This window comes from Porites lutea, chromosome 5 (assembly GCF_958299795.1).
Source record: "Porites lutea chromosome 5, jaPorLute2.1, whole genome shotgun sequence".
NCBI lineage: Eukaryota > Metazoa > Cnidaria > Anthozoa > Scleractinia > Poritidae > Porites > Porites lutea.
Genome location: NC_133205.1, coordinates 26,534,123 through 26,606,211, shown reverse-complemented (window position 1 = coordinate 26,606,211; position 72,089 = coordinate 26,534,123). Strand labels below are relative to the sequence as shown.

General features: G+C 38.8%; 2 protein-coding genes and 1 pseudogene across 3 annotated transcripts in view; all 3 read left to right on the top strand.

Annotated features, from left to right (window-relative positions):
• LOC140938569 (uncharacterized) overlaps positions 1-6,256 on the top strand; it is a 23,235-nt gene extending 16,979 nt beyond the window's left edge. The window contains exons 19-26 of the mRNA XM_073388061.1: positions 147-327; positions 871-941; positions 1,543-1,593; positions 2,209-2,304; positions 3,291-3,353; positions 4,134-4,214; positions 4,775-4,879; positions 5,636-6,256. Coding sequence (XP_073244162.1) covers positions 147-327; positions 871-941; positions 1,543-1,593; positions 2,209-2,304; positions 3,291-3,353; positions 4,134-4,214; positions 4,775-4,879; positions 5,636-5,652 — 665 coding nt within the window. The 3' untranslated portion in view covers positions 5,653-6,256. The remainder of the gene's footprint in view (positions 1-146; positions 328-870; positions 942-1,542; positions 1,594-2,208; positions 2,305-3,290; positions 3,354-4,133; positions 4,215-4,774; positions 4,880-5,635) is intronic.
• Positions 6,257-32,963: 26,707 nt separating this feature from the next.
• On the top strand, positions 32,964-58,066 carry LOC140938155 (uncharacterized; annotated as a pseudogene).
• Positions 58,067-61,568: 3,502 nt separating this feature from the next.
• Positions 61,569-72,089, top strand: part of LOC140936930 (homer protein homolog 2-like) — a 12,201-nt gene continuing 1,680 nt past the window's right edge. The window contains exons 1-7 of one of the 2 annotated variants that reach the window (XM_073386437.1): positions 61,569-61,899; positions 65,068-65,224; positions 66,727-66,858; positions 67,855-68,064; positions 70,329-70,432; positions 70,844-71,000; positions 71,276-71,395. In XM_073386437.1, the coding sequence (XP_073242538.1) occupies positions 61,772-61,899; positions 65,068-65,224; positions 66,727-66,858; positions 67,855-68,064; positions 70,329-70,432; positions 70,844-71,000; positions 71,276-71,395 (1,008 nt within the window). In that variant the 5' untranslated portion in view covers positions 61,569-61,771. Of the gene's footprint in view, positions 61,900-64,860; positions 64,986-65,067; positions 65,225-66,726; positions 66,859-67,854; positions 68,065-70,328; positions 70,433-70,843; positions 71,001-71,275; positions 71,396-72,089 lie in introns of those variants that run through there. The other variant, XM_073386438.1, reaches the window with a different exon arrangement.

Sequence of the window (72,089 nt, the reverse complement as noted above, 5' to 3'; positions counted from 1 at the left end):
GTTCACATTAGTACCCAGCGAGTACTTTACTCCTGTGCTAGTTCCCGGGCGCCAAGTGGCAAGGCTGCCTAAATTCCTGCCAGGTCAGACCCAAAATAACCCTGCCACCGGTAAGAAAAAAACTGGAATATTTTGCTTTCTATTAGTGGCCAAGATGCAATGCGGCCCTTCTCGACTCCTTCAGTACCAAAGAAACCCACCAAACGTCCCTGCTACTGGTTACAAGAGGTCTAATGCGTTCAAGATGTATGAAGATGGTCAACTCATGTACGATAAAGAAGGACTTCCAACAGATACCACGAAGAATATCGTAGAAGCTTTTGACTCGTAAGTTTATATAAAACGCTAGGAGTTTCGTCCATTGCTTTTTGTTGCAATTTTAAGGTAAATAATTGTCTAACTTGCCCCACAAACCTTGGAAACAGCAATTTGATGCCCAGGTAAAAGGGGTTACACTGAAGTTTGCTTTTCCTAGTAGTACTTGCCAGGATACGGGGCGTCTATGGACGAATTTAGTCCTCTACGCCGCTTTAGGTGAAAGACCTATAGGACCTAATGACAAGGAGCGGTCTCACTGACAGTTTTAGTCTGTTTTCCAGGATAAAGGTAGCATTCCACAGGAAAATGCCTCAATTTAACCTCCAGCTATTATCGCTTGTCAGAGCCCGGCGAACTGAGTTGTAGTCTTTTTATAATTTTACTTATACCTCTGTTCAAGTATTGATAACCAGCGGTCCAGCCAACTATTCGTTGCCTTGGATGAATTTGGTTACTTTGTTTCGAAAACGACTCTTAAGTGCAAATATGAAGTTTAATACAATCACAAGAAATTTAATAGAAGCCTTGGTAATATTAATCCCTTTCCCCTAGTCCTTATAAGATCATTCTTCAACGAAACAAGAACAATCAAATGAAGGTATTGGAGCAATGCATAGAATCAGGTGAGACGATCTATATGTATGATGTTTCAAGTATTATTCCTCATTCAGTGTCGTAATCAACTAGATAAGTAAAAACCAAAACAAAATAGGAAAGCAAAAGAAAAGAAAGGAAGGTAAATAAGGGAGAGCTATTTTAAAAAAAATGGTGCAATTGCCGTGAATGTAGCTCACCTATGTGATGTGCAGAAGTTTTGGGAATTATTCGCGACGCGTGAAAGCATCAATATTTTTACGTGAAAGCATTTTTAGGGAGGTATACCATGGGACCCTCTATAAGCGTCATGCCAGACCTGCCTGCTTGCTTGCGGTTGCGTCCACGTTAGAATTTATGCAATTGGCCCCAGATCATTGAGTTGTGATAACTAAGAAGCATGCAGAAATACTGGACGTGTACATGGCGTATAATGACGATTCTGAGTTTACTATTTATCTTTAAGCCTAAATGTCCTCTTTCCTCTGGTTTTCTATAAGTTATATTTCTCTATCTACCCGCGCAATGTGTCCTAAATGCTAGAAAACGGAAGAAATTTTAATATGAACCATAAACATTACGTCTTAAATTTGACCATTTTTAAATTTGTTATCAATCTCATATTCTTAGACGCCTCTGTGAACCCTGATAATGACTTAAAGGATGATGCACAAAGCTTTGGTAAGTTCTGAATACTTTAAATTGCAAAATGGTGAAGAAATGCATGTAAGCCCAACTTACGAGTATGGGGGAAAGTAGATCTTGGGAAGGGATAATAGGACCCAACTCTGGACATTTGGCTGTGTCACCAGGCAGATAAATAAGTTTAATTTTTTGAACACTTGTGTGTTTCACTTTTTATATAACCTATTTTTAATTATCTATAAAGAAATGCGAGACTGCTGTCAATTACTCTTACTAACAGCTACCTTTTACGCATGATCGCAAAACATACAAAGATATACTTTTTTGGGGAGGAGGTGGGATATTGTCAATAGATTGTTTCTTAGTAACCAAAATTAAATTTGTAGAATTCTTTTTGTGGGTTAGTGAGAATCCAACAAATTTATCTCCTTAGATGGATTAATACACTTCAGGTTGGCAGGTTCGGGAAGTCCTTTCTTGAGCTGGAGTTGGTCACTCCGTTAGTTTGAAAACATTGTGTCGATCTAATTTGATTCAACACGTGATTCAATAATTATGAATGCTTCATAATACTTTATACTTAGTGGTTTGTAGCTATGACAATTTTTTATCATATGGCAGAAAATGAAAAGGGAACTTTTTCTTTTTTAGCTGGTACCACTTCGTTGGGTAGCGAGCAACAACCACTTCCTGCCAGTACAAGAATGAATGCAGAAAGAACAACTTCTAACCGATTCACAGAAAACGGTGGGTGGATGGGTAAAGTAGGAGATGGGATGGGAGGGTAGAATTGCAAACTCAACTCAGACAGCTTTTAACTTCTGAAGGTAGGTCGAAGGAAAAAGTTGTATGGAATCACTGCACAATAAACTCGCGACTGAGCACGTACAGTCCTATGTTCAAACTCCGGTTAATATCAATAATAAGTAATAGTGGCTATCTGTTGGTTTAAGAACGAAGCAGTCTGTGCTTTACTTCATAACCCAGCAGACTCCACCTTAAGCAACTTTGTTGAAGACAGCTGCGGCTCTAGAATTTGTTTGTTAGAACAGGGGTTGGGGCATCCCGGTAATGGCATTTAAAGTTGCTGCCCGCTCTGCTGTCTTCTTCATTCGTCCAATGAATACACAACCTCATTCGCATTGGGTCGCCAGCAAGGGACTGAAGAGAGTCGTTTTGTGAAACACTTTGTTGGCTGTTGGCTTGCTATCGCACCACTCCATGTCCATCTTTTTTTTCCAGTTACCCTTATAGCGCTTGTAAGGAAGGCTTACTTCGACCACCTCACTAAAGAACGATTAGTTCACTTTTAGCTAGTTTTGGATTCCCTTTTTCAACCTGTCCGATGATGTGACCTGATCAGTTATAATTTTCAAAGAAGTTTTGCGTTGCAATTGAATTGAATCAAAGCTCGCATCGAGAACAATATTTTTATCTCAAGAGAACTCGAAGTTGAAAGGAGTAAATTACTAGGCACTGAAGCCCCCAAATTTTAATGAATTTAAGCGTCTAAGGTAACATTTTTTACTCAGTATGAGTAGGAAGAACCAAAGAAGGTTAATATAATCTTTCACGTTGGGGAAACAGTCACTTGCGGTTTATGATAACTAGTAAACAAACTACTGTAGGACGGAATTATCATTATTATTATTATTATTATTATTATTATTATTATTATCATTATTACAATGAATAAATACTTTCTGATTAGTAAATTTTTTCTTTAATTAAAGGTTTATATGAATACAAGTACCAGGACATAGGAGAAGGTGTAGATGATCCCCCAAAGACATTAGGTAAACAAGTTTACCCGACACCACAAAAGCCTTGTTGAGTTTCACTTGTACCAAACCACATTCGATATGATGTCTGCATTTGTGACATCTGATAATTAATGTGCCACACTTGAGCTTCGGCAGTCAAAGTTCATGCGAGTGTGTTTTGAGAGCGAAATAATTTTTTATCCCCTGCGCAAGTTCTCCTTCAATTAAAGCCTCAGTAGCCTTCAGTCCAATTAAATTCAAGAGTTCTTTCTTTTAGGCCATCTACGTCAATAACGGAGACCTTTTTTTGTTATCAATACTATTGTAGCCCTGTTATGTTGTCAGCTTTCCCGTAGTGGGGCATCCCGGAGCACTTTTATTCCGACTAATATCAATGAAGTGTGAAATTTCCTGATGTCCTGATTATTGTTAAACCTTGAGCTGATTCTACAGGAAAATGTGATTATAGATGCCCATTTTGATGAGTAATTTCTTTTTATGATCTTGATTCAGTTTCATTTTAGCAGCTTAAAACAAAAACCATATGGTATTTTATTTCTAGACCTCTTAGGAGATGCAGAGGAAGAGAAGATAACTCTTAAGGAATGAGCTATACTTTTGGCTTCATCACCACTCTGACCCCTCTTTTGTCTCAGTCTTACAAACCAGTTCGATCAGTATATAATTGAAGGATGCATTCCTCCTTGTCCGAAAAAAACTGAATGCATGTAAGGGTTGCCAAATTTAGGGTTAAAATGACCCGTGAGCTGAACTAGATCTGGTGTATGTGGTTTTTGTCACTATATAAATTAGGCAAGGATGTCACAGATCAATTGTCCAGAGTAATCAAGAAAGAGACAGCTGGAATAACTCAAAGATTTTTAAGGAATCAAGGTACTAACATTGCTAACTATAACAAGCATGCTGAAAATATTTAAATAACTATAACTTTTTATCTGTATAACAATCTAAATAAAGTTTACCTCGCATCAGCTGAATCACTATACTGGTAACTAACCTTGGCCTAGCTTATCAAATTTTAATCGGTTAAAATATTTAGATGGAGCTAATTAGTTATCATCCATAAGAAAAGTAACTAAATTTCAATATTATCAATATGTTAATTTTTTGAAGTTTGGACTAATCAACAAATTTACTAACCCGCTGACTTCAGGAGCGGCTGCTAGGCTAGAAAAAATATCTGAACTTATTTAGGTTATATTCTTTATCCTAAAACAAATTGAATTCTTCGTTAATACAATGGAACAGACCGATGTTGCACGAAAAGTTTACAATAAGTAAATCAACATTAAAAGTATTTAAATTAGAAGCTCAACGCGCAACTTGCAGAAATACACCACTTTTTGTGCGCTTCACTATACAGAGTCTATACATGACCATACGTCCCTATGGCCTTATTAACTGACACCTTTTTGTCCTTTCCAATTACTCAGATCCTAAGCCCACTCTTAATGAAGAACTAGCAGAAGAGAAAGCAGAGGAGTTGAGAGAGAAAAAATATGAAGACGCACTTGCCAAAAGATCAAAACCGCTAACAGGTAAATACTTCTAATCAACATGTGTATCGTAGAGCTAATTGATGCTTTCCTCTTGATAACAATGGCTTACACGTTTTTGTTGAGCAACGGGCGTCATTATTTTAACTCAAGGAAACCTTAACAGGGTATACTACTTAAAAACCGTGATTGACGATATTGAAAACCAAGCTTCTCTCTGGTGAATATTTTTTTTTATTAAAAAAAGGCTAGAATAGTAAATATATATGAAAAAGGATTATTTATCTATCTAGTGTCACCTTCAATGAAGGTTTTAATTAGAAGAGGTTGAACGGGAAGCACGCATACCACACTGAGGACAGATGAGGCTTAATAACCCTTTTTGGAAGGGTGGGGTCTTTTGCTTTCCATAATTAAGGAACGGTGCAGATTATGCATTTATGCATTAAAATGATAGGCAGCTAATTCAGGAAGGATAGATCCCTGCACGATTACCTTATTTTGGAAGTTCTGTCCAATTTACTAGAGTTATACACTGCTAAAATTTTAAAGAGAAAACGACTGTCATTTTTGCTATTCACTGACCACACTTTTCGTCCAACATTGGCTCATTCTGATTCGCCAAAAACAACCACTTGGTAGGAAAATATTCCCTAAGTGTTGCTTATTTTATTTTTAGCCTTATATTCAGGCTAATAGGCGGAATCAAGAGCCATAATGGGCCTGTGATGTCCTGGATTTATCACTATCAGTATTTAGTAGCCATGAATTCTAATCTTTGTGACTTGTCCTTTTCAGGAAATTTGTCGCTTTAGGAAATTGCCAGGATCCAGTGCACAAAGCACTAAATACAATATTCTGTGGTCTAAGTTTCAATGACAGTCGACAGTCGCATTAGCTCGCATTACTGTGGCTTTTCGTCCCAGCTGTCTTTAAAAGACATGCTCTGGGGGGGTGATCACTTAATTCAGATGGAAACGGCAAGTGACTTTAAAAAGAGAAACAACAGAACATCACTGTTTATTTAGAGCAATAGTAACAAATTTTTCTTGACGAACAGAAAGTTGATCAAAGTTTCAACCAAAGCTCTTTAAAAATGTTTAGTTGATTAGGGGGTATTAATTTTTAAGAATTAAATCATGTTAGATAAATGATAACAACTTATTAGGTATAAAGATTGATACCGCCATTATCATAACCCAGCGGCAAATTTTAAGACACGACTTCCAGCCTATAAGTGTTACAAATAAAGATAAGTCTTATCACATTTGAACATATCAATTAAGTGTAAATATTCGCTAAGAGAGAATCCTTGTTATATATATATTCACCCGTAGAATAAGCAATAAAACAGACAGGTAATCAAGAGGTCCTTTAGTCTGTATGTTATATATGTTTCTTTTATAATAAAAGGCAATATGAAACGCTCTTCTTTGTATTTTCTTTTAGTCTTTTTTTAGTAACCTTTTCACGTGTAAAAGGGCCATGTCTGAAACAGCCCTTTTCACAGTTTTGTGCTTTGTAGCCTAGCTTTGTAACAAGAAAAACAAAAGAGATTTACAACATCAAGGAAAAAGAGAAACGAATGAGTTAAATATGTAATAATTAGTTAAATAAATGTTACAATACATTGAATTATTAAATTTCATTAATAAGGGTGTCTATATCAGCATAATTATCCTGTCTTTGAAGATCAAGTTGTAATATGTAGATTGTTTATTTGTTTCTTAAAAGTATGCTTCGGGAGTTTTCTCAAACAAGACGCTGTGGGAGCGTATATTTGGGCGTCGATGTACGAGGCGTGTGTGAAGTTATTTTTGTATATTTGGGATGTGTGATTAGTGCAGGAGCGTTGTATGTTTTAGGGGTTGGTTGTGACGCGTGAAGTGGAAGGCGTTGAGCTATATTTGACGTGAATGTAAGATAATGGCTGTAGTTTGTTAATCAGTGGAACTTGTTTCTCGTAGAATATAATACGAAGTAACAAAAAATAATTATTTTGGGAGGTAAACGATGATGTTAGTAACAAAAAAATTTGGGGAGGTAAAAAGTGATTTTAGGTCATGCATTGAGGCAGTTGTGGAAGTGCTAATTTGGTTATGAAGGGACAGTGTAGTTACAGTGTGTTGAAATGAAGTGGTGGTTGTGAAAAGTCTTATCAATAGTCGAACACATACTTGTACTTATTTTAAATGTTGTTAGGCTTTCTGTTTAGGTTTGTATGGAGAGAACATGGATAAGGCAAAAAGTCAATTTAATATAGAGAAGGAGTTTGAAGATGTTGAGGGGGGAGAGGGGTATGCTCGGGGGTTTTGAAAAGTCGGTGAGGTCCAGGGGAGGGCGTAAAATCTGGCTATAGGATTAAGGGCCTAATAACATGAGCCAGGCTGGCTCGATATCCCGGCACCTTAGTTAAACGCAACAAAAATCAACTTTGCGATCATATGACAACCGAGCCAGCCCGGTTAGCTGGGATCCCAGTCATGCCGGGATCTCCGGGTGAGAGTGTTCATCTATTCTATCAAACCGGTGATGTAGATTACCCAGCCTGTTATGGCTACCAATAATAAAACACTTGTTTTTTTTACATTTAGACTCAGCTTGTTTGCTTGTAGCCAGGTTTAAATGTCAACTAAGTCGCTACTTAATTTAGATTGTTTACGCGCTGGATCACACGAACTTATAGTAAAACTTGCGTCATCTGCAAATATTCTTGGCACAGAACATAGAGGACAAGCAGGGAGGTCATCAATAGAGTACAAAAACAATAGAGGTCCTAGAATGGATTTCTGCGGAAAGTTGGAGTTTTTGAAGTAAAATTCGCTGATCCACTGTATCAAAAGCGTTTTTGATGTAGACAAAAAGTACCTCATTAATTAGTCCATTTATCCATATTTAAGAACCATTCATATTGGTAGCTTCTGGAAGAGCAGTCTGAGTGGAGTGAAAGGGTCTAAAACCGGACTGATTATCTGCTAAGAGATCATATTTTATTTTAGTAAAATCCAACTAGTGGTCTATTATCAATGCTGCGTTCTGATTGGTTGAGCTACTACTAGGCTATATGTTATAGCCGACTAGTAGCGAAACATGAACCATGATTAAGACGTTTTTGATAGGGGTGAAAGATAACGAAATTATTATTTTTTTTAATATTAAGGGAGAGTTTAATCGCAGGTCTCTGAGCCATTCGCAAACTTTTAATTACTCGAGCTGGTTCAAGGGAGTTTCAAGAGACTTCAGTTTTTGTCGGCATGTAGTAAGTTAGTGTCATCGGCAAAAAGATAAAAACTCTAGATAAAGGTCCGAGGACGGACCCCCAATACGGTTTTCTCCTTTTTAGAAATGTGCACGTGAGATCCTATAATGATTGACAGTGTCGAGCGCTTTTGGTAAATCGGTAAAAACACCGCATGATATTTCCCCCTTATCCCTATTTTTTTAAAAATCTTGTCTATAATATCTATAATAACTTGCCAATCAGAGAGCCGCTTTGCCATTAAGTGCTGGTCGACCCTGTACCGGCTGTATACCGAGCGTTCCATTTAAGTGTACCGAATGTACAGGCTGTACCAGGCGAATGTTCTGGCTGTACCGAGTGTAAACGAGTTTACCGGCTATACCGAGTGGGCGGCTTTACCGAGTGTACCGAACGTCCCGGCTGTACCAAGTGTGCCGAATTTAGCGAGAATGGTGGCTGTAAAAAGGCTTTTCTTTAGCCCTTAGAGCATCTGGCTAGATTTTGCGGCCACTGTACAGGAGAGAATTCGAGCAAACACACGAACTTTAACGATAACGAACAGATCTCGAAGGATACAATCAGTACCGGCACTGGCGAGTTAAAATAAACAAACCTCTGTGAGAGCGTATACTTGGTCGTCGTTGAAGTGTGAAGTCTCTAATCTGTGTGTGGATGTACGAGTAGTAAAGCAGTGCTGTTTTTCGTTGAGATATGTAAAGTGGAAGTCGTCAGAGGTGGAGTTATATCTTTCATGGTCGCTTATAATTATTACGACAGCCCATACGGTATAGTTGCGATCACTTTTAGGAATTCCCATAACGGTGGTCGCTTAAGATTGCTTTGGGAGAATTAAAAATCAAATTTCAAGAGGATAAATCCCAACAATTAGTTTGTCAAGTTCTGAAAAACATGATTTTATACGTTGCCATACATTCACAGATCGACGTGCTGACCTTTTTTCCAAAAAGGAGACAGGAAGTGGCGAAAATTAAAGGGGTGCGCTTACTGCAGGGTGTCCTAATGCCGCAAGCATTTAAAGTACCCATGAGGCTAATACAGAAGACGTGGACGCTGCTTAATTGAGGTTATTTGGTTTTCAGGCTTCTTGGGTACAGGAAAAAATCAGCATGTATCTTCAGTTTTCATGTCACCAAAGCTTTATAAGACAGCTTTCTGGTCAACACAATCTTTCCCAGTTTTTCACGCGTTTTCCAGATGAAAGTAAGCGATCGCAGTCAGCAGCAGAGGGGTGGCAAGTTCAGAGCATATTTCGTTCAACCATCTTTCTCTAAAACTCAGGTCCACATTCCCTTACATGCATGCCACAGACTTATTTAAAGCAGACCCTAAAAGCATACACAAACTATATCCATGGCTCACCCTTACGTTATGTAGTATATTATACAGTGATCCAATAATACCAGTTGTTAAATTAAATAAGTTATATCTGCTTTGCAACAATTTTACAATGTTGTTAACGTGCTTATGGCCGGCTAATGTTGCGGTCAACGGACATGCGGACAGCGTCATAACAGATCTTTCATACTAAAAACTTTTGTCCGGAAGGGGGGGGGGGATTTTTTTGCATGTGACAAAAGAGGCTAAGAGGGAAGGTAATAGTTTAAAAGTAGGTACGATGCTGATGGCCAACTGCCTGATTTAAATTAAAACCGATTGAAATTAATTTTAAAATATTGTACGTGCCATAAGAATGCTTGGTTTTGAGCCGAATAAGAGCTGGTTAGGAGCAAACATGTACAAAGACGGTGAGGACAGTGTTGGGCAAACACGAAATCGTTCGATGAAGATCAGAAGAAGAGCAATGAGGTTTAAAAATCATTATGGGTTCGAAGTCAAACCGGAAGCAGCGTCAATCAAGTAAACCAATTCACTCCCAGTTTCCACTCTTTTCCGAGACGCAAAGGAATTTGAATGTCAATACTATGGTGAATTTATTTTAACGAACAGCTGAATCGATGGAACCAGTTTATAACTTTCTACCGATGCATAAGGACAGTATTTTTAGAAAGTAAAACCTTCATTAATTTAACAACAGTCGCAGCTTATAAATTTATATCAGCGAATATAGCAACTGCCGCACATAAAAGGCTATTTCCGCATTCTTTTAAAGGCTTATCCCTGACATTACATATTGCGCTTTTCATGTATAATATATCAAATACATTAACTTTACCTCATTCAAATTGAACGCATAGCAAATCTCTTCCTCGAACAGAGAGAAATTGATGTTAGGAATCAGACGATTGACAATCGTTAATATCGTTATGTAGTCGAATGTTTATAACCATCAGTCACAACTCGAATTAATGATTATCATTATGAGCACTAAAGTTTTTTTAGGTATTTTTTGCAACTGTAATTGTCACTAAAATAATAATATAATGATTTTGAAGTGACTACAACCAAGAATACAGTGGATATAATAGAGAATGAAAGATGACGAGAATGGGTAACAGTTATGTATCGTTAACGAAGTTCGTGTTGAAAGCGAGTTCGCAAGTTTACGAAAGCGCGCGATCGAAAGTTACATAATTTATACACAAATATTTCTGGATGCATTAATACAGATGCAAGATTTCAAAATAATATTTTAATAGGGAAAAAGGAAGTTATGAGGTTGTCCCTGTATTGAAACTCCCCAAAGTTTATTATGAATGCAATGCAAGTAAACGTTGACTACAGCATTCTAGACATTAAAAAAGCATGCGTAACTTTTCACGGCTACGGAATTTCGCAACAACATTAAGGAGTTAATATAGAAACATAAGTGTTTAAGAGAACATACCATATCTAACAAGTGTAATTATACAGATATTGTTAAACGTAGCGATAGCTAGAGGCCCAGTTTGATTTATGGATCACAGAACTCTCTACGTTTTGCAGAAGCGCGCAAACATTGATGAAAACGTACGAACAAACGAACAATGAAATGTTTTCTTGCTATCAGCGAAGAGTCACTTACGGATGTTTAAGATATACAGTGAACAGGAGAGTAATGATTCAATCGGACAATCGACACTGGTGCACATTGCACTTTAAAAAGGCACAAGGACGCTAAAGAGAATTTGTTTTAATAAAGGAGTAGGTCCACGGAAGCAGCGCAAGTTAACGACAACCATGGAGCCGTAAAAGGTGGGATTTTTTGAGCCACGCGAAGCTGATGAAAGACGATTGGAAGAGTAAACATCACTGTATAAAAACGAACTCGAGTTAACATAAGCAAATAATAGTTTGTCGTAGGAGCATTTTAAAAGGTGTTGATTAGAACGAAAACGAACGAAACGAAATTGATACAAACAATTGAAAAACGTTGCAAAGTTTACGAATAAACCGAATGCATATGTTTATTGCGATGTGTGCAATTTGACGAAGACAAAGGTAGTAGTAAGTAAACAAGAGCATAAACGCAAGCCGAAGTATGTCGACGATAGTTGTCGGAAGTTATCAATAGTACTGATATGGAAGGGCGGACAGTGTGCATTTTAGGCATATTAGGGACAGCGCAGGTATTAATGTAGGCCGAAGTAGTCAATAGTGGTGGCAAGTAACTGACGGTATAGCAAAGGATAGCGAGAGAGTTCATTACAGCGTGCGCAATTTGGTAAAGTCAAAAAAGCGTCTACGATAGAGCACGTTTGTGAAGTACGAAAATAAATGTAAGCCGAAGTTAGTCGATAGTGGTCGTAAGTTACCGACAATATGACAAAGGATGAGGATAGCATTCATTAGTGTAGGCATTTCGGCAAAAGCATCTAGTGAGCGATTACGATGTACAGAGCAATGATAAGTTAAAATGGAGATAAACCGAGTCGAAAGAGGGCGAGCGCCAGCCGAAGTAGTCGACGATAATGGTCGAAAGATACCGAAAAAACTGCCGAAGGATGGCACGGTTGTTCAGTACAATTTACGCCAATTTGGCAAAGGCAAAAAGGCGTTTCCGATAGCGTGCGATCGTATAAAGTAAACGGGAACATTTAACGGAGGCCAAAGAAGCCAAGAATATACTTGGCAAAGTCAAAATAGCGTCTACGATAGAGGTTTGAGAAGTAAACACGAAAATATGTGTAAGCCGAAGTAGTCGCGATAGTGGTCGTAAGTTACCGACAATATCACAAAGGATGGCGATAGTATTCATTACAGTGTACGCAATTCGGCAAAAGCATCTAGTAAGCGATTACAATATATCAGAGCACTCTTATTAAGTAATGTTTAGTGAAAATGGAGATAAGCAAAGGGAACGCAAGCCGAAGTAGTCGACAATTGTGTTCGAAAGATACCGAAAGTACCGCCGAAAGATGGCAAGATTGTTCAGTACAGCGGTTTGGCATTTGGCAAAGACAAAAAAGCGTTTTCGATAGCGTCTGATCGTAGCAATTGGCAAAGTCAAAATAACGTCGATACAGGACGATCGTGAAGAAAACACGAAAATAAATGTAAGCCGAAGTAGTCGATAATGGTCGTAATTACCGACAATATCACAAAGAATGGCGATAGAATTAGAGTGAAGGCAATTCGGCAAAAGCATCTAGTAAGCGATTACGATATATTGAGCGCTTTTAGTAATGTTTAGTGAAAATGGAGATAAACCAAAGGAACGCAAGCCGAAGTAGTCGACGGTCGAAAGATACCGAAAGTACCGCCGAAAGATGGCAAGATTGTTCAGTACAGCGGTTTGGCATTTGGCAAAGACAAAAAGGCGTTTTCGATAGCGTCTGATCGTAGTAATGTATAAAGTGTAAACATGCAGGGACATTTAACGGAAGGCAAAGGAACCGAGAATAAAGTAGTCGAAAGTGACCAATAGTGCACCGAAGGTTAGCGAGAGCATGGAAAACTTTCTATTATCCATGGCTCGAGTCCATCAAATTTCACGCATCGACATTAAAAGTATTGAAACGCACCTCTCCTTAGAAAAAGGTAACTTAGAAACAAAATAAAAAGGCTATCGTTGCTTGGTAGCAGTCATTTTAGTAAGAAGGAAACTTCCTCCTTTGCAAATGACTGCTACTCAAGCATAATTCTACAAAGTGTTTATTCAGTTTTTGTACTTTTCGAAACATTATAAGATTAAGTTATTAAACTATTTCTTCTTAAACGATACATCTTCGTGATAATAAGGCTTGTTGTAAGTCTCAGGCACTCTCATTTAGTAGAATCGGACAGCAGGTAAGATGTTGACCATGAAGTCCATTTAAGAAACAAGACCTAAAACGTAAAAGAAGGAAAGTGGACCGTAGATTAGCTATGAAGAAATTTAAGACCTGGTATTATTTGCTCTTGTTTTTTTGCAACGGTTAATTATTATAGAACTATCATAAACGAATGCCTCGGAATATCCCTGCTCGAAAACGTTTGTAACTAAAGCTAGTAATTATTTGTTACCCACGAAATCACATACCTTACAGAGTTGATATTCTCGCATCAATGACATGTTTTTTGTCAGATGAAGAACAAGTGCAGTTGGGAACGAACCTAAACTCAGCAAAGATAACGATCAAAGCAATCACTCGTTAACAAAATAAAGCATAAGAAATAAATACAAATACTCGAGCAACACCCATGACCATTTTGGGGTTTACCCTTACTTACTGTGATAAGCGCTATAAGAAACTTTTTATTCCTGGCTCCTGTTTTGTAACAGGAATAAACTGAATGAGTTCATTTCCGTTGTTAACTTATTAAGTGCTCTGTTATCTGTTTAGTAAATGACATGCTCTACGTTAATATACTCTTATATTAGATTTTATCGTCAAACCAGTGAAGGATAAGTATATATAAATATAAAATTCAATCCATTAAAAAATAGCATCCATCTCCATAACTGGTTTCAGTGCTTAACTACCATAGGGCTTGATATGCAAGTCTAAAGAGAAAGTCGGGGATTAATACACTGTTAATACGAAGAAAAAATCCGTTATAGTATAAACCACCTGAAGCTCCCACTCAATGAGCGAACTGAGTCGGCGAGTCAATTTCATTCCAAGGTATTTTTCGAATACATTCAATCTAGAAAATAAATATGCTCAAAAAAAACAAATAATCGGTTAGGAAATGTTACAAGCAGACATCGAATTAAACTAATATTGAGCGCACTTGTCTCCTTGCTTCCTGAGTTTCAATCCCAGTTTATCTAGTTTTATAGTAAAACTTAACTATCACAGACTGAGGTGTCAGTCCAGAACGTTCGTGTCTCCCTTGCTTCCTGAGTTGGAATCCCAGTTTATCTAGTTTGAATATTACGTTTCAACTATCATAGACTGAAGTGTCAGTCCAGGGAGAGGGTGTCTCCCTTGGTTACTGGGTTGGAATCCCAGCTAGTTTATCCAGTTTTAATAGTAAAATTAAACTATCACAGACTGAAGTGTCAACCTAGGGAGCTCGTGGAATCCCAGTTTATCTAGTTTGAATAGGCAAAATTAAATACCAGAGACAAAAGCGTCAGTACACGGAGCTCTTGTCTCCTTGGCTCCCAGTTTATCTAGTTTTAATAGTAAAACTTGACTATCAAAGTCTGAAGTATCAGTCCAGGGAGCTTGTGTCTCCCTTGCTTGCTGGGTTAGAATCTCAGTTTATCTAATTTTAATAGTACGTTTCATCTATTTTTGACTATTTTTTCTAGTTTTAATCGTACGTTTCATCTATTACTGACTGAAGTATTTAAGTCCAGGGAGCTCCTGTCTCCCTTGCTTACTGGGTTGGAATCCCAGTTTATCTAGTTTTAATAGTAAGTTTCATCTATTATTGACTGAAGTATCAGTCCAGGGAGCTCCTGTCTCCCTTGCTTGCTGGGTTGGAATCCCAGTATATGTAGTTTTAATAGTAAGTTTCATCTATTATTGACTGAAGTATCAGTCCAGGGAGCTCCAGTCTCCCTTGCTTGCTGGGTTGCAATCCTAGTTTATCTAGTTTTAATAGTAAGTTTCATCTATTATTGACTGAAGTATCGATCCAGGGAGCTCCTGTCTCCCTTGCTTGCTGCGTTGGAATCCCAGTTTATCTAGTTTTAATAGTAAGTTTCATCTATCATAGACTGAAGTATCAATCCAGGGAGTTCCTGTCTCCCTTTTTTGCTGGGTTGGAATCCCAGTTTATCTAGTTTTAATAGTAAAAGTAAGTTTCATCTTTTATTGACTTAAGTATCAGTCCAGGGAGCTCCTGTCTCCCTTGCTTGCTAGGCTGTAATTCCAGTTTATCTGGTTTTAATAGTAATAATTAACTATCATAGACTGAAGTATCAGTCCAGGGAGCTGTTGTCTCCCTTGCTTGCTGGATTGGAATCCCAGTTTATCTAGTTTTAATAGTAATAGTAAGTTTCATCTATTTTTGACTGAAGTAACAGTCCAGGGAGCTCCTGTCTCCCTTTTTTGCTGGGTTGGAATCCCAGTTTATCTAGTTTTAATAGTAATAGTAGGTTTCATCTATTATTGACTGAAGTATCAGTCCAGGGAGCTCCTCTGTCTCCCTTGCTTGTTGGGTTGGAATCCCAGTTTATCTAGTTTTAATAGTAAGTTTCATCTTTTATTGACTGAAGTATCAGTCCAGGGAGCTCCTGTCTCCCTTGCTTGCTAGGCTGTAATTCCAGTTTATCTGGTTTTAATAGTAAGTTCTATCTATTATTGACTGAAGTATCAGTCCAGGGAGCTCCTCTGTCTCCCTTGCTTGCTGGGTTGGAATCCCAGTTTATGTAGTTTTAATAGTAAGTTTCATCTATTATTGACTGAAGTATCAGTCCAGGGAGCTCCAGTCTCCCTTGCTTGCTGGGTTGGAATCCCAGTTTATCTAGTTTTAATAGTAAGTTTCATCTATAATTGACTGAAGTATCAGTCCAGGGAGCTCCTGTCTCCCTTGCTTGCTGGGTCGGAATCCCAGTTTATCTAGTTTTAATAGTTAGTTTCATCTATCATAGACTGAAGTATCAATCCAGGGAGTTCCTGTGTCCCTTGCTTGCTGGGTTGGAATCCCAGTTTATCTAGTTTTAATAGTAAGTTTCATCTATTATTGACTGAAGTATCAGTCCTGGGAGCTCCTGTCTCCCTTGCTTGCTGGGTTGGAATCCCAGTTGCCCTAAGTGCATATTACTTTGAAAATCAGTGATAATTAATCTTCTTAGAGCAACAACTCTTTCCAAGAAAATCCGAAATTATACCTAAAATAACTGAGATTTTTTTTATTTAAATAAAAACAAAAAAAAAATTTAAAGCCTTGAAAAAACCTGTTTCGTTACAGAAGCTGAGATATGGCATGACCTAAAGAAAAGGGTGTATGGCCTGTGCAGTATCCGAGACGCACGTGAGTGCAATGGCCATATAAATTGGGGGACCTCCGCTTGCGTCCATACCGGGACACCTGGGCATGAGCGCTTACAACAGACTTGTTTCGTGACAGAAGCTGAGATATGGCATGACCCGATGAGCGGTACACCGCTACGGCCCGTGCAGTATCACTCGTAAAGCTCTGCACCACTGCAGAATGAGTCGATAAGCACTTGAGTGCAACGGCCGTTTTCTTATCAGGCGCCCAATACATCACCTGTCGGTCAGAGGCGACCACCCAGACCTCGGTGTAACTGATGGCTCAGTACCACTCTCACCGCATAAGTAGACAAGCACCCTGTGGAACGCACGAAACCCTCCACCTGGCTTGAGGCCACTGTATTGGCAACAATAGGCCAACTTTGATTTTGGAATCCCCTTTTTCTACTTATGGCTGCTATTAAATTTATTGAAAGAATTGCTGCTGCTCGAACAGTATAATACTATAAATAATAATTAAAGCTAAGATGTAATGCACTCCATTTAGTTCTAGAATTAGGGTATTAAAGGTTCAACTACACGCATAATAGACTGTAGTATCACTCCAAGTATTACTTATATTGCTTGCTGCGTTGGAATCCAAGTGAATGATTTCTTTTAACAGTAAGTTTCATCTCTCATTTACTGAAGTATCAGTCTAGGGAGCCCCTGTCTCCCTTGCTTGCAGGGTTGGAATCCAAGTTAATCTAGTTTTAATCGTACGTTTCATCTATTACTGACTGAAGTATTTAAGTCCAGGGAGCTCCTGTCTCCCTTGCTTACTGGGTTGGAATCCCAGTTTATCTAGTTTTAATAGCAACTTTCATCTATTATTGACTGAAGTATCAGTCCAGGGAGCTCCTGTCTCCCTTGCTTGCTGGGTTGGAATCCCAGTATATGTAGTTTTAATAGTAAGTTTCATCTATTATTGACTGAAGTATCAGTCCAGGGAGCTCCAGTCTCCCTTGCTTGCTGGGTTCCAATCCTAGTTTATCTAGTTTTAATAGTAAGTTTCATCTATTATTGACTGAAGTATCGATCCAGGGAGCTCCTGTCTCCCTTGCTTGCTGCGTTGGAATCCCAGTTTATCTAGTTTTAATAGTAAGTTTCATCTATCATAGACTGAAGTATCAATCCAGGGAGTTCCTGTGTCCCTTGCTTGCTGGGTTGGAATCCCAGTTTATCTAGTTTTAATAGTAACTTTAATCTTTTATTGACTGAAGTATCAGTCCAGGGAGCTCCTGTCTCCCTTGCTTGCTGGGTTGGAATCCCAGTTTATCTAGTTTTAATAGTAAGTTTAATCCATTATTGACTGAAGTATCAGTCCAGGGAGCTGCTGTCTCCCTTGCTTGCTGGGTTGGAATCCCAGTTTATCTAATTTTAATAGTAAGTTTCATCTATTATTGACTGAAGTATCAGTCCAGGGAGCTCCTGACTCCCTTGGTTGCTGGGTTGGAATCCCAGTTTATCTAGTTTTAATAGTAAGTTTCATCTATAATTGACTGAAGTATCAGTCCAGGGAGCTCCTGTCTCCCTTGCTTGCTGGGTCGGAATCCCAGTTTATCTAGTTTTAATAGTAAGTTTCATCTATTATTGACTGAAGTATCAGTCCTGGGAGCTCCTGTCTCCCTTGCTTGCTGGGTTGGAATCCCAGTTGCCCTAAGTGCATATTACTTTGAAAATCAGTGATAATTAATCTTCTTAGAGCAACAACTCTTTCCAAGAAAATCCGAAATTATACCTAAAATAACTGAGATTTTTTTTATTTAAATAAAAACAAAAAAAAAAATTTAAAGCCTTGAAAAAACCTGTTTCGTTACAGAAGCTGAGATATGGCATGACCTAAAGAAAAGGGTGTATGGCCTGTGCAGTATCCGAGACGCACGTGAGTGCAATGGCCATATAAATTGGGGGACCTCCGCTTGCGTCCATACCGGGACACCTGGGCATGAGCGCTTACAACAGACTTGTTTCGTGACAGAAGCTGAGATATGGCATGACCCGATGAGCGGTACACCGCTACGGCCCGTGCAGTATCACTCGTAAAGCTCTGCACCACTGCAGAATGAGTCGATAAGCACTTGAGTGCAACAGCCGTTTTCTTATCAGGCGCCCAATACATCACCTGTCGGTCAGAGGCAACCACCCAGACCTCGGTGTAACTGATGGCTCAGTACCACTCTCACCGCATAAGTAGACAAGCACCCTGTGGAACGCACGAAACCCTCCACCTGGCTTGAGGCCACTGTATTGGCAACAATAGGCCAACTTTGTTTTTGGAATCCCCTTTTTCTACTTATGGCTGCTATTAAATTTATTGAAAGAATTGCTGCTGCTCGAACAGTATAATACTATAAATAATAATTAAAGCTAAGATGTAATGCACTTCATTTAGTTCTAGAATTAGGGTATTAAAGGTTCAACTACATGCATAATAGACTGAAGTATCACTCCAGGTATTACTTATCTTGCGGCTTGCTGCGTTGGAATCCAAGTGAATGATTTCTTTTAACAGTAAGTTTCATCTCTCATTCACTGAAGTATCAGTCCAGGGAGCGCCTGTCTCCCTTGCTTGCATGGTTGGAATCCCAGTTTATCTAGTTTTAATAGTAAGTTTCATCTATTATTGACTGAAGTATAAGTCCAGGGAGCTCCTGTCTCCCTTGCTTGCTGGGTTGGAATCCCAGTTTATCTAGTTTTAATAGTAAGTTTCATCTATTATTGACTGAAGTATCAGTCCAGGGAGCTGCCGTCTCCCTTGCTTGCTGGGTTGAAATCCTAGTTTATCTAGTTTTAATAGTAAGTTTCATCTATTATTGACTGAAGTATCGATCCAGGGAGCTCCTGTCTCCCTTGCTTGCTGCGTTGGAATCCCAGTTTAGCTAGTTTTAATAGTAAGTTTCATCTATCATAGACTGAAGTATCAATCCAGGGAGTTCCTGTGTCCCTTGCTTGCTGGGTTGGATTCCCAGTTTATCTAGTTTTAATAGTAACTTTAATCTTTTATTGACTGAAGTATCAGTCCAGGGAGCTCCTGTCTCCCTTGCTTGCTGGGTTGGAATCCCAGTTTATCTAGTTATAATATTAAGTTTCATCCATTATTGACTGAAGTATCAGTCCAGGGAGCTGCTGTCTCCCTTGCTTGCTGGGTTGGAATCCCAGTTTATCTAATTTTAATAGTAAGTTTCATCTATTATTGACTGAAGTATCAGTCCAGGGAGCTCCTGACTCCCTTGGTTGCTGGGTTGGAATCCCAGTTTATCTAGTTTTAATAGTAAGTTTCATCTATAATTGACTGAAGTATCAGTCCAGGGAGCTCCTGTCTCCCTTGCTTGCTGGGTCGGAATCCCAGTTTATCTAGTTTTAATAGTAAGTTTCATCTATTATTGACTGAAGTATCAGTCCTGGGAGCTCCTGTCTCCCTTGCTTGCTGGGTTGGAATCCCAGTTGCCCTAAGTGCATATTACTTTGAAAATCAGTGATAATTAATCTTCTTAGAGCAACAACTCTTTCCAAGAAAATCCGAAATTATACCTAAAATAACTGAGATTTTTTTTATTTAAATAAAAACAAAAAAAAAAATTTAAAGCCTTGAAAAAACCTGTTTCGTTACAGAAGCTGAGATATGGCATGACCTAAAGAAAAGGGTGTATGGCCTGTGCAGTATCCGAGACGCACGTGAGTGCAATGGCCATATAAATTGGGGGACCTCCGCTTGCGTCCATACCGGGACACCTGGGCATGAGCGCTTACAACAGACTTGTTTCGTGACAGAAGCTGAGATATGGCATGACCCGATGAGCGGTACACCGCTACGGCCCGTGCAGTATCACTCGTAAAGCTCTGCACCACTGCAGAATGAGTCGATAAGCACTTGAGTGCAACAGCCGTTTTCTTATCAGGCGCCCAATACATCACCTGTCGGTCAGAGGCAACCACCCAGACCTCGGTGTAACTGATGGCTCAGTACCACTCTCACCGCATAAGTAGACAAGCACCCTGTGGAACGCACGAAACCCTCCACCTGGCTTGAGGCCACTGTATTGGCAACAATAGGCCAACTTTGTTTTTGGAATCCCCTTTTTCTACTTATGGCTGCTATTAAATTTATTGAAAGAATTGCTGCTGCTCGAACAGTATAATACTATAAATAATAATTAAAGCTAAGATGTAATGCACTTCATTTAGTTCTAGAATTAGGGTATTAAAGGTTCAACTACATGCATAATAGACTGAAGTATCACTCCAGGTATTACTTATCTTGCGGCTTGCTGCGTTGGAATCCAAGTGAATGATTTCTTTTAACAGTAAGTTTCATCTCTCATTTACTGAAGTATCAGTCCAGGGAGCGCCTGTCTCCCTTGCTTGCAGGGTTGGAATCCCAGTTTATCTAGTTTTAATAGTAAGTTTCATCTATTATTGACTGAAGTATAAGTCCAGGGAGCTCCTGTCTCCCTTGCTTGCTGGGTTGGAATCCCAGTTTATCTAGTTTTAATAGTAAGTTTCATCTATTATTGACTGAAGTATCAGTCCAGGGAGCTGCTGTCTCCCTTGCTTGCTGGGTTGGAATCCCAGTTTATCTAATTTAAATAGTAAGTTTGATCTATTATTGACTGAAGTATCAGTCCAGGGAGCTGCTGTCTCCCTTGCCTGCTGGGTTGGAGTCCCAGTGTATCTAGTTTTAAGAGTAATAATTAACTATCATAGACTGAAGTATTAGTCCAGGGAGCTTGTGTCTCTCTTGCTTGCTGGGTTGGAATCCCAGTTTATCTAGTTTTAATAGTAATAATTAACTATCATAGACTGAAGTATCAGTCCCGGGAGCTCTTGTCTCTCGTGCTTGCTCAGTTGGAATCCCAGTTTATCTAGCTTTAATAGTGATAATTAACTATCAGAGACTGAAGCATCCGTCTAAGGAGCTGTTTTCTCCCTTGCTTACTTAGTTGGAACCCTAGTTTATCTAGCATAGTGATAATTAACTATCATAGACTAAAGCATCATTCCAGGGAGCTGTTGTCTTCCTTGGTTGCTGGGTTGGAATCCCAGTTTATCTACTTTTAATAGTAAAAACTAACTATAATACACTGAAGTGTCAGTCCAGGAAGCTTGTGTCTCCCTTGCTTGCTGGGTTGGAATCCCAGTTTATCTAGTTTTAATAGTAAAATTTAACCAACATAGACTGAAGTATTATTAACGAAAGCAAATATCTCCCCTGCTTAGTGGGTTGGAATCCCAGTTTATCTAGTGTTAATATCATAGAAAGAAGTGTCAGTCCAGGGAGCTTGTGTCTCCCTTGCTTTCTGGGTTGAAATCCCAGTTTATCTAGTTTTAATAGTAAAATTTTACTAACATTGACTGAAGTATCAGTAACAAGAGCACCTGTCTCTCTTGCTTATTGGGTTGGAATGCCAGTTTATGTACTTTTAATAGTAAGTTTTAAATATCATCGACTAAAGCATCAGTCCAGGGAGCTTGTGTCTCCCTTACTTACTGGGTAGGAATCTGAGTTTATCTAATGTTTATAGTAAAATTTAACTATCATAGGGTTAAGTGTCAGTCCAGGGAGCTTGTGTCTCCCTTGCTTGCTGGGTTGGAATCCCTGTTTATCCAGTTTTAATAGGAAAAATTAATTATCATAGACTGAAGCGTCAATTCAGGGAGCTCTTGTCTCCCTTGCTTACTGGGTTGGAATCCCAGTTTATCTAGTTTTAATAGTAAGTTTCATCTATCATAGACTGAAGTATCAATCCAGGGAGTTCCTGTGTCCCTTGCTTGCTGGGTTGGAATCCCAGTTTATCTAGTTTTAATAGTAAGTTTCATCTATTATTGACTGAAGTATCAGTCCAGGGAGCTGCTGTCTCCCTTGCTTGCTGGGTTGGAATCCCAGTTTATCTAATTTTAATAGTAAGTTTCATCTATTATTGACTGAAGTATCAGTCCAGGGAGCTCCTGACTCCCTTGGTTGCTGGGTTGGAATCCCAGTTTATCTAGTTTTAATAGTAAGTTTCATCTATAATTGACTGAAGGATCAGTCCAGGGAGCTCCTGTCTCCCTTGCTTGCTGGGTCGGAATCCCAGTTTATCTAGTTTTAATAGTAAGTTTCATCTATTATTGACTGAAGTATCAGTCCTGGGAGCTCCTGTTTCCCTTGCTTGCTGGGTTGGTATCCCAGTTGCCCTAAGTGCATATTACTTTGAAAATCAGTGATAATTAATCTTCTTAGAGCAACAACTCTTTCCAAGAAAATCCGAAATTATACCTAAAATAACTGAGATTTTTTTTATTTAAATAAAAACAAAAAAAAAAATTTAAAGCCTTGAAAAAACCTGTTTCGTTACAGAAGCTGAGATATGGCATGACCTAAAGAAAAGGGTGTATGGCCTGTGCAGTATCCGAGACGCACGTGAGTGCAATGGCCATATAAATTGGGGGACCTCCGCTTGCGTCCATACCGGGACACCTGGGCATGAGCGCTTACAACAGACTTGTTTCGTGACAGAAGCTGAGATATGGCATGACCCGATGAGCGGTACACCGCTACGGCCCGTGCAGTATCACTCGTAAAGCTCTGCACCACTGCAGAATGAGTCGATAAGCACTTGAGTGCAACAGCCGTTTTCTTATCAGGCGCCCAATACATCACCTGTCGGTCAGAGGCAACCACCCAGACCTCGGTGTAACTGATGGCTCAGTACCACTCTCACCGCATAAGTAGACAAGCACCCTGTGGAACGCACGAAACCCTCCACCTGGCTTGAGGCCACTGTATTGGCAACAATAGGCCAACTTTGTTTTTGGAATCCCCTTTTTCTACTTATGGCTGCTATTAAATTTATTGAAAGAATTGCTGCTGCTCGAACAGTATAATACTATAAATAATAATTAAAGCTAAGATGTAATGCACTTCATTTAGTTCTAGAATTAGGGTATTAAAGGTTCAACTACATGCATAATAGACTGAAGTATCACTCCAGGTATTACTTATCTTGCGGCTTGCTGCGTTGGAATCCAAGTGAATGATTTCTTTTAACAGTAAGTTTCATCTCTCATTTACTGAAGTATCAGTCCAGGGAGCGCCTGTCTCCCTTGCTTGCAGGGTTGGAATCCCAGTTTATCTAGTTTTAATAGTAAGTTTCATCTATTATTGACTGAAGTATAAGTCCAGGGAGCTCCTGTCTCCCTTGCTTGCTGGGTTGGAATCCCAGTTTATCTAGTTTTAATAGTAAGTTTCATCTATTATTGACTGAAGTATCAGTCCAGGGAGCTGCTGTCTCCCTTGCTTGCTGGGTTGGAATCCCAGTTTATCTAATTTAAATAGTAAGTTTGATCTATTATTGACTGAAGTATCAGTCCAGGGAGCTGCTGTCTCCCTTGCCTGCTGGGTTGGAGTCCCAGTGTATCTAGTTTTAAGAGTAATAATTAACTATCATAGACTGAAGTATTAGTCCAGGGAGCTTGTGTCTCCCTTGCTTGCTGGGTTGGAATCCCAGTTTATCTAGTTTTAATAGTAATAATTAACTATCATAGACTGAAGTATCAGTCCCGGGAGCTCTTGTCTCTCGTGCTTGCTCAGTTGGAATCCCAGTTTATCTAGCTTTAATAGTGATAATTAACTATCAGAGACTGAAGCATCCGTCTAGGGAGCTGTTTTCTCCCTTGCTTACTTAGTTGGAATCCTAGTTTATCTAGCATAGTGATAATTAACTATCATAGACTGAAGCATCATTCCAGGGAGCTGTTGTCTTCCTTGGTTGCTGGGTTGGAATCCCAGTTTATCTACTTTTAATAGTAAAAACTAACTATAATACACTGAAGTGTCAGTCCAGGAAGCTTGTGTCTCCCTTGCTTGCTGGGTTGGAATCCCAGTTTATCTAGTTTTAATAGTAAAATTTAACCAACATAGACTGAAGTATTATTAACGAAAGCAAATATCTCCCCTGCTTAGTGGGTTGGAATCCCAGTTTATCTAGTGTTAATATCATAGAAAGAAGTGTCAGTCCAGGGAGCTTGTGTCTCCCTTGCTTTCTGGGTTGAAATCCCAGTTTATCTAGTTTTAATAGTAAAATTTTACTAACATTGACTGAAGTATCAGTAACAAGAGCACCTGTCTCTCTTGCTTATTGGGTTGGAATGCCAGTTTATGTACTTTTAATAGTAAGTTTTAAATATCATCGACCAAAGCATCAGTCCAGGGAGCTTGTGTCTCCCTTACTTACCGGGTAGGAATCTGAGTTTATCTAATGTTTATAGTAAAATTTAACTATCATAGGGTTAAGTGTCAGTCCAGGGAGCTTGTGTCTCCCTTGCTTGCTGGGTTGGAATCCCTGTTTATCCAGTTTTAATAGGAAAAATTAATTATCATAGACTGAAGCGTCAATTCAGGGAGCTCTTGTCTCCCTTGCTTACTGGGTTGGAATCCCAGTTTATCTAGTTTTAATGTTAAAATTTAACTAACATATACTGAAGAATAAGTAACAAGAGGAGCTGTCTCCCTTTTTTACTGGGTTGGAATCCCAGTTTATCTAGTTTTAATAGTAAAATTTGACTACCATAGACTGAAGTGTCAGTCCAGGGAGCATGTGTCTCCCTTGTTTGCTGGGTTGGAATCCCAGTTTATCTAGTTTTAATAGTAAAAACTAACTATTATAGACTGAAGTGTCAGTCCAGGGAGCTTGTGTCTCCCTTGCTTGCTGGGTTGGAATCCCAGTTTTTCTAGTTTTAATAGGAAAAATTAGTTATCACAGACTGAAGCGTCAGTCCCGGGTGCTGTTGTCTCCCTTGCTTGCTGGGTCGGAATCTCAGTTTATCTAGTTTTAACAATAAGTTTTAACTAGGAAAAGCTCCTGTTTCCCTTGCTTACTGAGTTGGAATCTCAATTTATCTAGTCTTAATCGGAAAAATATCATAGACTGAAGTGTCAGTCAAGGAAGCTAATGTGTCTTCCTTACTTACTGGGTAGGAATCCCAGTTTATCTAGTTTTAATACTTAAAGTTTTAACTATCATAGACTGAAGTGTCAGTCCAGGGAGCTCTTGTCTCCCTTGTGTAGTGGGTTGGAATCCCAGTTTATCTAAGTAGTTTTAACAGTTTTATCTGATGCAGTCTGTTACAATCAGTTTAGGGAGCATCTTTCTCTCTTGCTTGCTGGGGGTTTAAAATTTTAGTTTACCTAATTGTTATAGTAAGTTGAAGTATATATAGCTTGCAGTATATTTCCAGGGGGCACCTGTCTCCAATGCTAGACCTTGCAACCTCTAAAATAATCATACGAAGTGTGATATGAAAACAGAGGCCTGTCAATGGGGTCCTTAAAAGGAAATCATTTTGCTTATTCGGATACAACGCTAAAATTGTACAGGACACAAGACAGTGGTGCAGATAGTACTTACATTTTCGAATCTGTCAATGTCGAGTTTCATGAGTTGAATTTCTTTTTTCTGCAGAAATTCTGTCTGGTTTTCTGATAATTCTTTATCTGTTAAGATGAAAAGGTAACAAATTAAACAATAATCAAGATAATGTAGCTTTTAAAACAGTCATGATTACTGTAGAAAAGGGTTGTGATTGACTTTGGCCAAGAAATAATACGGGCATCAATTTTAAAAGTGCAGTGGTTTTGTTACCTCTGCGTCCTACATCCCTGATGCATAAAAATCCCAACGATGCAAAATGTATCCTGACATGCGTCCCCCAGGATGCAAAGAACAATTGATCGATTTGAACATTTTTGGTAGAATATCCTGTCTGTGTGATTTCTGTGGCTAATTTTGTCTAAAGATGCATATTTATTTTAGTCTTTTTTGTGCTTTAAAGATATGGAACGACTAAATTTATTTTCATTAAACTGTGATAAAGAGTTTTGGCGTATGTCTCCAGGTTCAACAAACTCCATAAACGGTGCTGGTAATTTACAAAATGAATTAAAATCAAATGGTAATTTCTTTGAATTCATTTTTAATGCAGCTTGGTCAGTTTTCAGTCTGATATGTCATTTACTGACAAGAGTTCTATAGGAGAATAAATTAATGCTAAAAACGTAATGAAATGTAATACAATGTAATGAAATGGTACAATGTACTTAACAGGAAAACCAGGTCAAGCATTCTTAGGAATAATAAAAATTTAAAATTTAATTCTCTCAAAAGTGAGTTCATTATTGGTTTTAATATCACATTCTTTGTTAGGAGAAAAATGCCTTAAAATGTTCAATTCAGTTTTTATTTTGTAGTGGTGGTGGGTGGGTGGTGAATTTTCCAACACAAAAATGAAGAAACAAATAATTAAATATGATTAGCTAGCAATCTTATTAACATAGTCAGTAATTTATTATTGGGTCCCCCAGTGACTTGTAATATTACAGTGCGACTTAACAGTTCCCGGGCACCTTAAACAAAGTTGACCAAACAGGAGAGTTGGTTGTTGGCCGATCAGCAGCTTGTGACAATGTTTAAATATTGATTGCTAACGTTTTTCAAGAAAGAAAAATGTTTCTCTAGACAATGTTTTTCTATTCAGAACTTTACATACAAAACCCTGGAGACAATATTTGCTCGACTCAAACTGTTATTTTTTCATCTACCACCAATTTCTTCACTAACATTTATGTTTTTTGCCTCCATTATTCAGAGTTATGGCGACCTCTGAGGAAACACTGGCTTTCTTCAGTGGGTTCAAAAGGTCACATCTGTAGACTGGTTGTACAAATGTTGATTTTTTTTTTGGTTTTGTTTCATGGTAATGATACTATGAATGATGATTAACTTTCTCAGAATGTATTGTTATTTTCCTGTAATCCGATTTGTCAAAGTGGCCCTAGTTATAGTAATAGTAGACAAATTGAGATACAATTATTGTATTTATTATTTTGCAATTATCATCACAAAACTCCAAGTAGGGAGTCATGTAATTCTGCACCCATTACAAGTAGGGTGTCAAAAAAGTTTACTTTACTGTGGCGGGAAAAAAACCACCTAAAAATTTTGAGATGACCATTTAAGTTCCCCTTAGTCATCCAAACAGATAAATAGTTTTTAGGGTAGCTTCAAGTTTACCAAACAGGCTTCTAAATCTGAGAGGGAAAAAAAATATTTTAGACACCATTTTAGTGACTTATTTGAAAAGATTCAGTCATTTGCTGCCCTCAAACATTCTAATATACTGAACTGTAATAGTGTCTCAGACCTTAATATGTTAACGGTGCACAACTACTGTAAACAGGAATACTTTCAAGAAAGCTGGTTATGGGCCAATCAGCACGTCATAAGAAAATCAAAAGTTCCTCCAACCACAACATTTAAAATATTGACTGCAAACATCTCCAAAAACCAAAACTTTTCATCAGAAAATGTTCTTTGGTCCAAAATTTTTAGGGTGACATAATTGTTTGATATAGTACTAATAATTGTTTGATTTAAGATGTAGGGTAAGACCTCAGAAACCGGGCTCATATGAAGTGGCCTTTACTGAGTACTGAGAATTTAACATCCTAAGCCAGAGCCTTTCTTCTCTCAGGGTCTCATTCATAATTTACAGTTGTTCAGTTGTCAGTAGTTCTTGATATTCTTGTGAAATTTGTGGATTTCTCAAGGGCCTTTGCCTTCTCTCTTTCTAAATCTAGAGTCCTGCTAAATTTGATCATAGTTAATAGAGGGTCACCTCCATTAACTATGATTTGATATTCTTACTACTCTTGCAATATTTGTTAACTTGTCTTTGCAAACTTTTCGAGGACCTTTTTTTGCCTTTCCTTTTTCTTAAAGTCTTTTAAAATTTTTTACCCAGTCTTTCTCGATAACAAGAAAAATTCTTGTTAGTTTTGCGTTTTTTTTTTTGCGATCTCTAGCTTAGTTTACAATTTCGTTAAACTTGTCACTCTTGCTATTTTTACGGTATTTGCAAGTACATGTGTTGTAAGAGTCTGACAAAGTTTTCTTGTGAATCCTTTTTTTGGCTAAAATTGCAAAAAGAATCCACTAGCCACCAGCTAGTCCGATCTCCATTTTTGTATTTTGTGTCTCATCTCTAGATTTGCTATTCGCCGAGGAGATCGCCCGGGCAGGAATATAGATTTTTTTTATAAGTTACAACTAATTTTTTGAAACCTTGACCAGCGGCCAGTCATACCCACAAGCTAATGAAGAAAAGAGGATTTTTTCAATTACGGAAATCAACGCGTACGCAACTACAGATCGAACGCCTACCTTAAAACCTCTACATGCAAGTCCTCTGTGTAGCAAACCAATAAAGGTCGGTCGATCAGGTCATAATTCAAAACTTGATTAGCAAACTTTCTTTTTAGTTGGGCGAGAAACGCCAAATTATTTCAAAAAAGTGTCTACCTTTTACATTGCGGCCGACTTTCTGACAGCCATATTGTTCTTGCCACGTGACTAGTAGTGGCGCGAAATAATGTGACATGCTACCCACAGGAATACCCCTCTTACGGCGCGGGCCACTTGGATCGGATTACAGGAAAGCAACAATACATTCTAAGAAAGTTGGTTGTCGGCCAATCAGCAGCAATAAGTTAGTCGAAGCACAAACTTTATTTAAAAAAATATTGATAGTAAAAGTTTTTCAGGAAAGCAAAATGTTTCACCAAACAATGTTTTTCTGTTTGAAACTTTGCATACACCACCCAGCGGAAATTTCTTCGCTACTATCCACCCACGTACGTCAAGTGAGGGGGAAGCTACTTTCTACACATTTTTTACTCTAAAATGAAATCAAAATCAAGGGTTTTGCTCGCAGGCTATTTTAATTTGACAGCGGATTTGAGTATAGATCATGCGCATCACCTCATAAACAATATTTCCTCCACAGAGTTTGGAAATATGTTTTTGGTTCTTTTATTTTTGGGTATGGTAATATATGATAATGAGTTTGAAAAAAAAAGGAAAATAAAATGATTTGAACCAAGGACAAAATTGAACCACAACATTGACATAGCTGCATATAGCTGAAAGGACAGCCGAAGAATTAAGATATCGAGTAGTGTTTTGCCGCAAACCTAAGGCAATTTAAAGTTGCTTCAAGGTACAGAGTTTTCAGCAATAGTTGTAATTTCCTTATTAGGGTCGTTTGAATTTTAGTTTTGAATTTAAGGTGTTGACTGATCGTGATAAAAAAGTGAAATATTATCACTGTTTAATGAAGTGTGAATCTGTTTATTTACATACGGTCCATATGTGATCTCATATTTTTAAAGCTGTCTTGAATATACTTAATTCCGATACATTTGACAATTTCCCCAGCAATTTTTTTCCTTGCCCGGCAAAATACATAATATAAAACTCGATCGATAGTCCAGCGCACGTTTTTGTCGTTCACTGTTGCAGTGTGTGTAGCTTGAGTTTTGCAATTTCAATACCAAAGGACAAAATAATAAGATATGCGAGAAAAACATAGAGGCATGCCAGGGAATAGCGCCCTGGGGACGAGGTTGGCATGATATTATTTTTTTCAACTTTTGAATGATTTCCTTTGCTGGTTCCTTTCTCGCCTCTGAAATATTTACTTCAGGAAAAAAAATACTGCAGTTATCCGCTGGCCTCCACGAAAAAGGTGTCCGCTTTGCAAGTTGCGAGAACACCGTTTCTCGGCCCCAGAATTCATCTCTTCCTCCTCTAGGAAACACGTGTTTCTTCAGCGGGTTCAAAAGGTCCCGTATGTAGGTTGTAATTGGTTGATTTCGATCCATGTTGTTGATTTCGTTTCGTGGAAATTATGATTGGCAACTTGCTATCTTTCTTGGATTGTACTGTTATCTTCCTGTCATCTGATTGGTCAACTTTGGCTTGGTAGCCCCGGTTATAGTAATGTTACAGTAGTCGCACTGTAATCTAATTTTGATTAAATTGCTAGTATAGCTATCATTATTAATTTGTTTTCTTCATTTATCATCGTTATTTTTGTTTTGGAAAATTAATGATTAAAAATTTCGGACGTTGTCTCGTGTTTCCAGGAAATTTTTTTGAAGCAAATTTACAAAACGACAAAATTTGTCATGTGTACCTACACTGAACATCAGTATTCTCTTGGCGTGGTATTTAGGGGGCTGAATTCCTTTTTCTTTCTAATCTGTAAACAGAGAGAGATAACAAGAACAAATAAATGTATTCTGTATTCTTAATACTGGTGCAATTCTGTGTACGAGTTAAAGAATGGAATTCTGGTGCAATTATGTGTGAGGTGCGAGTTAACTAAAAACTACTGTAAAGGGATAGAGTATAAAATAAAGTAAAAAAAAAGAAAAAACAAGTTGAAAGTTTTTAAAACAACTGTGTAACATCGCTACATCCGGATGGGAAACATTTCTTGTAAGTTTCCGGGTGGTTTTATGATATTAGCATAACTCCATAATTTTGTATTTTTAGGACCAATTGACTCACGTTAACTATTGCAAATGATTTACATTGCTAAAAATTCACATAGCTTAGCGGAGGAAATCATGCAGTCACTGCGTAACCACCACAACTACTCCGTTGATTCACAAGTCCGGTACATTTGATTTTTTCCCTTGTACCTTCATATATATGCCTGCTTTACATCCTCAGCTTCACCAATATCGATCAATATCACTGGTTTTTCTTTTCGGTTTCATTATTTGATTCAGGAATCAGGATTTGATTTAACGAATCTTAGTTTAAAAATACTTACCTCAATAGACCATCCCTTTTTCTGTTTCTTTATCAGACTTCCCCAGGCTCTAATCGTCCACAGTTCGGTGTCAGTGATCTGAACATGCAACTGATGGCAAGAAAAGAAAAAAAAGTTTGTGTTAGGAAAATATGATTGAGTTAAATTTGCAGTTTATTCACGACAGGACAAAGACAAAAGTAGTATATAAATAATAATTTCTCACATTTTCACGGTCTTTCATACTCTCATGTTTCAATGTTGGCTCCTTTTCCTTGCGAGCGCGGCGTCAGGCGGTGCAACAACACTTTATGATAAAAGTAAACTGTGTATAAAAACAAGAAAATAATCAATCAAAGCATGAAAATATACCTAACAAAAATTAAAGGGTATTTTTGTTCGCCGGCTACTTGGACAGGCCAAAGGTAGATCGATTTGAAATTGTTGCTCTACGGTTTCTAGCAGCTCATCGAACATCAGTCTAAGGCGGCTGGTCAGCTATTTTCCTGCTCGAATCACAAACTTTGAAAACATTTGAGTTGTGAAAAATACCGTGGCGTTTAACAATAAAATTAGTTGATTCTACTTACCACTTTAATACCAGGTCATCAACCAATTATAATATCCCCACGTCTGTTGGTCAAGAAGCAAGGATAGACTTGAGCAGTTCCGAGCCCTCTTTGCGATCAGCGTTGAACCATGATACATTTTAAATGATTTCGAGAGACTTTAATAGCATTGGTTCGAATCTTCTAAATTGTTCATAAAGTGATCCTGGCTGCTTGAATTTCCTCAGTTTTCATGAAACACAAGCGATCCGCAATCTTTCAGTGGAACAGTAACAGTGTTCAACGATGTCGTTAAAATTTTTCAAAAATAATGTTGGCCGTATTTGCGCATGGGTGAATAATTTTGAATCATTATTACATTTTCTCGCAAACATTCGTGACAATCTATTGTACGGAAAAAGTACCTACAAAGAAATGCGCGTTAAATATTCATCTCATTAGCACTGTATAATAGTTGGACTGCGGAAGAGAAACTATGACTGTTTGAGGGGTTAAACTAACAACCGAGTTGGGAACCGGGTTGGCAAGCGAGTTAAACAAACTTTGGGCGATTTGGTTCTCCAAGTTGATTTGAGACAAGTTTTTTGGCTGATTTTTTTTTCTTTTTTGTTGCTTTTTAACAGAAATCTTCTTTGTCTTAGCCTAGCATCAGTTCCGATCAGGACTTTACTTCTAAACTATAGGGTTTCACCCGATTAGAACTGATAGAATGCCCTATTTGAAATTGAACCAAGAATTTTGAAGTCAGTCACGTTATAGCTGGGATTACCACACATTGTTCAATGACTTTCTTGTAACTTAGTCGATCTAACAATGCAATCCCTTACTCTATATTGAATTGGTAAGTGAAGTTCATCCACTCGCGTTTTGTGATGCACACACCTGACTGCAATTGGTTGTTGCAAATTTTTCGAGCCATTATGATCTGCTGTTTTCTTCGATTTCAAAACAAACAACAAATTTCTCTTCTGGCCGGTGGTCCTCACTTTTCTGTTTGTTTAGCTTTGTTTTATTATTGTTTACAGCCCATTGTTGCCTACCCTAAAATAATTTGTCCTAGCTAGAGAATAACCAATTGCAACAGCGTTAAGAGAAGTTCTGTTATTCAGAAGTTAAGCAAAAAGATCACCGCGAACAGATCCAAACTCTTTTTTGTCCAAACGATTATTTGTAGTCGCAAGTTTGTTTTTTTGCGCCTCTAAATGATGTAAAGTTTGCAAATAAATACGGCTATTTCAGCAGGTGGTATTCGCATTCACCGAGTTTCCAGGTCATTTTTTAGCCGAAAAAGCTGAAGCTTTAGCCTGCTTTGACTGATAAGATGAAATTAACTGCTAGGTTATGAAACCAAATGCTCAGACAAAACAATGGAGTTTCTTGTCCTTGTCTGTTTTAAACTTTGTTTTTCCGTCTTGATTAACCCCTCTGGAGGTGGTGAGGTGAAGATTAATCGCCAACGTTTAGGAGGTAAGTGAAAGCGTGAAACATCTTAGATGAGGCCCACATAAATTTCTTACGGGGTAAACTTTCTATTGATTTAAGACTGGACTTGATTTTCAATTTTAAACCATTTTCAATGTTTCAAGTACCTAGAGGTGACGTTTCTTTAAGATAAATTAAACCAATAGTATAAAATAAGAATCAGATGAAAATTTAAACTCATGGCCAGGAAATAACCAAACGATGTATAAAATAACCATTCGTTGTATTTTCTTTGTTTAGAAGCCATTAATTCATTCTCTCAGTATGTAATAAACAAGTTCTGTTCTCTTATTTGCCGTATCTACCAATACCGATTACAATTCTTTAAAGTCAACAGCTGTATGTATGGTTTAACTACTCCATAGTGAGGCAAATTGTCCAGGCCTATTTCAGGCTGAACAAATGGCGTTCATATGTCCCCTTTGACCATCTGCAAACACTTACGGCTTTCAAACTAAAGTTTGACTAAATGTAATAAAGCGTACTGGTCAAGTGCTAAACTTTGAACCGAGAAAACGATAACCTTATACCTTGGAAGAAAGGAGTACTTGCTAGAAATACAACGGAGCTCTAGATACTTTCCATTTAACGACCAAAGGGCAAATACTTTCTTTGATTGAGTTTATAATTATATTATATACATAATATTCAACCATTATTCGACGAGTAGTGCGCGTTGGATTTGAGATGGTGGATAATCATCTCATATCCAAAGAGCGCGAGTGGAATAATTGATTTATTAAAAACGCTCACAAAATATCGAGAATTCTTTCCGACTTTATTTGTCAAGACAACCGATTTACAGCTTGTTTTTAATTTTGAGCAGACTCGTACGTACAGTTACCACATTTGGAGAGCATGGTATAATGGCTCATATACCATGAGGCAAAGCCAATCACAGCTCTAGAATTGCATTATCCAATGATTCAGTTTTTAATGATATAAAATATATATTTTTCATTGAAGAACGTATAGCTGTTGACGATGTGGAGGTTTCTCGAACAAAGAGAGGTTTTGGTAAATCAGGGCCACCCTGTAACAGTAAGTTTTTACAGAGATTTTATCTATTATTTCAAACAACACCCGGAGAGTAAATTTTACGAAACTCGTCTTAATTGAAATAAAAGAGATCACAAAATAAATTTTAAAAAATTAAAGTTTGGTTGAAAAACATTCTTTTATGGAGCTTAACCTGTAACGCCATCTGCCAGTTGTTCCTTGAGAAAATTAGAAAGTAATGTGTGGGACGCCTCGTGTTTCCTCCTACACTCCTTTTGTGCTCTAGTTTCTTCCTGCGTCCTTTACTACAGAAAAGAGCACAGTCAAGGCTTCTTTATTTTTCAATCAGTCTCACAAGCAAATGTGTAATGGGGATTTGAGACACAAAAAACTATTAAATCGATGATTAAATAAACCAACTAGCAGTACCACTGCCATGCATTTTCCTTTCGTATCACAAATCTTTTGAATTCAAATACGACTCCCATCTGGCCATGGATGGGACGTTTGTCCTCCGCAGGGTCACTCCCGGCAATATCACCGGTACTCAATTTACACCAGGGTGAAAGGGGAGAAAAAGGAGCAAAGTTTCGTCTCTAAGGAAAGGCAAGATGCTAAGGCTTAAGGGAAAAATGAAAAAAATCCGAATTGAGTTTTTACTGTTCGATTCTAACTACTTTTTTTATTCTTGTCTTCATTTCAGTGGAGCATGGCGTTTACCTAGAGAAATGGGAAACAATCGACTATAACCGTGTTGAATTTCTGAAAGCAGATCCTCGTTATCCAGATCTACCTAGCTATACAACTTGTTTTCCCACGTTTGAGCAGCCCTCGAACTGGGATGACTTCTTTGGAACTCGTTTAAGAACATATTTTGTGCCTACAGAAAACGGCATCCATTACTTCATGATATGTAAGTTGTTTTCTTTGGCAATGAAATACATTCGTCACTGACAATCTTCGGATTGAAATGCAGTGTGAGTAAATACGAAAAAATACTAGTGGCAACGAAAAGTTATAGGCTTGTAACAAAGTTAAGAGTGAAAATTTATTTTCACCTAATTGTCTGGCAATTCTTCCATAACAAACGCGGCTTTTATTTTCTAAAATAAAAACTAAAATCCCCGCTACGACAACTATCACAACGAGCTTATTATCAGATCTTATGAATTATATTTATCTTGTCATGGTTTGAATTGAGAGACCCATCAGTGACATTGACCACTCCTTTGAATGGTTAAAAATAAGCAAAACCTTCTAATTTTTGCAGGTTTAAAAATGGTGGAAACAATTAACAACAAAATTTTAGTGTCCTTACGCTTTGCAATGCTGTAATACTTTGTTATATTCACGGGAACCCATTTTTTGTTACTGCTGTATTATTTTGGAATGACTGAAATGTTTTACTTAATTAACAGCATCTAGAGGTGGAAGTGATCTGTTCCTCAGTACAAATTACGATCCTAAGAACAAGGCTCTAATTTGCGCTGTACAAGCAGGATTTTCGACTGGACAGTATGAGTATGACAGGTGGGATATTTGTCCCGGGTGGGGGGGGGGGGGGGTACTCCCTATGATGATCTATACTGGAAGGCTTCGCCCGACAAGGGTATCTCCCGGGGATATTTGTAGCACTTTTATGATTATCACTTTTTAGTAGTCCTTTTATAAGAAAACAGATTCAAAATCCTTGAAATATCTGAACCGATCCAGTGACAATTTTGGTGATTTCCATCTGATTTCATAAATACGCTTTTCACCCTTTAAGTTTTCTGGCTATAGATGCGGTTTTCAAACAACGTTTGCGGTCTATACCCTCTTCTAAATTTTAAAAAACTCAGACTAGGATAATGAAGGCATATAAACAGCGTTATACGATTTTCTTTGGAACGCGGGCAAAAATCCATAATGCCTTCCAGTCATCTGTAAAATCGTCTTTGGGCCTGAACATGGTATTTCTGACCCAGATTTGAGTATATGTCAAGCTTTGACGTGTTTTTTCTTTGACCTAATTTAATGTCATCTCTCTAGTAATAATTTCGTTTATGGGGTCACAGTTTTCAATCGCAGTCTATTCGACAAACGACCAGAAACAAGTCAGTACCCCAGAGAACTTGACCTCAGTATGGGAGATCGTGGATAACTAGAAACACATTTTTTTGCATTTCTCTTCTTGCCGTAGGTTCAAAAAACAGACCTCAAACGCAGTATATATGAAGAAGGGAAAATACTATTACATGGAGGCTCTAATGAAAGATGACCATCAGAAGGATCATTTGGAAGTTGGTTTAAAAACACCAAGTGGAAAAGTTTTCGAAGTGATACCATCGGAGTTCCTTTGGACCACTCTCAAACAAATGAAGAGTCAGTATATATATTTAGTTAGTTCAATTTTATCCTTAGTTTAATTTTCATTTTTCTTCGTTTGTTTGCATGGTTATGTTGGATAGTCAGAGTTAAAAAGTGGGAATAAAACCAAAAACCAAAGGAAAAAGATGAACGTCAACTAACGTAACATTTTTAGGCTAATTTGGAAGCCTATTCAATGAAGATTGACCTCAATCTTCTCAGTCATCTGCTTCTCTCCTAATTCTGTCGACCCTTTCAGGGTATATTTTCTTTTCTTTTCTTTCAAATTTTAATAGAGACCAGAAAGAGAATAACCATCGATCCCGCTGGAAAACGCGGCTTAGAATTAGGAAATTTTAAAGATGACACGGTCGTCCAAAGCGAGATATTCAGTTGCTCCACAAAGCCGTGAAATTTTAATGTTTGTATAGTGTGGGGCAAAAACTTTCCACCCTTCTCCCTCACCATACAAATGTCTGTAAAATTCTGTGACTTTTCTGAGCTTTATCTTCGTTACTTTTCAACTCAGAGGAATATCTTTCAATCTAGGCAGCTTTACTGATTTTAAGACCGTTCTCTTCAGCCGTGTTGGTGGTTTTTTGCTAACTAACACCAATCAAAGTTGACAAAGAACCGTGGATGTTTCTATTAAAACTAACTTAAGTGTATTTTCCTCTTAGAACCTAACACGACAGAAAGTAAGGTGTTAATTACGGCTGCAGCACAATCAGGAGCGAAAGCAGGTAAATTTTATGGAGAAAAATGGGCGAGGGAGTCTGGTGCAGAAGCAGGGTACACGGCCGGTGCCATGGCTGGAAGGGAAGCTGGAACATCAGCAGGAGCAAGTGCTGGTGAGAAGGCGGCCATTAAAACAATAACAAAAGCACTGGAAGATGCATTGAATAAACTTCACGGTGATGATGGACACAAATTTAAGATCACTGTTAAAGACGGCACAGTGGTGTCGGTGACTGGTCCTGGATTGGATAATGAACCTGTTGGCAGTTCTTCTGGATCTACAGGTTATTCGTGGAGTGCGGGAGGAGGTGGTGGGGAGGCCGGTTCAGCCAAAGGAGCAGGAGGAGTCAGTGGAGCCGGTGGTGGTGGGGAAGGGAAAGGTGGATGGGGTGGGGGAGGAGGGCAAGGCAGAGGAGAAGGGTGGGGAGGGGGTGGAGTTGGAAATAGTAAAGGATTAGAGACAGGTGGAGCCGGAGAAGAAGGAACCGGTGAAGTAGGTGCAGGAGGAGGTGACAGGGGAAATGAAGAAGCCGGTGCAACTGGTGGAACTCAAGGTGGAAGAGTTGGGGGTCGTGGAGGAGCAATGGGAGCTTCCGGTGGTACCTGGGGTTTCGGAAAAGGTGGAAACTTTCAAAACAAAACGGGTGGCGGCGCCAATTCTAAGTCTTCAATGCCTCCTAATGCACATAGAAAGGTGACTTATATTCCAAAACAAGGAGAAGATCCTCAGACAATGGCAAGATCACTGGTATGGAGAGCTGGCGGTGCATCCAAAAGTAAGTTAGTCGTACTGGTATTTATCTTGCAGAAAATGGATAAAAATAAGCACGTGACGTCCTAGTACATCTTACAGAGATTCCAGCTTTTGTATCATGAACCATAATAGCTTTTCTTTTTTCCTGATTTTTCATAAGAAGTCTGAAACTTTTCAACAAATGCTCAACCTTTTCTTGTACCATAAGTTTTATTTGATAACTTCAAGGAAGAATGTGATCGCGATTTATGACAATGAGATGTGATCAGCTTAGTCTTATACTCTGATATCAAAACTATGATTTCTTCTTTCAGTTGTGGACAAAGGAATGTATACAATTCATTCAGGCCTAATACCATTCTATCAGGAAAACTTCACTCTCAATTTCTGCTGGCGATCGTTTGATGGGCAAATGTTCTTGAAGCCTGTATGCAACGTTTTCATTGCGCACGTTCCAGGTTTGTATAGTGGACAAAGTGATGGGAATGAGGATAGTGTTTCGTTTGAGTCAGCTTGCGCGCCTGGGTATTTTTTGAGACAGAAGAACTATAGACTGCTGATTAAGGAGAGAGATGGATCATCTCTTTTTGGTAAGTCATTGAAAGATTTTAGTGCATGAGCTTAGTCTGATAACCATTAGGTTAAATAAAATTTTTTTCGATCTATTTGCAAGAAAAAGGAAGACCAAGGATAAAACACAGAACCGATCAAAGGGCTTAAGCTTGAAACCTACGACTTGCTTGTCCAAAAAATTAGCTTTTATGTTCATAATAAATGCGACTTTTCTATTACATTCAGATTGATAGGAATGCTATTGACCGTTGTGCATGTTCAAGTCCAAAAAGGCTGAAACAGATTTAACAAAGAAGTCTGTTGGGGTTGACATATGCCATTGCAATTTATTATAACCATGATGACCAACTTCACTAGAACATAGCTATTTAGTTTCCCTCTAGAACATAGCTATCTAGTTCTGCTCTAGAACATAGCCATTTTGGGGGACCAGGTGACACCCGTCACTTCGCAATCGTAACATTTCTTGTTTGGAAATTGGGATTTGAATCTCAACAAATGCTGGAGTTTCGCCTCCTGTTTTCGGAAAGCAAATAATCCCTGAACTGTCTACCACATTGCGCAGCATTAAAGTATACAGCAGCTTAAGTTTGCTAATGTTCCTTTTTAGCTCACTGCCTTTTTAATTTTTGTTTTTTTTAGATAAAGATGCATCATTCTATATTTACTCAGTCATGAAGTATTTCCGAAATTTTCTCTTTCATTCCATGCACGATGACTGGTACATCTGTGAAAGTGATCAGCGCTCATCAAAACTAAGGACAGTCCGACAAAAGATTAAAATAGTTTTGGACTTTTACAATGGCGACCCGGATGTTCTCGATCGTTGCACCTTCTTGCTTTATCCAATACCTCCAAGCATGAGTAAGCTAAAAAACTGCCAAGGTGCGATTGGGCCCGTGTCACTTAACACCATAAATGGACAAGCACCTCCTGAACCGCCTCCTTTGGTGCCACCAAAACCATCAGTGCCCGTCTTGCCTGCGTGTTTGCCAACATGCCCGGTTATAAAACCAGCAGCGAATTCAACATCTCCAACTCCTAGACGTGAGTCACGGTAGTGTTAAATTGGACTACGAGTAACTTCCCCATTTTTCCTCAGGGATAGTAGAGCGAGCGAAACGAGTGCGCGCGTGAAAATCACCCCACACGAGAAAAGGCGACACGATGCGTCTCGCCTTTTCTCGCGTGGGGTGATTTTCACGCACGCTCGCGTTTCGCTCGCTCTACTATCTCTGAGGAAAAATGGGGACTACTCGTTTCGTTCGGGGAGGGTGCGCCCAGAGGTCCAACCTGGCCACTTAACCTTTTATATTGCACTTTCGACCAAAACGGTAACCCTTTCATTCATATTTCATTGAAAATGCCTGAACTAGTGGTACTCCTTTATGTACCTTTATAAAGGCATTTTGGTTATTAACGGAGCTGGAGCGACTTTAACTCATTTTTCTATTCAGTAACGTCATATATGTGAATGGATAAGCCCGCAAGACGAGACATTTCGAGAGACTTTGAAAGACTCTTTTGACTTATAAAATCCTTAATTGGCAGTTTTTCCTTGCTCTTATTATACCTCATCCCTTGTAATCCCAACCCTTCATATAACTAGAGCAAAAAATTGATAATAATAATACTAATTCGAGATAGAATTACTAAAAAAATTTGTAAATATAACCATGAAACCAAAATTCGAATGAAACCGAGTTCGAATTTAGATATTTCACGGGGGTTAATAACTTAAAATGATGATTGGATTCCCTTACAATATGAGCCGAGTACTTTCTCAGCTACACTGTCCATAATGTACTTGCATTTGAATTTTACAGAATGGTGTGTCGCTTTGAATTTCATCAACAATTTTGGTTTGCCTTTCAAACTCTTCTCATCGCTCAAACACGAAGGATATTTTATTACTGGGCCTGGCTTCAGACTTAAACTTATTATAAAGCGACCCGAGCTTCATAGCCACGTGACCTTCAATGCTGTTGACATAACAGGAAGAGAACTTTTCTTAAACGGACAGACAAGTGTTTCAGAGCCAGTGGTCTTAGGTTGTCCTGTGTTTTTGGACGTGCATGTTACAGCAAGTCTAGGCAATTCTGGTTGTCGAGCTTAAAATATTAAAAATACTCTTTTTAATTTACCGTATGAAACGCTGCGGCGTGCCCTGGATAAATTTTTAGGGATGGCGTTTACGATGCGGTGTTTATAACCACTCCATATCTCACTTTTTTGCTGAGATAGAATCGTAGTTGTTTGGCTTTTGACAGTTAACCGAGTTGTAAGGTACTAGTACTTATTATCAATTTTTATATCATTTTCGAGAAAACGCCGCTTCTTCTGATTGGGTGCGGCGTTGATTCGAGGACGGTGCAAATTAAAGACGCGAAATCAATGTGGTATAGTAACATACTCAGAGCCAAGATTTTTTCATTTCGTTCACTCTTTTGCGAAAGTATTTTTTTTCTGTAGGTGTGTAAATGCTAACAAAGCATACGGATGTTCCAAATAATCTAAGTCGCGGTTTGTTTGCAGAATGCCCAAGCAGATGTACCAACCGAGTAGTGTGCTTCTGGATTCATTCCTGTCCGTCACATTGTTGTAAGGCTACTGTTGCTTGGAGTTATTCAAAAGAAAAAACGCTGAACAGCAGGTGATACAAAGAGGGAGAACGTCTGCTGTGGAAACTTTTTTATCATTACTTGACTGCAAATGAACAACTTTTTTATTGTTTTTCAACATAGCAATGAGATTATTGCAACGAATATACGTATGTATTTGTTTGAACAACGCTATAGAATAAACTTTGATTGAATGATGTATAGACCTTCGCTTCAATGGCGCAGATATACAGTTGTTGGATGAGGCTGAATATGATATCAAAAAATATACCTAAAGAGGACCAAAGAGTGGTGCAGACTATTATAGCCAAATAAAAGAGTGCTGCAATCAAACATGAGAAGGGAAAGTCTGAACTGCGTACTATTAGGTTATGTTTACACCATACCGAATGGCTTTCTCGCCGGCACGAAGACCGTATCTGATTAAGAACAGTGATTTCGGCGCGCAAAGCTGCGTTACCCCGATCTCTAAAGTGGAGAGTCACAAATCGGATAGGTGTTCACACTGATACCAGATAGCTTTTCGTGTGTTGTCCCGAAAAGCTACCCGCATAGTATAAACATACATCTTAGATTGCCTACAAAACATGTTTGTCATATATGTCTTGCAAGTCAACTCTTCTTCTCGTAAAATGAAAATTGCTTAGCTACACTAAGGAATGAGCCTCGTTAGTAAAACTGTTTATCACAAGTGGAACTGACTGGTGTTGAATTCACTGCTGTTATACCTGCTCATAGTAAGGGTAATCCGAAAATGTCAACAGCCAGCGTTGTAAAACAGTGGCCCGTGAACTTGAGCAATAAATTAATCGGAGCCCGGAACAAGTGGATTATAATTCACCGTTTTTGTGTCTTAGTTGATGAGCCTTAGAATCATAACGATCTAAAAATTTTGAAACAATAGCCATGCAGTCTTCAAGGTTTGGTGGTCGCCAAATCACAGGCGGGGACAGGTGGTTTGAAATGTCAATTTTGAAGAAAAAAATCGTGTACCCTGTTATTTTTTCACATCCTTGGCGATGATGTGTTTAAAAAATGTCGTTTACTACGCCATCCTATTTATAGTGAGATTTTCCAAAAAAAGTGGACAAATCAAAGCAAGAGCGAATCCAGCAGGTAAGGATTTTTTTTCGCACTCCGCTAGCTATGAATCGTCTCGGACAGAAAACTTCCACTCTTCAATATTATGATATTTGTTAAAAAATTCAAAGTACTTGTAATGACATTTTTTATATTGGACTGAGCAAAACCTTGATTCTAATATTTACACCTGTAAACACAACAACATTTTTCACACAATTTGTGAACAAAATAGACCAATATTTATACAGCAATTATAGGAGCACTGATTGTGAACAGGTCAGTAAATAAAACAGGGAATAAAACAAATAAAATTCTCGTTTAATGAATAACCCACTGAGAATGGACAACAAAAAATTGAAGTTCGAGTTTGAAAAGCTAAGAAACTTTATATTTTGTGCCTGATTGTCAGTCGTTCAGAAAACTTTGCAATATAAATCGATATGAACATCGTACTTTGTATCTTACTAAAACGGGGAAGAGAGTGGGCAACGACCACGCGGAAAAGGAAATGAAAAATGAAAACAAAACAGGGAATAGAAAATAAAGTTACTAATTGTTGGGTTTTGTTCCTATTTTTCGTTTTTCCTATTTTTCTCCGCGAGCTCGTATCCCCGTTCCCCGTCTTAAAGGAGCTGTGTCACGGCAGTCCAGTTCATGTTGTTTAATTTTGCCAATTTTACTCGCCCTAAATTGCTATGGAAGCAAAGAAATTACAGGTAAATGACAAAATCAGAGATCCGAGACAAACAAATATGTCTCCTGAGCATTATTTTTGAAGTTGCAAGCAGCAGGGATCAACTTTGAAAAACTATTAGGCTGAACAGTTTTCAAAAACCCTAATTTCAATCCGTTTCAATCTTCTTCAGGTTTTGCCCATCCGTGACATCTGTTGTTTCTGTTATGTTATTTTAACTTTCCTTTAAAGTTTTGAGCCTTTAGTTTTATGTTTCTCTTAATTGAATGGGCATTTTGTGATTTCCTAATTTGGCTGAATTTCGTGACACAGTTCCTTTAATAACATCGCTCCGGGACCACAAAACGTTTGACTGAACTGGGCCAATCAGGCGCGGATCCACACCGGTTTCCACCGTTTTACGGAAATCGGTCAGATTTTTCTTAAATAGATATATTTTTAATAAATAAAAAACTTTCCAAGTTGCAAGGCTTTATCCAAGGTGAATGGAACTGGCCAATATCCTATCTGAGTGACTCGGAACCCCGAGAAAGGAGACTTTAGGGAGTTAAAATATAAAACATTTACCGGGGGAGCATGCCCCTGGACCCCCAAGAAGCTTGCGTTTTCGGCGCTCGTTGAGGAAATCGGTCAGCATTTATCCTAGATCCGCGCCTGACAATTGCCGACCTTTTGACCGCATTTTTGTTAACATATACAAATTTACATAAGACGAGGCTCACGGTCATTCCGGCCTATTTGTCTCTGGAGGTGCAGCAATTGATATCCCCTAATTTATTCAAGGGAAAATTAAGGGACCTGAATTTCAATTGTCCAAAAGCAGGTGTTTTCTTTTCATCTTTATTATTTTAGTTTTTATCTTGGATTCTAGATTAGTTAGGTAGTTAGTTTTCTATACTCGAATGTAAATGTACCTGAAGGAAATACCGTGTATAAATAAAGTTAAAATACCATACCATACCATACAGCCTAAAGACCGCGGTGTCTGGGAGGGTAGCCTGCGCGCAGACACTTTAAACCTTGTATATCCACACTATATGCGATACGTGGGCCGGCTGCACCGCAGGCTACCGGGAGGGGGGCTATTGCCATATTTGGGGCTATTTGGTATATGCCGTTAGTCTAGAATAAAGATAGAAATCCGGGAGTCTGAACAATTTTCCAAGAAACTGATCAATTGCATTGTCTATTGTAGGGTAAGAAAATCAGCTGAACGTGGCCCAGTCAGGGGGGGGGGGGGGGGATGGGAATAGGCTCCTGGTCCCGGTATAGGTCGGGGGTTTCAGGGTCCCAGCGGCATATCCCACCCAAAAATTCCTAGAGTATTCCCCCAGGCCCGGTGTGGTTTTGCACTTTTTCCGGGTTTTCGAATGCATATTAGAATGTGCTAGAGAGAGTTAAACAAACTTTGCAGTTTCGGATCCAGGACTTGGCTGCATAATATACAAAGATGGTAACCCTTTGACTTTGACACCTATGATTGTCTGTACTATTTTCCAGTGACTTCTTCTTCATCGTTTTTTATTGGAGGTTAAATAGTATTCCAAACAACTAGAGGCTTACTGACAGTTTACAGAGTATGTAATCAACAAAGTAATTAAGACGGAATCCACTAGGAAATCGGGTAATTTTAATTTTCAGTAGACAAAAACTTTGTACCAGAATAAAGAATATTGCATTCATTATTTTTTTACATTTTTCAAGGGCTAAAGACGTAATAAAACATCTGCAGTAACACCAAAGAAAATTTCTCATGGAAGTTCGAGAAAATGAATGTCAAATTTCACAAGAATTGTGATTACACAGGTAAAATTCAGAAAAATTTCATATGTAAATGTAATTTTTGTGAAATTTGAATTAATTTTGTCCAATGGAAATCAAAATTACTCAATGTCCTGGTGGATTCCGTCTTAAAGCCATTTTACCCTGATGGCTGTTGCCCCCGGGGAAAGAACCTTTTAATGTGTAACCGCGCGTTCTCCAAGGTAAAATTGTCTCGGGGAAATTTCCATATATAGATAAGCCAAAAAGAACGAACGAATTACCTATGACAGTTTCTATGACGTTTCCCTCGAAGCCCTCGGGAGCTTTGGGAAAAAGTCTAGTGCAACAAAGTACGTAAAGGGTGAACTTAAGTGAGCCCGTACTAGGTACGTATCCTTTAAGGTAGAAACTTGCAAGAGTGCTGAGTATGTGCTGGTGTACCGATAACGGAAGGATTCACAATTTTTGTATAAATTTTGCAATAATCATGCACACTTGCAACCATGGAATCGAGGGACCAGGCGATATAATAATTACTTCATATGGTGTAAGTTATGGCGTAATGGGTTTAATCTTCGCTACAGCTTGGGTGTTGTAACTCATTACATGAGTTAATTTTTCGCGTGTTGATGAAATATACATAACCAATCAATATTTGATCTTTATCGTTTGGAAGGAGCGGAAATTACCTTATTTGATTCTTAATTACTGATTTAAGACGCCAAGAGTGTTTAAAAGACAGTACTGGAAGTACGTGAATCGCAGGACCTCGCGTGGCACTTCGAGCGAACGGCAAGAAGTAGGAAAGGGAAATAAGGCAGTAGGAAAGAACATTTATAAATTTAAGAATTAATGTTATCCAATTTTATTACAAGCACTGGATGATAACCATGTGTTGACGAGGCAACGAAGAACTTTTGGTAAAGCGGATCCAGTTTGTCCTCATAGTAAGTAAGAATTTTAAGGGGTCTTCACTTGCTTAATTAATTTCCCCACTAAGAAGTCTTTTTTAGAACGTTGTTGTATTTACAAGGCAAAAACGCTCCATGTCTACCTCGTCATCAACAACAACAACAACTTTATTAACAGCAATGAAATACTTAGCATACACACTACCTACCTTTAGCAAAAGCTTTTCGAGGCAGACAGTGTGGGGACGCTACATACATGAACTGATACATTTTGAGACATTTTACGAGGAAAATAATAGAGATTTACAGGACCTCGAGTTGATTCTTCAGTTCTTAATTATTTTGCTCGAGAGCCTTTTGATGCTATCTGGCATTATATAGTCGTTGGCCAAATTTAACAAGCTCACAAGAACGAGGGAAAACATACGTGTGCACCTTGCAAGCACACATGCAAGGCGACCCAGTGTCCTCTCTCCTTTCCCTAGACTTCTTGCGATATCCCCCAACTGGAGAACTTTCTCGCACGCTCACGGTAGTAAGCTGTAGCGTAATTGTCGGAACTTGACTATGCCGTTGCTTATTCCGTTATAGTGACTAACGGCGCGTATTTAGAGAGATGGGACAGGATAGACTTCAAGCGAGTCAAATTTCTCCTTATGGATCCACGCTATCCACACCTGCCGTCCCAGTCACTTTGTGTTCCTGATTTTCATCAACCTCAGAACTGGACAGATTTCTTTGGTGCTCGGATGAGAACTTATTTTAAGCCTCTTCAGTCAGGATACCACATATTTATGATTTGTAAGTATTAAAGCAATGGTTAGTGAATACTTCTTACACTGGAAACTGTTGTATGTCAGGGGAAGTCTTTCTTATTAAATAATAAACAAATAAATAAAGTGCACCGTAATACGTGCGAAAAGTATAGTTGTCAGGTCGGTGAAACCTGAGATCGCGAGACTTCTCTAAAAGCAGACTTTCATCAGACGCTCTGAATGATGATGATTTATTAATAAAGATAATAATAATAATAATAATAATAATAATAATAATAATAATAATAATAATGATGATGATGATGATGATGATGATGATGATGACGACAGACCAGCGTATCACGAAATGGTTTATTTTGCTCATCAAACCTTAAACAAGAGACCTTTTGTCCGAGGTGGCATCTGCCCGAACAGAGCCGAAGAATGTTTGAATAATCGGAAACCTTCTATGGGCGGGACAAACTTGCGTACCACGGGGGGTGGGCAGTGCTAATTGATCTGTGAAGAACGAAATCTCACTAGGGTACCGACGAGAATATTTTATAGCTCCTCATTCAGGAGCTATAGAGAGCTATTCTACTAGAAGTAGCATTCCATATGCAATACTGACGTACACAAATTGATAGTCTTTGCTTCAGCTTCTTAACACATCAGGCACTGAGGCAGTGAACTGTTCTGAAAACTTGATCCGTTAGTCCCATCATTGACATCATTGCATATTTTTTAATGAACCCGCCGCGTGCGTAGACTTCGCCCGATACTATTATGCCGTTACTACAAAGATTTCGTTCATAGTTATCCAAGCAGCGGAGAATAGGTTCTCAAACAACTGGCTTTCTTTTTACGCGACAACGCGCTTTGAATCGAAAAGGTGTGATCTTTTTATTTCGGTATACAGCACAGCACGTGCATTAAGAGAATGCGAGTTACGCACCAAGTGCCTATGGTTTTTACTTACAGAGAGCATAGTGGTTATTAGAGGAGACTGGTTATGAGAGACAACAAACATCAAATATAAAAACAACGGTGCACAATCCTTTGTTTTATGGCAAATCGTGACGAAATAAATTAATGGGACGTAGTTACTGGTCAAAAACATCAAAATGCTAGGAATGCTATTGCACGTTCGTTGTACACCGTCAGGTCCACAAAAACATAAAGCAAAGGAGTCTGACAGGTTTCATAACCATTCCAGAATATTAATTATGCACAGAGCACTAAATTTTGTCAGTAGGCAAGAGTAAGCAAGTCCACACAAATCCGAAAATTTTTGAAGCCACATACTTCCGTCTACAAGAAACTAGTGAATGCGGTCACCGAAACCGCATTGTTTTGAAACCGGTTTCAAGAAAAGTTTAACGTCCCGTCCACACAGAATCCAGATAAAAACTATGCGGTTTTAAAAATGTTCGGATTCGTGTGAACATGACCTAAGTGTAGCGGCATAAGCTGTGTTTTAGTAGAAGTAAAAAAGAAGGTACGATTTTTTTCAATCTTTTGCTCACATAATCGTTTTCATCACCAACACAAAATATCCTTTTTATAGATCGATTTGTTTCATTTAACAACGAATAACAAAACTAAGTACCCACGATAGCTTGGTCAGTTTTAATACAATGAAAAATGATAAATTATAGAATTAAGGTTCTGGAAGGTGTTATCAACCGAAATGTAATTCTTCATATCATACACGGCTTAATAAATAATCATTTTTTACTTTCTCTGACAGCATCAAACGCTGGCAGTGAATTGTATATCAGCCCAAATACAGATCCGAATGACAAAAGAGAGATTGCATATGTAGATGGAGGTTTTCCCAGCAAACCATATGAGTACGATAGGTAGGCAGATATATATATATATATATATATATAGCGCGTGCAAGTTTTCAAATTTGTTCGTTATCATGTAATAATGGTGTGCTATGCTTGTAACGGCCATTCACCCTGATGAAGGCCGTTTAACACGGCCGAAATATAGGTGAGAGACGGAAAACATATTGTTTTACTCTTCACTTGTGGTACTATATTTATTGAGTTGTGAAGGGAGTGTCTTCTAAAAGATGCTTGTGATAGGTTATATATATATATACAGCATTTCATTCTATTCCTAAAGGACCTATTAGGCTGGCCGGTTTCTGTAGGCTCGCTTACCAGCCACTGCTCGAGGAATGAGCGCGTTACTCCCTCAAGAAGGACCAAGACCGGACCCAAGAGAACGGAGGAGATTTCCTAGGTCATTGACATTAAAAAAAAGTCTGTTACTTGCAATTAACTACTCTATTTATCTGACTTACGTATCTTACCCTTTTTATTCCAGGTACGTAACCCAAACATCTACCCCTGTTGAACTGAAAAAAGGAAAATACTACTACATGGAAACTGTCATGAAAGATGACCATCAGCCTGATCACTTAGAAGTCGGACTTGTGACGCCAGACGGGACACAGTATAGTTATATACCCGGCTCTAAATTCTTGTGGACGATGTTGCCATTACAACCTTGTATGTATAGAAAGTGCAAGGCCTTTTTTAAGGGATCCATTATATTGGTCCAAGTTGATTCAATATTGTTGATTGTGGCCTGTTTGATGCCTTTGATCACGAAAGATATTGCATGGATGATGTTTGACGATGTTTGATTAGATTTAAATTTGTTGAGACTGTTGAAGGCCTAAATGTAATTAAGTCCTAAATGTAATAACATTTTGTCCTAAATGTAATAACATTTTGTCCTAAATGTAATAACAATTTGCCCTAAATGTAATTAACTCAAGCTGCCAACTACAGTAATTACTCGAATAAGCCCAGCCCTCAAATAAGCGCCGCATGTGGCGCCGCGGCGCTTATTCGAGTAAATACGTTACTAAGCGGTATTGCTATGGTATTAAGCTCCGCTCTCAAATAAGCGCCGCATTTTTGGAGAAAAAAGTTAATAAGCGCTGCGGCGCTAATTCGTGTAAATTCGGTACATTTCCTTATGCACTGTGAAACTTAACGTTTACAAATAAATTGCTTGTAAACGGCAAAGTAACAGTAAAAAAGTTTTCTATCGCTTAAATATTGCTTTTTTTAGAAAAATACTGTTACTTTGCCGTTTACAAGCAATTTATTTGTAAACGTTAAGTTTCACAGTGCATAAGGAAATGTACCGAATTTACGCGAATTTATTACCTTTTTTCTCCAAAAATGCGGCGCTCATTTGAGAGCGCAGCTTAATACCATAGCAATACCGCTTAGTACCGTATTTACTCGTATAAGCGCCGCTAATTAACTCTCCCACCCCCTCCAAATGCGGCGCTTATTTGAGGGCGGAGCTTATTCGAGTAATTACTAAAATTGGCAGCTTAAGAGTTTATTACATTTAGGACAAAATGTTATTACATTTAGGACTTTATTACATTTAGGGCAAATTGTTATTACATTTAGGACTTTATTACATTTAGGACCGTTTATTACATTTAGGCCTTCTACAACTGTAAACTGTTGTCCCCATCCAAATGGACCTAGCACAAGCCAAAAATATTGGATAACGTTGTACTAATATATTGGGTCCATTTGAGTGCAATTGTATTCAAAAATAAATGCTACTGACAGTTTCTCAGGAAGCAATGACAGGTACGCGGTAACCGCGAAACCTCCTCCGAGTACAATGTCGTATTGTGTCAAATTACGATCAATAAGTCCACTATCCTATGCTATTGATATTCAGCCACAGTAGGTACTACATAACGAAGATGGTTTAAAACCGAGAAAGCCATCTCACCCTCTTTTTCACTTCCTGACATATAAAAATATTTTTTTTCTACTACAACGCGCTTTTGTAAAACTAGCTACAACATAAAATTCTGGATCAAAGGCCATTCTCCAGGCTGTTGTTCTTGTGCAAAATCCATGGGGCCTAATTTATCTTTTATTGATAATGTTTTTCTAGCAAAAAATGCTACCTACAAGGCATATTTGATAAAGGTAGCGGCATTGGCTGGGGCAAAAGCTGGCTCTTCATTTGGTTCGAGCAGGGCAATGAAAAGTGGTGCAAAAGCAGGCGCCAAGGCTGGTGCCATGGCGGGAATGGCGGCAGGCGCATCAGCTGGAGCCACAGCAGGGGTAACAGCAGCTATTAAAACTGTGATAAAAACACTGCAAGAGGGTTTAAATGAACTTCATGGTGACGACTTGCATAAGTATAAGATCAATGTTGTAAACGGTACCGTGGTGTCAGTAACTGGTCCCGGGATTGGTGGAGCTGCAGGCACTGCGGGTACCGGTGCAGCAGCAGGGGCAGGGGCACCCGGGACCGCAGGGGCAGGTGGAACAGTAGGGGCCGCTGCAAGTGGTGGAGCAGCTGGGGCAACTGGAGCTGTAGGAGGCGCAAGTGCAGGGACTGCAGGAGCTGCTTCGGGAGGTGGTGTAGGTACCACTGTGGGTGTGGGAGGGGCCGCAGCAGGTGGGGCTGCTGGTGCTGCAGGGGGTGTTTCTGCAGGGGCCGGAGTAGAAGCTGGTGCTTCGAGTGGTGCCGTTACAGGCGGTGCAGGAATGCCCGGTAGTGAGAGTACCACGGGAGCAGCAGGTGGGGTAGTAAGCGGGCAAGTCACATCACCTGCCGGCGCTGTAGTGGCAGGTGGAGTTGCACTGGCTGGTATAGCCAGAACTCCACCTCAGAATATGACCTATATTCCAAAACCAGGAGAAGATGCCCAGACCGTGGCAAGGACTCTCATCTATAAAGGAGGAGGAGCAAGAAAAAGTAAATAACGTTTTGATGTAACATCTTAGGCTAGCCAATAGGTTTTTCGGGATCCGGGATTTTCTTTACTTGAAGCTCGGGATTCGGGACTTTAAAGCAAAATGGGGGCGAGATTCGGGATTGAAAGTATGCTTGGCTAATGAGATGCCAAAAATAAAGACATTAATAACAAACCAGCAAAGAGAAAAGCGACTTGAGGTTTCCCGATACTTCGAACGGACAAGCCGTCCTTCTTAAGGGGATTTAATGAAGAATGGGAAAGTCATTATAGACGAGTAGCAGTTGGAAATTTGATACAAAGATAATTGGCTAAAAAAAATAAATGGGCCAATAATGAGAAACAATTCAGACAAATGCCAAAAATAACCCTCGGGATTACGGGATTGCAAGAAATTTTTGAGTCGGGATTGCGGGATTGAAGAACCCTATTGGAGACCCTTAGGAGACTTTGTAATTCCAGTAAATGACGTTATCGAAAGAATTTTTCTGCAGCATTCGGTTAGCCGTAATGCTGTAGAAGGCCTAAATGTAATAAACGGTCCTAAATGTAATAAAGTCCTAAATGTAATAAAATTTTGTCCTAAATGTAATAAAGTCCTAAATGTGATAACAATTTGCCCTAAATGTAATAAACTCTTAAGCTGCCAATTACAGTAATTACTCGAATAAACTCCGCCCTCAAATAAGCGCCGCATTTAGGGGGTGGGGGAGTTAATTAGCGCCGCGGTGCTTATTCGAGTAAATACATTACTAAGCGGTATTGCTATGGTATTAAGCTCCGCTCTCAAATAAGCGCCGCATTTTTAGAGAAAAAGTTAATAAGCGCCGCGGCGCTAATTCGCGTAAATTCTGTACATTTCCTTATGCACTGTGAAACTTAACGTTTACAAATAAATTGCTTGTAAACGGCAAAGTAACAGTATTTTTCTGATAAAAGCAATATTTAGGTAAAAGAAAACTTTTTTCTGTGTTTGAATAGCCTGATATAAACACTCGAGGGGTTGGGAGAATTCGAGACAGTTATGCAAACCCTCGACGTCGTCTCAGGTTTGCATAACTGTCTTGAATTCTCCCAACCCCTCGAGTGTTTATATCAGGCTATTCAAACACAGGAAAAAAGGTTTCTATTACTTAAATATTGCTATTTTCAGAAAAATACTGCTACTTTGCCGTTTACAAGCAATTTATTTGTAAACGTTAAGTTTCACAGTGCATAAGGAAATGTACAGAATTTACGCGAATTAGCGCCGCGGCGCTTATTAACTTTTTCTCTAAAAATGCGGCGCTTATTTGAGAGCGGAGCTTAATACCATAGCAATACCGCTTAGTACCGTATTTACTCGAATAAGCGCCGCGGCGCTAATTAACTCCCCCACCCCCCCCCCCCCCCCTAAATTCGGCGCTTATTTGAGGGCGGGGCTTATTCGAGTAATTACTGTAATTGGCAGCTTAAGAGTTAATTACATTTAGGGCAAATTGTTATTACATTTAGGACAAAATGTTATTACATTTAGGACCGTTTATTACATTTAGGCCTTCTACAAATGCTACTCATGACAACGTGGATATTTCACACAATCATCTTTGCAATCAGCTATCAATTTGGGAAATTTAATTTGTTATCCATCTGTCATTCATTAACGTGCTTATTTCCTATTCACTGTCATCGTAATTCAAGTTGTAGTGACTCAAGCATGTTAAGACATAACCCAAATGCCTAATTTCCAACCATAAAGAGTTTTAACTTAAGGATTTACCTAAACAGCATCCTTAATGTCCTTGAATCTTTTAGTCACCTGACCTGTTCAAACATTTTTCGTAAGCAGGCGCACATTGACCACCAAGAGGATTAGTACAGTGAAGTGAAAACCAACATATTTCTATGGTTTTCGTCTTGAAGAATATGTCCTGAATGTCCGACTGCACTTTACCGTGAAAAAGTAATTTTGAAGAATAGGTCTCCTAGCATTTTTTATAGATTAATACCTCAAGTCCTAAAAGGTCAAGGAACTGTTTTTCTGCCTAACATAATAAGTGATCGTTAAGGCTAATAGCCAGAATAGGACATAACTTGCTAAAGTTGCTGACTTCGCGGGGGTCAAAGATCATAGGACTGACCATGTTTGAGGAATCCTTTCTTTATCTGACCCTAGAACTATACTGTTCTTGAATTTAATCTTTTTTGTTTGTGTCGTTTATTCATTTCTTCTCTCCACAGTTGTGGCAAATGCAATGTATACCTTTCATTCATTGGTCTTACCGTACCTTCAGGAAGATTACTTCCTCAACTATTGCTGGAGATCAAAGGATGGTCAGTTGTACTTGGATGCCTGGTGTCATGTTTTCATCGCCCGCATTCCCGCATTGTATACAAACACTCAATCAAAAGACACCGTTTCCTTTGAATCTGCTTGTGAACCTGGTTACTTTATCAGACAAAAAAACTATAAGTTTCTACTTAAAAAAAGAGATGGCACGGAGCTGTTTGGTAAGAAACCAGATTTTATTGTATGTTCTAGCGTTTGAAGAAAACATGAATTCTTCCCTTTTAAATATTAATTTTAAAATTTTGGTATTTCGCTATTAAGACTAGAACGTACAAAACTATTTAGACTCCTAAGCACACTAATGTTCTGAAGAAAATTTGAAATATTCTCAAAATATCAAATTTTGGAGTACCCTGGGTACCAGAGTGTTCTCACGCGTGAAATGTTTAGGGACCGCCGGGTCATTATTTATCGCCTGGGGGCCTTTGAACGTTATTTCACTGAAGTGACCCCCCCTAATAAAATTGGATGACTTTTGCGATCCCCCCCCATGTCTTTATTTTCCAAGCATACTTGAGTGATCCCCCTCTGAATCCTTCCAAAGTTTTAAGCGGTTCCCCCTTTTGGGTTCTCAGTTACGACTGATCCCCCCTTTTGTTCTCCTAAAAATCAAGTGATCTCCCCTAAAATCGTCCTCCTCCCACTCCGGCGATAAATAATGACCGGTCCCTTACGCGATACGGCGGGATACTTTGTCGGCCGCAGCCAGAAACAACGCTCTGCGCTCACTCTAGCTTGCTCACTTCGCTCTCGCGCCGTCGAATTGTCGAAAAAAGGAAAGAAAAACGTCTGTGGACAGGCTTTTCCTCTGACGTTTGACAATATAGTGATCATGGGATTTTAGGGACGGACCATTAGAAAACTTATGGGAGGGGGCGGGCGAAGTGCAAAAAAAAAAAAATTCATGCACGCCAATTAATCCTAAAAAAATATTCATGCTATGGCCTAAAAAGAATTCATACAAGGAATTTGATAACGAAAAAAAATTCCTGCGGCTGGAAAATTCCCCTCCCTCCCCATAACTTTTCTAATGGTCCGTCCCTTAGGAGTTGAACTACCCTTTGAGGGTCTCAATGGGGTTAACCGTCAGCTGTCTAACGGCCTAAAAATTAACCATCAACCGTCAAAGATGCAGGTCAAGATTAACTGTTAAAAAGTTTCAAAGTATTTCGAATCTCACTAGATCAGCTGATCTCCAAGGACTCCAGTTCCCACATCCTCAAAAACACTCTTTCTAAACATTACTGAACAGTACCTTACAACCTGGTTATATCGGAAAACATTTTGAAATATTATAAATGAAAGACCAACACAACCCTCAAAACATATCAGTTAATATTAAATCATACACAAGTTAATATTTACATCAACTTACATCGACTGGACTAAATTTCTACTTTAAAAAAAACCGTCAACCGTCAAAAGCTCTGAAATTTAACCGTCAGCCGTCAAAATTGAAAAAATTTACTGCCAACCGTCAAAGTAGCCTGTGAACAGGCCTTTGGTCCCCCCAAACAGAGAGCCTGTTCACAGGCTACCGTCAAAGCTACCATTCCATTGATACCCTCCCATTTGGCAAGGGACTCTTATGAGGCGCTATATTGTGGGACAGCTAGACCTACCAAAGGTTTCCTGAAGTGCACAGTCGCGTTCACCTTCACCCTTAGCCTTTCCTCTATCGGTCGGAAAGTTCACTGATGAGATAGCCTTGAGCTGGTTTTGTATCCCCAAATAGCTGATCATAGCTGTAAATGGCTTTTATATCACCAAAAGAAAGCCGAAACTGTTTAATATATTTTTCATTCATTGCTCTGATATACGTTTTAAAATAAACATTTTCAGATAAGGAAAGTTCATTCACCGTTTACAATGTCATGAAGTATACTCGAAATTTAATGTTTCATTCGACGCACAAAGATTGGTATATCTGTGAAAATGCCGCAAAGAGGAAAAATATGCACAAGAATTATAACCTAGTGCTAGATTTTTACAAAGGTCAGCCAGACGTTCTTCCACGCTGTAGCTTCATAGGCGAACCACTTCCAGAAGGCGTGGATAAGCGAAAGAACTGTTATGGCGTTCTCGGACCAGTAGAAACTCCAGCGATTAGTGGGCAACCGCTCTCGCACCCGGCTGGTTTGGTCCCGCCGCCAACACCATCACCGCTCGTTGGTCTTCTAGCATGTCTGCCAGTTTGCCCAGCGACTGCTACGACTCCACTTCCTGGGATTACAAGTGCTCCTATCCCAAGCAGACGTAAGCCATTTCCGTATTTCCTTAACTCTTTTTTTTTAACGGTAATTAACTTGTGACAAATATTTAGCCTGCTTTGCAGCCGGCCCACGCACAACCTCGTTCCCACGGTTCTCTCCTACCCGCGCGAGGTTGGCCCACGCGCTCGTCTAAACCACGTTTCACACTATCACAAGCTCAATAATCGTCTCTTGTCACGAGCTGTTAGTCGTGTTTGGCCTGTCATCACTCAATTCAAATCGGACTAATCACAAACCGCCAAGAAACTAGCCAATCAAAAACGCCGACATATGTCGTTACGACTCTGCGGGATTCGAACAAGGTGATTCGAACACGATATTGTACCAGCCTCCTCCCCAGGCGCTTCGTTTTTCGCATGGCAGAGGCGAGCGCGAAACGCGAGTGACTGGTGATGAACCGCAATGGACCATGGGAAGGGTACAGACAGCAGGCGAAGTTAGGCAGGCGAAGCGACGTCTCGCCCGTTGTCTCCTTCCCGCCTTCCTTTGCGCGCACATCGAAGAGAGACGTCTGGGTACGAGGCAGATATTGTACACTATAAATTCGCGTACGCTCTATACAGAAGGTTTAGAGCGTCTGCGACGCATGTACAGGCAATAAATAGTTTACTGTTTAAAAGATATACATGCGCAGTTAGTGGATATAACCCTTTTATATCGTTTTCGTGCCAAAACACCGACACTTCAGTCGGTAATAAAAACGAGTAGCGTTGGATTATCTATAGGTATATGGAACAATTTCGTTAACTTCAGAATAGCCTGCAATTGAATGCGAAAGTAGACGGTTTCTAATCAAGCTATGCCGGTGGAAGCCTAATAAAACGAACTGGACAAATAGTTGTTTCACTAAATGAGCATGTTTATCTTTTTAATGAACAACTTTCATGGTAAGAAACAATGACTAAGAGGAAGATGCAAGAAACAGACGATGTCGCAATAACGCAATTTCCGAAAGCGTTTAAGAAATTGACCATAATAACAAAGGACCAATCACCGTGGAACATCAATTTGCTACATAAACTTTTCACGGGGCTCGACACTTTCAGATTCCATTAACCTCGAGTGTTCACTAACGTCCGCCAATTCAATAAAGTTGACCTTTCAGTATAGAAGCTCCTTCTTCCTTACTTTTCCTTTCGTCCAAGTTTCTCTTGAAGGGAAAATACTTTAGACCAGCCTAGTCCCCAGGCGTTTTCGGTTCGGTCATTCCTGGACTCTACCATGCCATGAGCTGTGACGTCACCGAGAGATACTCGCAGACTTCGCGCAGACAACGGATAAAGAGAGAACGCTTAGGGGATCTTAGGGACTAGGCTAACTTAAGACGATTATTGCCCCCGCAAATATCTATCTGCAGTATCTGTCGTAACCGTTCATGAGTAGGTTGTTGCCGCCTAAAATGTGCGCAATTTCCCCTATTTGTTTCGGCTCCAAGCGTGGCTATAACCGCCCTTTCACTACCAGAATGAATGATGGAATCTCAAAAGATGACTCTAACTTTTGAGTCTGGATGAAATCCTATGGTGTGGCCATTCAAATGAAACCTCTTTCCCAGTATTTTATGACATGGTGCTATTTGTTTTTCAGCATTCTACAAAAGAAATTTGGAATTTTTGTCGAAATTTGACTTTGGCCACTTTTGGCAGTGAGCGGGTTAAGTCGCTTAAGCGTGTTCGCTTGACCTGTCGCTGATATGATCCTCCATCTCTACTGGATCTGTTTCATTACTTTGTGGAACGGATGTAGACTACGAGCAGTCTCTCTTTTTTCTTGGTCCGTCGAGCAAAACACCCGAGACACGCAAATAACCACGCGCGTGACTAAAGGTGCGAGACGGGAGAGACTCGACATTATATTCTTTTTTCTTCTCGGGCTGCCGCCCTCGTTTCTCGCCTCTCGCGGCTTCGCCGCTCAACGCTCCCGCGCGCGTGCACTCCTCTTACAGAGAGACTGCTCGCAGTCTAGAACGAATGTATCAGTCACCATCACCAGCCCCAACGGGTTCTAAGAAGAGCATTCATGGAAATATTCACTTTTTAAGTCTTTTAATTTCAGCTGCATGCGTCACATTGAACTTCATCAACCTCTTGGGATTTCCATTTAAACTGCACTCTTCTCTTAAACACGAGGTATATCTCGTCACTGGATCTGGCTTTAAACTGAGGTTTTACATAGACCGACCAGAGCTGCACAGTCACGTCATATTTTATGCCGAAGACCCAGCTGGAAAGCGAAATGTCCTTCTGAATGGGCAGCCAAGTATTACAGAGCGGGTGGTTTCTGATTGTCCTCACTTTGTGGAGGTGTTAGTGACAGCCCAGCAAGGTTAGCAAAATATTTAGTCCTTATCTTTTAAACTGTGACAATTCAAGAGTATCTTTGCGCCAAAAATAGCTGGGAATCGCATGAAGACTTCGTATGAAGTATACCTTGCGTTCGCATTAACTGCGTAAGCAGAACTGAAGACATGGATAAAATTTAAGATTTTTCTCCTGGCTTAGCTTCACCATAACATGTTCGCCAAGTAAATAAATATACCTAGTGTAAGAAAGGTTTTTCGTCTTCACAGGTCCTAGTCCTGCCAATGCTTTAAAGCCTACACCAGCACCACCACCTCCTCCACCACCGCCACAAGCAGCACCCCCACCACCTCATCCGCCACCTCTGCCGCCGCTACCACCAGCAGCACCTCCACCACCAGCATCACCACCTCCTCCACAGCCGCCACTGCAGACAACAGTTGCACCTCCACAGACTCCACCACCAGCACCACCACCACCACAAGCAGCACCCCCACCACCACCATCACCAGCAGCAACACCAACACCACCACCACATCCACCACCGCCACAAGCAGCACCCCCACCATCGACTCCACCTCCACCACCACAGTCACCGCCGACAACAACAGCACCTCCACAGACTCCACCACCGGCGCCGTCAGAAGCAGCCCCTTCACCACCTTTTTCACCACCAACACCTCCATCACCGCCCGCCCAAGCTCCATCAGCAGGTCGGTTACCTCCAATTTATTCAAAGCTTTCTCTAGTCAAACAACTCCGTTTTTCCAAAGTTTTCAGTCAGTTCGTAAATGAAATGCTACTTGATGATGACTGATCTACAGCCCCAGCTTAAGACGAGAACTTAATCAGTATCAAATTTTTCACGGTTACGAAGGCAGGCGTTGTCAATTAAGGATACGTTGACATAGCCTAAACGGTAAACTCATAACGTATCATGCTTTTAAGTTTTCCCTGAATAAGCTAGCATTAAGGATCAATTAACAGGTAGTGGTTATTGAAGAAACACGGTTCGGGTACTATCCGTCCAACATAGAAAAGTGACTACAAACCAAATTCCATTTAACCCCATGCCACACGCAGACGGAAACAGATAGTAAGAGGCTAATATAAGAAAAGATTCTAATCAGTAAAATTTCATTTAACAGAAAATGCGTCAGTTCACTACCACTACCACTACTATGAAAAAGTGGTACCCACGTTGGAACGAGGTAATTTATTTTCTTCATATAGGGTCAGCGTTATTTGAACTTAGTCAAAATTTACTCGGATAGATACAAACATCAAACAATGGAAGAAGCTGCACACCACGGTGGTACATTTTTATCTTTTATGATTCCCCGTGGAAAAATGCAGTTTTCCTATTTCGGGCATGTGCGGAGGCCAAATATTGCTTTCTCGTACATTTCCCACTATTTCTCCGCTGACAGGTCAAGAAGTACTAGTGGGTAGTAATACAAGATTTCCATTGACATTTTCAATCAAATTGATTATGTCTGCCGGTATAACCGTGGCCTGTTGGTTCAAATCGTTCTCATTCAGACGTGAGTCTCTATCTTTTAGTAGAGTAATTTAGGAAAAAACCGTTGACGTCTCAAACTGCACAAGGGACGTGATTTGACACGGGCGGCTGCGGCGTTTATTAAAAAGTGCGTATGGATTGGGTTCAGGAATCTAGCACTGGTTAAAAACAAGCGAAAACTGTAAAAATATTTTTAAAGTGCAATTCAATTACATGTATTTGGGAGTTAAAGAATTATAAATGCTTTTTAAATCAAATATAATTTACTCATATCCTTTTTGCTATTGTGTATTTGTAGGTTGTCCAAGCCGCTGTACTGGGTCAGCGGATTGTCATCCCACTTGTCCAGTGCGTTGTTGCAGGCAAGATTTGGATGAATACATGGATGATGATTGGGACGACCCAATGACATTGAAACGAGATAAACTTTTTAATTAAAAGAGAATGTTAGCATTGCAGTTTTTTAACCTCTTAATAGTGACGAACCGGATACTAAGTTAATTTGGTAATATGTAGCTCCTGCTGGCAATCAGGAATCTCAGTTCCTCCCAGTAATCTGGAACAACAAGCTTTTTCCGATTCTTATTTTCATAGGTTGAGGGCGAATAAATTAAAATAACTAAATTAAATTAATATGATTATTATTATTAATATGATTATCAGTTTACTGAGAGTCCTTAACACTTTACTGTTTCCTTGTAACTTGTCCCACAACCCGTCCACTCCCGGCCGTTAATTGCGAAACTATTTGCAGAATAATCGCCTTGCGTAACAGATCCTTGAAGACCAGTTAACGCCGTCAGAGTGATCAAATCCTCTTTGTATTCTGCCCTTGTCAAAATTAGATTATGACGTCAATATTACCTTCAGTTACCTTTGCACCAATAGTTAGTTAGTTAGTCTGGTCGAGCGCTAGTTCGGACAACGTGGATTTTCCGATCTTCCACAGCCAACCTCGGACGAGGTTGCTCCCCAGTCACTTTGGTCTAGCGTTGCCATTCCGAGTTCTCCGATAATGGCGAACCCAGTGTGCTCAAGCAGGGGCACCAATATGAATATTCAAACCTGTTGACATGAACACTGGATTATTGAAAAAAGCCCACTTCACTTGCTTTGGCCACTCAGTAGCTGTAGCGGTTTTAATAAAGAGCATGCTGTATACGTAGGTAATCTACGAAAGGCGACTTCGTTCTATGCCCCCTCAGCCCTGTGATCCTTTTACCCACTGCACCCGCTGTATCACAGGGCGCGACGTCTTCTCACGGCAATACCGACCTGATGCAGCAGGTGGATGGCCTTCATACAGGAAGACGCACTGATGCAGTGGAAAATTCACATTGTGGATGAGATTTCAGATTTGCCTTTAACATTCTTATCGTACTGTCATACCATTCATTTTTTAAGTTCTATTGAAATTTGTTTGCTTTTTCTTACGCCCATTACTGCAAACTTGTTGAAAGCCATTGATAAGAATCTGGTGACCACCAATGTTGCACACATTTTCTTAGTAGATAGTGTCGCGCGCGGTTTTCCATGATTATGAAAACTAAGCTCTCCTTGTCTATTGTAGGTCATTAGCCACTTCTTTTGCATTCCTGTGCATGCTGTCTGTTTGTTTCATCGCGAAACGACGTTTTCTAATTGTGTGACCATAATTAAACAAGGCCAGAAGCCTATCACCCCAGGCTCCAGATCGACACGCCAAATTAACAATGTTCCTTTATCTTCTTTTTCAACCATTTAGCTAGCTTAGCGAGGAAGGAAAAAATATGAGAGGAATAACTTCGAATTCAATCCACGGAAGATCAGAAAAAAATGCTCGCGCTGTACAATATGGACAGATTCGCGTACTTGCAGCCCGCAACCGTCTTGGACAAAATCCACTTTCGGGTCTCTAAGTATTTGTTTATTGTATCTATGGTAATTAAAGGTGCTATTTGCAAAAACTTCTTTTATATTACTAACAAAGGAATTCCGTTGGTGCAAAGCCAATGACCCTATTAATCTTATGCTATCTTTAAAGCACGTAGAACTCGTTCGCTAGAAAGCCGGTAAGTGATTCCGCACTGCAATGATATAACTCCCTATTGCAAAAAATAGAGGCACGTGAATCGAAGATTTTTTTACATCCATTGTGATGATGCACTTTCATTAGGAACTGATTGACAATTTCCTCGTGTTTGCGGAACAGAAACAAAGCGTCTGTTTGCTTGTATCGCCGTCAATGATCTGAGCTACACAAAGGAACTCACTAAGCGTCACAATGTTTAAACAAGTCCGCCACAAGTTGAGTCATTCGCATAAGCAGACTTCAGTAGAGCTCGTAGATCCGCCCAACGGATTCAGCGAAATTCATGCCATGGAAAACAAGGCTGAAGCCCAAACTCCTGAGTAAGTGATTATTATTTGTGGTTATATAGCATATACTAAAGGTGAATTTATTTGTCCTCCTGGAAGTAATCAAATATATGCTGTATGCATGCAGGATATTGTGGCGAAATCAGTAATCAATCCTTAAATAGGGTATATAAATTGTCGTCATCAACCAATCTACGATTTCAGACTGTTTTGTAACGGTTGACAAAGTTTGCGAACTACAGCTGTTTAAATGTAAGTAAGTGTCTATATCTCATGATCAGCAAAAGATTGTTGCAAACGGATTGAAGCTCGTCAGCAAACCGAGCATCTTTTAAAAAAGCGATGCCGTTTACAAATCATAACTTCGTATCACTTATGCAATTCAAACACGTAGAGCCTTGCGAAGGCTACCGCACTGATCACGGGTCACATGCATTCCCAGTGACAGCCTTGAGGCGCATTCTTAGGAGGTCCAATTTTAGTCACCTATTACACTGTTATTACAAGACAGCTTCTACCAGCTTATTTATTACGACACTACGCAACTCAGCTTTCACCGAAGATGGTACGAAGTACGCGAACAGTCTCGGCAAGGATAGGAGTGATAACCTAATTCGAATATATGGGGGTGGGGGTTGAGAATGGAGTGTTCCCTCATTTTAGGATACGTATGATCCGCACTGGACATTCTCAATAGCTGTGTCTCAAACTCTGACCTTGTTTAAGAGGACAAAAAGCTTTAACTTTTCTCCCTTTTAAAGTCCCAACAATGAAAAAGAGCATCATATGTACGTAAGGGAACTCGATTGACGCAAAATTGTGTGAACAAGTGTTTTGTTTATGGACTGACCCCCCTTCAAAAACGCCGGAGAGGATTCTATAGTAACTCGTAGTTGAATAGTTTTCTTAATTCGAGTTTCATTCTCAGAGAGTTCTACTTTAGGTTTTCGAAAGGGATTTGTTGTTTTATGACTGAGCACATCAAAAATTATATACGCTATCAGGCTTTACGGTGCCCTTACATAATCGAAAGAGGCCAACTCGGGAGGTTACTCCCTGTATAACCCTATAATAGGTAGCTCTGCCCGAAAGGTGTACCTATTTCAAGCTTCAGGTATAAGAGAGGGTACGAGGCTTTCACTAGTTGAGGTATGTGAAAGGGCGGGGAAATCTTTCATTGTGTTCCGATCTGTGAAAGGACCTAAGAGCTAACGGGAGCATTTAAATGGCTGGGGAAAAGACAAGAAAACTTTTGGTTTAGTGATTTATATTGATATTTTTGCAGTGTTCTACACTAGTATATGAAAGGGGTACCATATTTGTCAATAACTGAGGTATACGATTGGTCTGGCTTTACTGTTAAAAATGGTATATAAAAAGGTAAGCGGTTGACCCTCTGTGCGGAGCCTCGTGTACACAACATTGTTGATTACCCCCCCCACACACACACACACCCCGGAGGACGCCAAGAATGTATCGCTTGTTACTAGTTCTAGTAACTGATTTTGGCCGGATGAAATAAACTCAAACCTGGCTCAACGCGTATCAATACTGAAAACGAAGCGAGTGTGTAAACATACTTTAAGACTCTACAGTCAAATGTGAAGCATCGAAAACTTGTTTGGGAACAACAACGAGTCTATAGCTTTTCAGGTGTTATTCAAGAAGAGAAGCGCCAAACGGCTGATCTTTTTTTGACCTTTTTCTAACAGAAATCTTTTGAAGTCGCTCCTTACTTTAGTAAGCTTAACATTTTCTTTGGAAGACAGTATGACTGAGGGGTACGGTGTGGGCGGAGCATCCCTGCACCCTAATGAAGTGCACAGCAGTAACTGACTTAAGAGCAAAATACATTTCACGATGCATTTTATGCTAGCAGGTTTGCTTTTATTTCATTTTTTTTCAAGTTAAGATGACCTCGATACCGTGGGTTCCCCTTTCCGCGGGTAAGTTGAAAAGAAGTCGGTCGAGAACAGGTTATGGGCTCCTGTCGGAAATCGAAATCATGTGCTAGCTGTGAAAAATTGCCATTTTCTTGTTTACAGATCCCCAGTAAAATTCGGACATAATTTTCAAATTGCGGCGTCACGGTCTTTATTATTACGTTTTTAGATCCTTCTTGTTTACTAAATAACTTAACGGCTGGTTAACCGCATGCACCGACGAATTGTTACGTAACCAGATTTAAAAATAGAAGATTTGACAAACCGGGTCTAAATACAGTACCCGGAAAACCATCCTAAATAGCATATATTTCAATCTACTGCTGAAGTGTTTCTCATTTGGATACTCTGAAATCTAAGGGGTTCTTTATGTACATAAATCTCGAAACTTTGTTGCTCGAAAATAATGAAATTGAATGATATTTCAGTTACAGCCAGCTGTGCAGCTGATCGTGCAGTAAAAACCCGCATATAGGACCCTAGAATTTTCGATGTCAGGCTGAACAGTTTCTTATATTTTATGTTAGTTTTTCACAATTCAGGCTGAATAGGTTCTTAATAGGTTCTTATTTTTCAGAGGTTGTTGTAGTGTAACCATTGGCAGAAATATTGTAATAGTTTGGCACTTGTATTTTCAACAAAAAAATACTTGCATACACAAAAAAACATTTTGGGCTATGTACGTATTAAATTATGCACTGTAGCTTTATGGAAAACATATTTCTAGGGAAAATCCAAACAAATGATTAAATTCAAGGAAAACATATCATAGTAACTTTTTGTCACAAGTTTCGTTCTCACACAGTACAATTAAAATCCAAAATTTTGACTTTCAAAATTTGAGTCCTTTTTTTGTACGTGAAAAGCTATTTTTCTTTGCCAGGCTGAACAGGTTCTTATATTCTAGGGTATTCAAATACCAAATTTCAGCCTGAAGGTTCTTAAATCATGAGGTTCTTATATGCGGGTTTTTACCGCTGTATTAGTTCCGAAAAGCTACGATAATTATATTTCCATCGGTCGCATCATGTACGTATGAGGAAATCTAATGCAATCGGCCAGGTTACCAAGACTCTCGGTCAAGTGAAGTGTGAAACACAAACGATCGATGTGCAGTCTTGAGTAAACCCCTCAGTCGCATATTTATTCAGTAGAAATAGCATCCTTGTCCATGGGGTAAAACTTTTTGACTTTGTGGATGCGATTTTAATCGTAATGAGACCATTTTTTGATTTCTAATTAATGTATTTCTCTGCAGGGAACAGCCGGTTTTCTCGACCCGAGCTCACGTCTTCCAGATCGACCCTGCTACGAAGAAAAGCTGGCTTCCTTGCTCAAAGCAAGCTGTCACCGTGTCTTTCTATTATGACCCGAACAAGGAGACACATCGCATAATATCGGTTGATGGCTCAAAGGTAAGAAAGACTCTCTTTTAAAATTATTAACACGCACATTCGAGCTGTATACGTAGCTGACGTTTCTTGATAATATTTATATCCGCTTTGTAGTTGATTTCAACACATAAACTTAATCAAGTTCAAGCTTTTATGCTAATCCTAGAATGTTTATCTTGTCTGCTTCGTTCTTATGAGGCCTAAATCTACGGAGAAACAGTGCTACAGATCGCTAATTAACGAAATAATAACGAAAGGAAGTTTCTGTTTATATCGGGTTATTCTTTCCTGTCAGAGCGCTTATACGAAGCAACATAACAGAGTCGCGGCTTCCAGCAAATTTTACAACCATCAGTTTTGATAAAGCTGTTTTGTTTTGAATTAAAAAACACAGGCATTGAACCTAACACTGGTTTTAGTCCAATTGTAGGTAAAGTTTCATCTATATTAACCTTTATATCCGAGCAATAGTATAAACTTACGAAGCTATGGATATATTCAGCGCATTCCCACAGTCAAGTGATATTGACAACGAGCGAAATGTACAATGGTGTTGTGCACGTTTTTTCCACACTGCTTTCGGCAGATAAAACCTATCTGGCCGGCTGAAAATGTGCTTTGTTGTTAAAATTTAAAGTGGCGATAATTGCTAACCGTGAAATTATTAATAAATAAGTGTTCGTCGAAGCGTTAGGCAAATTTAAAATTTATCATCCCATGCAAGATTATCAAGATTATTGTTCTCAGATCCAGTCCAAAAAGACTTAAAGTGTCATTTCTGTTAACGATTTAGTTTCAACTCTTTCAGCTCAATTTATATTTCAACAAATAATTTTGAGAGTTAAATATAGATGAATATTTTGCCACATTCCCTGGCCAGCAATATCTTAAATTATCAACAAAATTGTCCTTCCTTTTATGAGGGTGCAATGAATTTAACAGGGGCCACTAACACTTGAAATTTAAATAGCTGTTCTCATTTTTGATGGTCTAAGATACTATTCCAAAGTCATGCAGACACTTGTATGTGATCCTGACCTGTGATTGGCTGTTTAGGACTTGGGGCACCCCTAGTTGAGTTCTCTGTACTGTAACACATACCCTCAACAAACAAATCAAACATTTAAGCAAATATGACTATTGCTGTTTCTAACTTTTGTTGTGTTAAATTTATTCTCAAATAGAAAAGTTTCACTGTGATTGGTGTAAGATGTGCTTTGTAAAATAATTATGATACTTGGAGGAGCTCATAACCCTTGTCCTCTTAACAGGAAATGCTGTGTTTATTAAACTTCTGCTACCTAAGGGCCTTAAAAGTGCTATCAAGGAAAATGAATAGATACTTAATTTTTGTGTAAAAAAATCCATACTGGCCACAGGTGTCCCACTTATTGGAGACAAAAAACAGGAATAAACAATACTAACTCCAGCAGTCTACCTTTTTGCTGGTAACAGAAAAATGTGTGGTCCTCCGTATTTAAAAACTACACAGCTAGTAAGCTTGAATGAACTTTTTTCGACAGGCCATTGTTAATAGCACGATACTACCAAACATGACATTTACCAAGACATCCCAGAAGTTTGGTCAGTGGTCAGATGCACGAGCTAACACTGTCTTCGGCTTAGGATTTCCCTCTGAAGTTGAATTAAACAAGGTTTGTTAAGAATGCTGACATTTTAAATTAAATTTGTTCTACACTTTTAGTAGGGACAGGTACTCAATTTAAATGTAGCATTTCTGTCACTATCTTGTCAAGGTGAATCGACGGTTAAACACAGACACTTAGTCAACACAATAAAACATAGAAATATTTACTCAACCCTTCTCAATGCAAAAAACTAAAAAATGCATACATGTTCGTTCCTCGTTGTCACATGCTCATTCAACTGTCAATCAAGATTGCGCCCAAAACCGGAAGCAGAGGCACAATCTTGTGTCACTCCATGATATTATTTTGTGGTTCAGTTCTATGCTATTTTTCGTTTCCTTTTAACTCCCTAACATAATCTTTAACATGTAAGACTTGTAATAAACAAAGATTGCAGAGTGTGATCCCAGACTGTTTCTCCTTTGGCAAGTTGCTGATGATGCCGTTCACCCCTGCAGAATAAAAAGGGATGCCAGATATGTGCCCCAAGATTCGACATCAGCTGTTATCCCATACAATCTCCCTCCACTATGTACAAAGATTGTTACAGTAGATTTTGTGCAATGATAAAAAAGTTGAAACAGTCAGACAGTATATAAGTTATGTACAGTTGGCTTGTGACAAAAAGGTACCCTTGAAATGTGTCTTGTAATGACATGATTTAAGCAATCCTATGATATGAACATTTGAATGAAACCACTCTGGAAGAATAGGGTGTTCATTAGGCATTGGAGATCGTAGATTTCTCCGTTTATTATCCAGAATTCTCCAGCTAATGGTGGGTAGCCTTTAACTATTTTTTATTGAGACGTGGAGCCTCTTTCAGAATATTGTCTTGTACGATATTACACCTTTCTCCTGCTACTGGAATTTTTAATGAAAACCCTGAGAATATGTGTGGTAGGCTATTGATTGATTCATGGATTGGACTTAGTTGAGTGTAGTGAAACCCAGTGTGATTTCTATAGTGGAAGATCTATTTCACATATGGCCTGTATTCAGTTTGCAGACAAATTCAAGGAAGCCAAAGGCTCTATCAGGGCGACTGGTAGTACAGGCAGTACAACATCCTCTTCATCAGCTACTGGTGTGACTGTTAACGGCACATCAAGTGGAGTGGTGAATGGAACAGCAGAGTCACCTCAGGGCACACCTAATGCTGCACATAAAACAGCTTCTGTAAGAAGCAACTCATCTGCAAGTAGTGGGGAGGTAAGGACTATAGCTGGTCATACTGGGCCGTTTCCAGGTTGCCTCAAGCCTCTCTTTAAGCGAGTCTAAGTGCAAAGCTACTGATATGAAAATGTTTTTTTTATTTTCATGGAAATAGTATCTTTTTAACATTAAGGTTTCTGCCCTTAGTCTCATTTTAAAAGTGAGAGGTTTTGGAACCCAGAAGTGGCATGCAAATGCAGGAGTGCTAACATTGGCTATTATAAATTAGTAAAATCCAACTAGAGGTCTATTATCAATGCTGCATTCTGATTGGTTGAGCTACTACTAGGCTATATGTTATAACCCCCTAGTAGCAAATAGCGCGGGCTTTTTGGCGGCAAAAAAGGATTGAAGTCTAGCTTTAACTAGCTAAAATTTTTTTATTCTCGATATTTTTGACCAGCTAGTTGGATTTTACTAAAACAATATTATTCCTCTCGCCCTCATGGCCTCTGAGTCAATAGCCCATGAGACCAAAGTATAGTTTAGTCCCTGTGCTTGTTGAGTTCAGGAACATAATTTTCTATTTCTTAAGAATTAATCTTTAAGGGTTCCCTATTCCTATTTCTGCAAAAACTTGTGATTGGGTTGCATGATATTATGCTGGATCTTAAAGGTTCCTCATTTGTCCAAAAATTTATTCTAAACAACCAAATTAGACACCTGAGTTCATCTAAGCCACTTCCAATGGAGGTATCAACAAAACTGCTGTTACTAAAACAGTATTTAATATTGTTAGTGGTTAGCCAAGCAACAAGCTGTAAACTTATTTAATTGATCATTTAAAGTTTTGATTTATGACATATGTAGTACTATGTTGTGTAAATACTCTCAGCATTGTTTATAGCTTATATTTATAGTTTGTTTGTATAAATAACCTTTTTCACTTTTTCTGGGTATGAGTTGTGTTTGGTTGTTTAATAAATATTGTTATTAATTTCTAACTTTAAATCTGAGGACAAAATCCCTTAGTTTCATGCCTTCATGTGGTCCTGTTTGTCTTATCTTTTATTTGTATGGTGAAATCTTGAAATTTTTTGAATAACAAAAAAAGTTTTTTCTTATTTTAGCCACCCCCCAAATAAAAGAACTACATTTACATAGCTGCAGGCTTGATCAGCTATTTTGATATTATTTTTAACAGATAACTGATTATATTTATGTTGTTGAAACAATAGCTTTGACACAAATTTATTGCTTTATGACATTTTTTTGACCACAATAGTTAATTGAACATGCAAATTTCTTTGCCTCAACTTACTGAACTTTGATATTTCATTCAGTATACACATTTTCCATTTTGTGTTATCAATATTGGCCTCCTTCATCTACCTTGTTTACAAATGGAACATTTAGGCAGAAGAATATCTCTACCAGCTTCATTCAAAATGACAGCTCCTTTCATGGTATAAGCAAATTTAAAATTTAATGTCTTATTGACTTGACTTATTGTATTTTACCACTTTTCTTATTTAAATAATGAGTCACTCTGTTTCCTGTATAATTTCAAGTTAATGATAATACGTACAGTAGAACCTCAATAACTCGAACTTGGATAACCTGAATTCCCCGCTAACTGGAATTAAACTTCCTCTCCCTTGAGCGAAATTTCACTGAAATTTACCCCAATAACATGCATTCCTTGCTATAAACTCAAACTGTTTTTCCTTCCCTTCAGAGTTCGAGTTACCAGGGTTCTACTGTATGTGTTTATGTTGTAGGTTAAATCCATTCTTTGGTAAGGTTAAACCTGTATTCAACCTATAAAGGTTGACTTCCAACTTGCAGGTTTCTAACCTTAGTAATCTGCCCTGAATGCTGGTTTAACCTGAAAAGGCCTTCTACCACAACATGGGTTTTCTGTACTTAAGAAGATTTTGTTTTAATTATGGGACAGAATATCATTTTCATTACTTGCAAATTCTTATTATTTACCAGTTCATAATCTCTTGTTTAAAGTTTTGTCAACATGAATTTAGCTGGCTTAGTTAATAACAAAATCGACGACAACAACAACAGATAATTATGACCTCTTGAGCTTGTATAATTTTGTTTTCCCAATGTTGGTCATTTGACGTCCCCAAGGGAATTAATTCTTTGTTTTCTCATGAATTATACATACATACATATGCATGTGAGTAAGAGGAAATTTAAAAGAAATAGCTCTCCTGAGTAACCTTTATGACCTACATTGGGAAAACAAGCCATACAAGAGGGAAACTGTGGTCAACTCAATTTTATAACAATATTTAAATCTCTAGGATGAAACAAGAGAGACAACTGGAATCAGCCATAAAGTAGTTGGAAACACAGAATCGCACCTGAAATACGAAAATGATAGACTCAAGATGGCGTTAGCCCAAAGGTATAGGAAAATTTAAAAACTTTGAATCTCAAATTTCTTTAAAAATTAAAACATTTTGGGTTTAGGTCAGTGCAAGTTCATTTTTGGTTGTGATTGGTCTTTGGTCATTGTTACTAAATTTTGCTCACTTTTAATTTTGCAACATTCCACTGAGCTGGTGACCTCCTCTAACTCTGACTTTTTAGTATAACTAGATGGTAGGCACGTTTATGACTCTGACTCTGACTCTGTTGCTGATTAAAACAAGCCTTTGGCCCATTTTCACCAGCCCTCCCCCTCCCCCCTTAATAGTTAATGTCTCTCATTTTAAATTTTCATGGATGCTTTTCTTGCTTGTCTTTGATTTTTGAAAAGTATGTCATGCAAAATTAGGCTCAATAAGGTATTAATTGTGTCTTGTCTTTTTGACAGCTCTGCTAATGCTAAAAAGTGGGAGACAGAACTGCAGACACTGAAAAATAATAATGCCAGACTGACAGCTGCATTACAGGAGAGCACAACAAATGTGGAGGAGTGGAAAAAACAACTGAATGCCTACAAGGAAGAGAATATTAAACTTAGAAAAAAGGTGCATGCTTGCAGAAAAAATACTTTAAATTAATAATTTTTGTAATAATTGATTTTTATTACCGATATGTTTATTTATTTATTTGTTATTCATTGTTTTGTAGCATTTTAGTGGATGAAATTTTGTTGCAAAATTGCACTGGGAATAAATGTACATTTCTTTCTCACCTCATTTCACATTAAAGTCTTCTAACCAAAGAAAATTGCACATTGCAGTGACACAAAAATGATATTTAATCCCTGTCGTAATTAACCTCATTATACTTTTTCTTTTAGGTCCAAGAAATAGAATCATCAGACCAAGTATCAGATACATTAAATGCGCTTCAGCAAGAGAAGCTCACTCTGGATGGACGAGTGATTCAGCTTGAGAGCATGATAAGACAGAAAGATGAGGTCAGCTGGAAATTCAAGCTAATGTTTCTTTGGAGTTTATATATTGTTTTCAAGGAATTCAAAATATTAAACAATGCTCGCTTTGGCTAGAGACAGGGTGGGGTATCTTTGCCTTTAAAAAGACTGTGAAACATTACTGTGGTTTGATTTATAAACTCTACTACTAAGGATTTTATCTCTCATAATTGATAACTAGCTTCTGGACTTTCTATATTTGGTTCCCTTTAAGTTCTTACACTCGTAAACAAAACAACGATGATCGTGTACTGTTGTCGTTAATTTTTTTTAACTCAGGTAATTTTTATTTTTCCATTGTTTTTGGGTGTGGTAATTGTATGCTAATTCATTCAAAACAAAGGAAAGACAAAAATTACCTGAAATAAAAAATTAACTGCAACATACAGCTGTATAAAATCATCACATCCAACCAAACCAGTAATAATGTTATTTTTGGGTGGGATGGCACATCACCATTAGCAAAGGATGTTGTTATTAAATGTCATTTTCCTCTGGTCTTGTCCTTGTCTTTTCAGTCTTTTCTGTGTGACTGCACTATTTATAACAAGGGCTACAAAGTCATATATAGAGATCACAAGGAATACTGGCCTACATTTTTGGCTTTTTCTCCGTGTCCCCTCAGTCTTCAACATCAGTGTCAAAACCTTCCTATTCTATTACAGATACCTTTGCACCT